Source organism: Diceros bicornis, chromosome 6, assembly GCF_020826845.1.
Source record: "Diceros bicornis minor isolate mBicDic1 chromosome 6, mDicBic1.mat.cur, whole genome shotgun sequence".
Lineage (NCBI taxonomy): Eukaryota > Metazoa > Chordata > Mammalia > Perissodactyla > Rhinocerotidae > Diceros > Diceros bicornis.
In genome coordinates, this window is record NC_080745.1 from 21,776,139 (window position 1) to 21,837,086 (window position 60,948).

Sequence of the window (60,948 nt, forward strand, 5' to 3'; positions counted from 1 at the left end):
TGACCAAGCCTAACAATGAAGTGGAAGTATACTTTACCTATAAGGAGGCCTGAAGTGGGTAGGGAGGTATAATTCTTCTAAAGGAGAAGGAACAAATAATTGTGAACAATACTATAATCCATCACAGTAACCACTTGGCCATTTCCCAAGATATTGAGGAACTTAGGAGCACCTTTTTTCTGGACCTACCTTTCCGTCCATTCACTGCAGGACAGAATAGAGACAGTTTCCCAATCTTAGCACACATGACCCAAGGGAAAGGAAAGTCACCAGTGTTAAGGGGACTGAACTAAGCCCAGTATTTGATAAAAGGTCATATATTTTTAAATTTTAATAAACAACTATAAAACCACATTGTCACAACCCCAAGTTTGTCAAAGGATTACTATAGTATATTCAGCATTATGCTGGCAACTTCACTTCACTGGTGCCCAGTTTGTTTTCAGATTTCTGGGATTCAAAACCAAAAGAAGGAAAGGAATGGCTAGTACTGATGCTAACTAACACTTGTTCAATGCTTCAGAATTGGTTTAGCTAGCACTTCCACCACTACGAATAGCAGTTGCAGAAATGATGAACACAGCTAAGGCAGACATGCTCTACTTGGAGAATTAGAATTAGAACTAGGAGAGGCAGGATAATATTTGCTCTTATATGAGGAGTAAAATTATAGTGTTATGTGTGATTAATCATTTCAGGGACCTAAACCATTGCTGGTATCCATTTATGCCATTTGTCAAGAAAAACTGGGACCTGATGCCTGCCTTCCCTCCTTCTTTCTTTTCTTCCTTCCCTTAATATTTTTTAACCACTTGCTACATGCCAGACACTGTAAGATCAATATCTCAATTTACATGTATACCACCTATTATTTCCACATATCTCTGATTTTTCACTGTAACCTGGGATTTACTTCTAGTCATACAAGATGGCTTACCTTAGATTTCTTGCAATAAATCTCTTTCCCTTTATACAACTTCATACTTCTACAGTTGGCTTAAAAGACACATTTTACAATGAGAAAGCCAAAATGAAGTCTTTCAAAAGACCCACTCAAAATGCAGTTAACCAACAAGACGGCTACTTCACTCCTCAATTTGTGGTCCACTGAGATGATAGATAGATGGATGGATGGATGGATGGATGGATGGATAGATGGATGGATGGATGGAAGGATGGGCAGATAGATGATTGATTGATAGAGAGATAGATAGATAGATAGATAGATGAATAGTTCCTCACACTCTCACACTTGGTGTAAAAAGATGAAGAGAAGAAGTCAAGGTAAAATAGTGGTTTCAGCACTATATCTCATTGTCATAGTACCCACTTCAAATTGGAGAGACTTGTCAAACCAACCATCTGGAAAAAAACAAGAGCCATCTCAACTTTGTCACTCAAATAAATGTCCATTTTGACTGCTCTCTCTTCTTAAAGAACATGTAGCTCATTTTGACATTTTGCATAATGGCTAGCATATTATGACCATATAGTAGATGTTATAGGCTGAATTGTGTCTCCTCAAATTTATATATTTAAGTCCTAACATCCAGTATGTCAGAATGTGACTGTATTTGGAGATAGGGTCTTAAAAGAGGTGATTAAGTTAAAATGAGTCATTATGGTGGGCCCTAATCCAATAAGACTAGTATTCTTATAAGAAGAGGAAATTAGGACACAGATCCATGCAGAGGGAAGATGATGTAAAGACACAGGGAGAAGACGGCCAACTGCAAGGCAAGGAGAGAGGCCTCAGAAGGAACCAACCCTGCCAACACCTTGATCTTGGACTTCTAGCCTCTGGAACTGTGAGAAGGTAAATTTCTGTTGTTTAACCACCCAGTCTGTGGTGCTTTGTTATGGTAGCCCCAGCAAGCTAATATAGTACATATTTTAAAAATCAACTTTGGTTCAGTTTGTCTGAAAGAAAAAAAAAAAGGCAGTATTACCAATACTTACATTCACATGGGGAGACAGCATAGTCTGGTGGTTCTACTCTTGCCCCGGTCTGGGCCTGGGTTCAACTTGCTCACTCCATCACTTACTAGCAATGTGGGCTTGGACAAGTTAGTCAATCTCGTTGTGCCTCAGTTTACATAAATGTAAACTGGGGTAACAGTACTTACCTCACGAAGTTGTTATGAGGATTAAATGAATTAGTATTTTAAAGCATTTAGAATAGTGCTTAACACATTGTGACTGATACATAAATGTCAGAGAGGTTGGAAAGTATGATGAAATCCAGTTTATCAAATTCTTTTAAATTCTAATACATTTTTAAAAATTCTAACTATAGAGTATTCTTGTTACAGTAAGAAAATATCTGTTAACAGCATTCCGAGTTTTTACCTGTCTGTTGAGTTTGGGTTTATATCAGGATGAATGTCTATAATCAGTGAACATGCTCTGACAATGGTACCCTCCCATGCACCTTGACAGCAGTGATTGTGAACCATTTCTGGTGAGTATTTTAACATTTGCTGAAGATTTGAAAATTGCAGGCTTTTCCCCCAACAGTCATTGCAATAAGAAATAAGAAGGCGGGAGTCCAACACGTGAGCTGAAAATGTTCACAGGTGCTATTTGCACATGACTTGCCACAGAACGGGGGTAAACACTCCTTGATTTCTATTGGTAAAACTTTAACACAAGATAAACTTGCTGACTGCAAAATGTACCACATGACTGTTCTGTGCATGATAGCTAACATAAACAGTGTCGGGGGAGCGGAGGCCTCCCAGGGTCCAGGGAACAGTGTGTGGATCTTTCTGGAAGGCCAGCCTAGACACAATCTGTTCTGGGTGCCGCGGCCTCGCAAGCTGCTTCTGCTTGTTGGAGAGAACTGGAGGAAATGGGACAAAGTTGTAAATCAGGAGCGTCGCGCAGTTGAATGTGACAGTGTTTGGTGACTAACTGTTCCCAACCCACTGACTTTTAACACTCACTATGGTTTCTGCCAGGAAATCATGAAGGACCGGGAATTGCCTAGATTACATTTCTGGCCAATAGAATCTTAAACAGAAATGGCCAGTCATGAAAAAAGCATCTTATAAACCGATTGGGAAAAGAGGAAGGTGTCTCCAATAGGGAGATGGCACCTGAGATAGATTTCTGAGGATATTATTTCTCTATGATCAAACACTGCCTTTGATACATTGAGAACATTTTTATGAGCATAAAAGTCACTGAAAGAGACTTGAAATATTTTTCTCTCATGTCAGTTCAATCCACAGAGTGATTAAAATTTTCAAAACTTCAGGGCACTGAAGAAATATAGTATCTGAACGTAAGCATTTGGATATCGATAACCAACCTCATACAACTGAGTGGGAGTGGGTAGATCGATAATACTTTATATATTTTCTATTTACATAGAACTGATCCATTGCATAACCTCACTTATCCAGAAAATAGTTAGAAACAAGGAATTTTAAAAAATCAAAACAAAATTGGGGAATACTTTTTTATACATATGCTTTTCTCATAGGAGAAATAACTCTCAGGCCCTGACTCAGAAACTACTTATGTTTATTGCCCACAGAGCCCTAACCAGCGTCGTCTTCTCACTTTCATAGCACATAGCACTTTAGAAATGGAAAATCAGAAGTAGAGAGAGGCCTTCCTACGGACACACATGCTAACAAAAAGTAACTGCTGACAGCCGAAAGAAGAGGGAAACAGAAAAGTGTGAAGAGCAGACTCAAGAATCCAAAGGCACAGGATTTGGGGACCTCTTAGTGTACAGGCAAATATCCCCACCAGTCTCACTGCCTAAGCACACAGTCTTATCATACAATAGCATTAGAATTGGTTATCATGATGACTTCAAGAACAAGAAAAGAAAAAAAGATGTTAAACAAAGTTTCCCAGACTCTTTCAGAAAGCAGAAGTTGAATTACATTTTAGAAAGTTTTCCACCCAAAATGTCTTTTCTTTTTTGCTTCCTTCCTTCCTTCCTTTACTGCCTTCCTTCTTTCCTTCCTTTCTTCCTTCCTTCCCTCCCTCCCTGCCTCCCTGTCTCCCTTCCTTTCTTCTGCTTCCCCCCCCCCCCCTTTTCTGGTGCTTTGAAGGACAAGCTTTCAATTGCCTGGAACTCAGCTTTCAAAATGGCTACTTTCCCAAAGAGAGCTGGGATTTTATGGTGGCTGTGCTACTATGTGCCATACAAAGATGTGCAATTATTACATATTATGTGATTAATATTAGTTCATATCCTTTAAGAGTCATCTCATAGTTTTTCCATTTCTGGACAGTTGAACCTCTGTTAAAGATTCTGTTACTGGAAAAAAGAAGGAATTAAAAAAAAAGAAAACCGAATGGAGGGAATTGTAGGGAGAGGATATGTTAGAATGCACGTTACATTGCCAGCGCAGTGGGAGGAGAAAAGAGGGTTTCCTTAAGGGACAAACAAAATTTCACTGTCCCATTTATTTTTACTTTCAGCCCAGCTCACAGAGAGAACTCTAAAACTGCTCCTTGTCACCAAATTTTGTTGTTCAAGCCATGAAAAGCTGAAAGAAAAATCTAAGTCACCTCCCCATATGGTATATAAGAAATGTTGACACATTCATATTTTCCTCAGGAAAGAAAGTTAACTACAGCCCCTCTCAAAGAAGCCTTATCAGCTGCATCCTTCCTTTCCACCCACACACGACGCACACGTGCCCACCCACACTCGCACCCACACATCTCGTAGTATTAAGAATGTTGTCATGTAGGGAATGTATAATAACTATAATAGCTACCCTTCACTGAGGGCTTCCTACCAGCCAGGGGATGGGTTAAAGAGCAACACTTAATTATCACTTGACCACACCCCTGTGTGGAAACTGAGGCGGGAGGAGGAATTTAAGTAAATTTCCTGAAAGACACGCAGCTTGCAAACAATGGAGATGGGATTTGAATCGAGGTCACTGATTAACCACTGGGCTATGCTATCTCTCAATGGGGTTTAAATAAGAAAACCACTCTTATTTTCCCAAGGGGCAGGGAAGAGTTGAGAAAAATAGCCACTTTGGATGTAAAGACCGGGAATGTGTGGAGAACCACACTCTACATGGAATGAAACTGCTGGGCACACACGTGCTGTTTAATAACTGGCACACGGCTTCTCTGAGTGAAACTCAAAAGTTAGGGGGCTGGGAAAGGCCGAGGCTGATGTGGGAAGAAGGCGCATCCCGGAAGGCTTCTGCAGCAGACAACCACCGCCTAGATGCTCCTCTATTCACCGAGAGGCTCTCTGCAGCAGTGAGTAAAATGTTTACAGTCAGACCCACCCTTTACAGTGGGGGGCTCCTGTACACAAATCATACGTGACCTCAGCAATGTGCTCTGAACACAGGCTACCAGCAGTCACACAGCAGCCTTAATTCCCGGGGATGAAAGACTGCCTTGGCTCCATCCTCAGTGACTTCAAGGACATAGCAAGCCCTGGGCATCTGATTGTGCAGGGACTGGGCCAAGTGACCCCGAGGCCCTGCTTTCTCCTACTTTGAGGTATTTACAAAATGCAGATAAATCAATTGGAAAATAGAAACGTGTAAATTGGAGAAGAGAGGGGGAGAGAGAGAAAGGGAAAGGAGAAGGGAATTGACTTTGGAAATTATCAGCCTGTCAACCTAACATATGGAGAAATACAGTAACCATTGATCAAAATATCTAGTTGTCAGCACTTGAACAGAATGCTAAGAAAGTACTAAGCTGTACAGCTATATAACAAACCAAGCCTCTCAGACTAGCAGAACTTACTTCTGAGACAAAATGGCAGATGATTAAGCAGCCATGAGGTCATGACAAGAACCTGCAAAAGCTTTGCCTCCACGCTCCAGCGAGACCTGGGTGCACAGCTGGCCTGGGTCGTAGACACTTGGGCAAAGGTTAGGCTCCTTGGGGGTGAGCTTGGGTCAGTCTGCCCGACCTTTAGGAACGTCTCATTCCTCAGCGATACGTGGTGTGCACACATACCCAGGAGAGGAGCTTCTTCCCTTGGCCGTCCAGCCCCAGCGTTGCTGTTCACTGAGGTCTCCTGGCTGCTGGGCATGAATTCGGCGGCCAGCACGTGGCAAGTGCTCAGTAAGCACTGTTGACGGAATTAGCGTGTGCTCTGTAAATGCCCACTCATTAATTGCGTCATTAGCACATGAAAACTTAGTGTTTAATCCCAATTCTCCACCTTACTACATTAAAGCCTTTAAAACATGGTGTCCGTGTCTCTGATTTAGCGGGGAAAAGCTGCCATTTTAAAGGAATGTACATGAATATCACCACCTTAAAAATTAACGTATCTGATATTAAAAGCAATACACGTTCATTGTAGAAAAATCTTAAAATACTGAAAAATATAAAGAACCAGAAACAATCACCTGTAATCTCACAATCCTGCCACTTAGAGATAATGAGTTAACATTTTGGTGTATTTCTTTCGACCTTTTTTTTTCTGTATATGCACATAAACATACATACATATTTAAAATTATAATTATATGGAATATATGGCTGTCTACCTGCCTTTTTCACTGAATGCTATAGATTGGGCATTTTCCTTTATTAATAATTATCTCTGAAAATATGATTTTTAACTATCTACACAGAATTCCATCATAGCGATGGACTATGATTTATTTAATTATTTCTCTATTTCTGTACATTGAATTTCTTTCCAACTTCTCCTACATTATAAATAAAGCTTCAGTAAACATGCTTACTCATAAATCATTCTACACACTTCTGATATTGTCTCAAGAAAAATACCTAGAAGCAGAATTACTAGGGCAAGGGATAAAAACACTTTTGTAGCTCTTGTTACATTTCTTTCTTTTTTTTTTTTTTTTTTTTGCTGAGGAAGATTCGCTTTGAGCTAACATCCACTGCCAATCTTCCTCTCTTTTTGTATGTGAGCTGTCACCACAGCATGGCCACTGACAGACGAGTGGTATAGGTATGAGCCCAGGAACCAAACCTGGGCCGCTGATGCGAAACGTGCCAAACTTAACCACTAAGCCACTGGGGCTAGCCCACATATTTCTTCAAGTATATATATATTTTTTTCCTCCCCAAAGCCCCAGTACATAGTTGTATATTCTAGTTGTAAGTCCTTCTAGTTCTTTTATGTGAGCCACTGCCACAGCATGGCTACTGACAGACAAGTGGTGGGGTTCTGTGACTGGGAACTGAACCCAGGCCGCTGAAGCAGAGAGTGCCCAACTTTAACCAGTAGGCCATCAGGGCTGGCTCTTCTTAAAATATTTTTTTAAATTCTTTTTAAAACATGTAAAGATTAAGATCTAAAGGAAGTTACGGAGAGAAATGACAGCTTTTGGGGGTTTGTTGTTTTTTTAAGCCTTATTGCCTCATTTCCTTTAGCCCAGGCCAGTCTGAGTATTTGTCATCTCTAGAGTTTGTAATTCTCCCACTCATCACGTTTTCTCCTGTGTGTCAGGCGCACTCATCCTGGATATTCCTATATTATCTACGGTCTCTGTTGCCTTGCTCATATTCAGGGGCCTGTGACCTATAGTTCACAGGCACTCTGATAGACCCTGAGTAGAACTAGGAATTTGTCTGTAAGGAGTTGATTTCAAGGCTAGAACACACACTAAAATCAAGGCCTATTGTATTAAAAAAGCAAATACAAATATACAACAAATGTTGATTCTATTGAATTAAAAATCCAATATTACTTCCTGACTCTTTGTATTTCTGCATGCTCTTTCCAGCATTCTAGCAGATTTCAGGAATATCAAGGGGCATTTTAGCCACAGAAAAAGTTGTTGATTCCAAAAAACTCAATAATGATCATTTTTTAATATGGTGCTTGGTTTATGCAATTATAACTTGAAGTTAGGGTTATTTCAATTTTTTCTTTTATGTAGGAAAAAATTAAGTTTGCTGTTTACATTTAAAAGGCAGCTAGAATTTCTAATTGCATCACTGCAGCTTTTGCTCCTCTTTTTTCCTAAAAATTTGCTTTGCAGTGAGCATGGAATATATTCATGTTAATCATAAATATGCTCTTCCTCTCCTTTTTAGGTAAGTTGCATTTTAATTATTATAATGGATATCTTTTCTTAAGTGCTTCTCATTATACTTTCTCATGTCCTACTTTTCCCCCTTATTTTTCTTCTATATTGTACAAAATCTATTCTGAAAAACTTATGCAAAATAATTTAATATTATATACCAATAGAGTCACCAAATATATTTCCACGTTTTAGGAACTTAGATATGTACACACCCTTGCTGATAGAATCATAGAGTCAAAGAAAAAAATGGATTTAGCTGGAACCTTGGGATATTAACCATAACTCTCTCATTTGGGGAAGGAAATTGCAGCCCAGCGAAGTGAAAAAGCTAGTTACTGAGTCTTGGGTTTGTCATTTAATCAGGGATATGGAATAGGGAAAATAATAAACATAATAACTGACTTCTTTACAGCCCTTTACACTTTATAAAACACTTTCACATTCAACATTAAAAGGTACCGCAATTCTGGGCTTTCAGCAAATAAAATCCTCACATGCTCCATTTCCTTCCAGGAGACCCATGTGGCTGATTTTATATTTGGTATTATTTCATTTATTGGTTGTTGCTGGTGAAGGCACCCTTCACCTAGAGCCTCAGAAGGCATTTAAGATGAAGTCATGCACAAAACAGCAGGTGATTATTTTAGGTGGGCTGATTTTAAATGGAGAGTAACATATCTTGCCCGAAAAGTTAAGAAACTGGGGTCACATCTGAGTGGCAGAATCACAATATCAGGATTTTTACATTAAAAAAAAAAAAGCTGTTACTGTTCACATCTGCAGCTTAGGGTTCCAGAGATGAAATTAGATCTCAAAGAAACCCAAGGTTGTGTCTTTCAAGACTAAGAGTGGGTTTCTTCAATAAAGGCATTGAATCTGATTTCTTTGCCAGTTACATCTTCATGGAAGATGATGGTAAATACTTATATGGTAAATACTTATACTTATACTTTATGACGTCATAAAATAATGCTAATCACTCATCTTAAATACATTCTCCCATGAATTCATTTATATTTTCAACATTTATCAAGGACTTCTGGTCTTCAGGCACAGAAGGAGGGATGCAGAGGAGAACAAGGCATGGCTCCTGACCTCAAAGTGCCCCTAGTCTGGTGGGCACATATGTGCAGCCACACCTAGAGGTGCTATCTCAAATCCCTAGAGAGCTGCACCTCCGTTGTAGAAGATGGCAGCGTTCATTATGCCTATTAGGGACAGCTCTACAGTGACCTTTTCACCCATGTAGTGGGTTTTACAGCATCATGCATTTCCTCTTTAGCAGGGTGTGTTAGTTTCCTAGGGCTACCATAACAAATCGCCACAAACTGGTGGCTTAAAACAACAGAAATGTATTCTCATGGTTCTGGAGGATAGAAATTTGAAATCCAGGCGTCAGCAGGGCTGTGCTTTCTCTGAAGGCTTTAGAGGAGAATCTGTCCCTGCCTTTCTCTTAGCTTCTGGTGTTGCTGGCAATCCTTGGCATTTCTGGCTTGTAGACATGTCACTCCAATCTCTGTCACCATCGTCGCATGGTGTTCTCTGCTGTGTCTGTTTCCCTCTTCTCATTAGGACACCAGTCACATTGGATTAGGCCTACCCATAATTCTGTCTCACCTCATCTTCACTTGATTACATCCATAGAGACCCTGTTTCCAAATAAGGACACATTTATAGGTCCTGGGGCTTAGGACTTCAACACATCTCTTTTGAGGGACACAATTCAACACAGGGGTTTGATATATCCATACCCTGTTCTCAGCAGAGACAGTACAACGCACCAGTTATTCCCCTTCAGATGGCAGGCTGCAGTTTCATATGGCTGTGCTAAACAATAAACTGGAAAAGGCTGGGTATCTTGAGCCCTAGAGCAGGCCACAAATGGTTAAAATAATGTGAAATGTGTTTTCAGGGGTAAGACGACAGAACAGCCTAGAGTAGACCTTCGGATAAGTGATATTTCATGTGTCCCTCTCTCTTTCATCTTTATGTGTCTATAGCACATTATCCTTCATCCTAATGTCTTTTGCTCCTTGTTCCAGTGGAGCGGCAAAGAGAGTAAATTAGGTGCCGTTCAGAGCCCCCTTGTCCGTTTGGACCATTTGGACCACTCACCGCTCATTCTCTGCAACAGGGGTTGCAGCCACTGTCCTGACAGATCCTGTTTTGCTCCTTTTAATTGAGTCTGCACAGCCCACCTCTGAAAGCTTTCATTTAGGCAGCAGAGTGCACATCTAGTTTCCATTTCAATCGTTTGCATTGGAAGTGTTTTCCCCTAATGATACACAGTCGTAAAGAATCCAGTTTGGCCTGTAAAACTGTTCCCACTGGCATCAGTTGGAAGGCTGGCAACTAATAATCCCAACTGGCAGAGCCCAAAATAGTCAGCTGTCTGTACTGCTCACCTGTCCTGCAGCCCTTCTGCCGAGGCAAGCAGCACTGGCAGGCGGCCATCCTTCATCCCAGCACTGCTCTTTCTTCACATAGGATGCTCGTCTGTTGATTGTATATGATGCTCTGCTTGACTCAACCTCATGAATGAAAAGTGTGGTGGACCCACCCACTTCATAGAGGATGTAAGCAGAAAAACACAGGCAAAAGGTATTGGTCTCAACAGGAGCTAAAGTCTTCCTGAGAAAGGAGAGTGCTGAAGAAGAGGCTTTCCTGTGGCTGGTTACTCCCAGTGGAGAGGCAGGATGTGTTCTGCACAGGACTCTAGGAAGAATAATTGTCTTTTCTTGCTATGAGGAATCGTTATTAAGCTTCCTGTGGCAAGTGGCACTTTGTTGGTTGTTATAAAAACATGTTCATCATAGTCTCTACTACCTAATATGAATTGCAAGGACAAATGTATTAAGAACATTCACACAACTAAATAAGTATATTTTAAAATCTTTAGATTGTGTACAGGCAAAAGGAAAATGGATACAAAATGACTGCACGCATTTTCTGGTAAATGAATACAAGTCATAAGTGATCCTTTAGGGGAGGAATGGCCATCCTCCTTCTAATTAGAGAACATTTCATGAAGGAATTTTTAAAAATCTTTATATCCTAATTAATTTAGTAACAAATTAAGTGTATGGTCAAGACTCTCAGTTGCAAGTGACAGAAATACAACTCAAATAAAGTGCAATGTATTTGTTCATGCAAACTGAAAAATTCATGAGTAGATTTTCGGATATAGCTGGTTCCAGACCCTCAATGTCTTCAGCAGTATGTCTCCAGTCTTCAGCTTTGCCTTCCTCTTTCTTGACTTCATTCTCAAGCAGGTACTATTTTTTGACAAGATGTTCACCAGAAGCTCTAGGCTAACTTTCTATCAGTTTAATCACCCAAGAAGAGAATTTCTCTTTCCCAATACAGTCATGCATTGCTTAACAACGGGGATACATTCTGAGAAATGCGTTGTTAGGTGATTTTGTTATTGTGCAAAGATCATAAAGTGCACTTACACAAACCTAGATGGTATAGCCTACTGCACAGGTAGGCTACATGGTACTAATCTTACGGGACAACCTTGTATATGCATCCCTTGTTGACTGAAACCTCTGTTATGTGACACGTGACTGTTCTTCTAGCATAACTCCTGGGGCTGACAATCTTGGCTCTCATAGGCTCAGCTTGTAACATATGTTCATTCCTGAACCAATCAGCATGGTTAAAATTCTCATTGGTCTGACCCAAGTCTGGCCACATGCCCACTCCTGGGGCTAAGGGTGAGAGTAAGCCCCACCAGAACTATAGGGATTGAGAGTCAGGGAGGGGTAGTTCCCTAAAAGAAAACTAGAGTCCTAGTATCACTAGAAATGAATATTGAGCAGGCAAAATAAAAGATGCCCATGACACTATACAAATATAATGTAAATTGTTATGAGATTCTGACCAAGAACTATGAAATCAGCCTCACTTTTTAAAGCAACTTTCAAAGATGTCAACTTGCAGTTTCTTTCATAGAATTTCTGATTACTTTGACACTACTAACCAAGTCAGCAATAAATTCTTTGTTTCTCTTGCAAATGAAAGTTGTCCAGGAACATTTCCTGCTAATCCCTATTTTAATTCCTGAATTCTTCTTTCAGGAATAAAGGTGACAAACATATGTAGATAAAAATAAAATAAAACAAAAAGGTTATAGTAAAATTTTTCTATTTTCACATCATAGCTTCAGGAGGAAAATCTATTTGGCTGAGGTATTTTTGAATATAGAGAAAATAATGATTTAGGTTTAAAAAAAGAAGAAAGCAATCACTATTTATAATAAATGCAAATAAAAAAATGTAAAGGAACTCTTTCATGGAATAGATATTACCATTTTCTAGGAAGGCACTAATAATGTCTATCTTTAGTTCTCATTTTCTTTATCATCTCAAAATTTTAGTATTCACTGTGACTTATATTTGATTTGTTAGATTCTTGATAATGACTAAATCTGATTCTTCCACTTTCTCCTCACTATAATCAGGTTATTTTTTTAAAAATCCACAAACATTATAAATTTAAAAACTAACTTTTAAAGGTCAAAAAAGAAATCTCAAAGAAAATTTTAAAAATACATAGAACTGAATGAAAATGAAAATACTACATATTAAAATATATAGGAGGCAGCTAAAGCAGTGCTGAAAGGGAAATTAGTAGCACTAAATGCTTGCATTAGAAAAGAGAAAATCTCAAATGAAAAATCTAAGTTCCTATCTCAAGAAACTAGAAAAAGGACACAAAATACACTCAAGGCAAATTTAAGAGCCATTAAAGTTAAGAGCAGAAACCAATGAAATTGAAATCAGAAGAAGAGTAGAAAAAAATCAATGAGATAAAAAGCTAGCTCTTTGAAAAAATTAATAAAATTGGTAACCCATAGTGAGATGACAAAAATAAAAAGAAAGAAGACACAAATTATCAATATCAGGCATAAAACAAGGGATATGACCACAGACCCTGCAGATGCAAAAGGATTTTAAATGTGACAACTTAGAAGAAATGAACCAATTCCTTGAAAACCACAAACTACCAAAATTCAATTGAGATGAAATAAACAGCCTGAATAATTGAATTTGTAATTAGAAAGCTCCAGAAAAAGAATTCTCCAGGCTCATATACTTTCACTGAAGAATTCTACATTTAAAGAATTAAAACCAGATTTACACAATCTCTTCCAGAAAATGGAAGAGGAGAGAACAGTTCCCAGATCATTTTATGAGGCCAGTAGTACACTGATACCAAAACAAGACAAAGACAGTATTAAATATAGAAAAGAAAACTACAGACCTATTATGTCTCATGAACTTATACACAAAAGTCCTTAACAAAATATGAGCAAATTGAATCCAACAATATATAAAATGAATTACATGCCATAACCAAATAGGATTTATTCCAGGTATGCGAAGCTGGTTCAACATTAGAAAATCAATCAGTGTAATCCATCATATCAACAGGCTAAAGAAGAAAATTCATATAATCATATCAATTGCAGAAAAATCATTTGACAAAATCCAACCCCTATTCATGATTTTAAAAAAATGCTCAGCAAGTTAAGAATAGAGAGAACTACTTCAACTTGATAAAGGGCATCTACAAAAACAAACAAACAAACAAACAAAAAACCCTACCGCTAACATCATATTTAATCCTAAAAGACTGAATGCTTTCCCTCAAAGATTGGAAACAAGGTAAGGATGTCTGCTATCACCACTCTTATTCAGCATAGTACTGGAAGTTCTAATCACTGCAATAAGCCAAGAAAAAGAAATGAAATGCATACAGATTGGAAAGGAAAAAATAAAATTGTTCCTATTTGGAGATAATAAGAATGTCTACATAGAAAATCCCAAGGAATATTCAAATAAAACTCCTAGAACTAATAAGTGAATTCCACAAGCTTGGAGGATACAAAATCAACACATAAAAATCAATCACGTTTCTATATATTAACATAAACATTTGGAAACCAAAATTAAAAATATAATACCATTTACAGTCATTCCAAAGAAAATGAAATACTTAAATATAAATTTAACAAAACATGTACAGGACCCGTATGCTAAAAATTACAAATAGCTGATGAAGAAATCAAAGAAGACCTAAATAAATTAAGAGACATATTGTGCTCACAGATTGCAAGACTCAACATAGTAATGATGTCAATTCTCCCTAAGTTGATCTATAGGGTTAATGCAATTTCTATGAAAATCCCAGTAAGGTTTTTTTGTAGACATAGACGAGCTTATTCTTAAATTTATATGGAAAGGCACAGAACCTAAAATAGCTAAAACAATCTTGAGAAGGAAGAATAAAAAGTGAAGTATTACTTTATCTGATATTTAATGCCTACTATAGAGCTACAGTCATCAAGATAATGTGGTATTAGTGGAGAGTTAAGCATATAGATCCGTGAAACAGAATAGAGGACCCACACAAATATGCCTAACCGATTTTTTTTTTGTTTTGTTTATTGTTGTTATTATCTACTACTCAATGAAGGAAATCATACGGTATTTGATCTTCTTCCTCTGACTTATTTCACTTTGCATGATACCCTCAATGTCCATCCATGTTGTCACAAATGGCTGGATTTCATCGTTTCTTATGGCTGAGTAGTATTCCATTGTGTATATATACCACAGCTTCTTTATACATTCGTTCCTTGATGGGCACTTAGGTTGCTTCCAAGTCTTGGCTATTGTGAATAACGCTGCAGTGAACACAGGGGTGCATGTACCTTTACAAATTGCTGTTTTCAGGTTCTTTGGATAAATACCCAACAGTGGAATAGCTGGATCATATGGTAGTTCTAACCTTGATTTTTTGAGGAATCTCCATACAGTTTTCCATAGTGGCTGCACCAGTTTGCACTCCCACCAGCAGTGTATGAGAGTTCCCTTCTCTCCACATCCTCTCCAACACATGTTTTTTCCTGTTTTGTTAATTATAGCCATTCTGACGGGCGTGAGGTGGTATCTCATTGTAGTTTTGATTTGCATTTCCCTGATAGTTAGTGATTTTGAACATCTTTTCATGTGTCTGTTGGCCATCTGTATATCTTCTTTGGAGAAATGTCTGTTCAGGTCTTTTGCCCATTTTTCAATTGGGTTGGTAGTTTTTTTGTTGTTGAGATGCATCAGTTCTTTATATATTTTGGAGATTAAGCCCTTATCAGAAGTATGGTTTGCAAATATCTTCTCCCAATTGTTAGGTTGTCTTTTCGTTTTGTTGATGGTTTCTTTTGCTGTGCAGAAGCTTTTTAGTTTGATGTAGTCCCATTTGTTTATTTTTTCTATTGTTTCTCTTGCCCGGTCAGATGTGGTGTTTGAAAAGATGTTGCTAAGACCGATGTCGAAGAGCGTACTGCCTATGTTTTCTTCTAGAAGTTTCACAGTTTCAGGTCTTACATTCGTCTTTAATCCATTTGGAGTTAATTTTTGTGTATGGTGTAAGATAAGGGTCTATTTTCATTTTTTTGCATGTGGCTATCCAGTTTTCCCAACACCATTTGTTGAAGAGACTTTCTTTTCTCCATTGTATGTTCTTGGCTCCTTTGTCAAAGATTAGCTGTCCATAGATGTGTGGGTTTATTTCTGGGCTTTCAATTCTATTCCATTGATCTGTGTGTCTGTTTTTGTGCCAGTACCATGCTGTTTTGGTTACTATAGCTTTGTAGTATATTTTGAAATCAGGGAGTGTGATACTTCCAGCTTTGTTCTTTTTTCTCAGGATCCCTTTAGCTATTCGGGGTCTTTTGTTGTTCCATATGAATTTTAGGATTCTTTGTTCTATTTCTGTGAAAAATGTTGTTGGAACTTTGACAGGGATTGCATTGAATCTATAGATGGCTTTAGGAAGTATGGACATCTTAACTATGTTAATTCTTCCAATCCAAGAGCACGGAATATTTTTCCATTTCTTTGTGTCTTCTTCAATTTCTTTCAGAAATGTTTTATAGTTTTTGGTGTACAGATCTTTCACCTCTTTGGTTAAGTTTATTCCTAGGTATTGTATTCTTTTTATTGCAATTGTAAATGGGATGGTATTCTTAATTTCTCTTTCTGCTACTTCATTGTTAGTGTACAGAAATGCAACTGATTTTTGTATGTTGATTTTGTATCCTGCAACTTTACCATATTCATTTATTACTTCTAAAAGTTTTCTGGTGGATTCTTTAGAGTTTTCTATATATAAAATCATGTCATCTGCAAATAGTGACAGTTTCACTTCTTCCTTTCCAATTTGGATCCCTTTTATTTCTTTCTCTTGCCTGATTGCTCTGGCTAGGACTTCCAGTACTATGTTAAATAGGAGTGGTGACAGTGGGCATCCTTGTCTGGTTCCTGTTCTTAGAGGGATAGCTTTCAGTTTTTCACCATTGAGGATGATATTAGCTGTGGGTTTCTCATATATGGTCTTTATTATGTTGAGGTACTTTCCTTCTATACCCATTTTATTCAGAGTTTTTATCATAAATGGATGCTGTATCTTGTCAAATGCTTTCTCTGCATCTATTGAGATGATCATGTGATTTTTATTTTTCATTTTATTAATGTGGTGTATTACGTTGATTGATTTGCGAATGTTAAACCATCCCTGCATACCTGGAATAAATCCCACTTGATCATGGTGTATAATCTTTTTAACGTATTGTTGTATGCGATTTGCTAGTATTTTGTTGAGGATTTTTGCATCGATGTTCATCAGTGATATTGGCCTGTAATTTTCTTTTTTTTTGTTGTCCTTGTCTGGTTTTGGTATCAGGGTAATGTCAGCTTCGTAGAATGAGTTAGGGAGCTTCCTCCCCTCCTCAATTTTTTGGAAGAGTTTGAGAAGGATAGGTATTAAGTCTTCTTGTAATGTTTGGTAGAATTCAGCAGGGAAGCCATCTGGTCCTGGACTTTTATTTTGGGGGAGGTTTTTGATTACTGTTTCGATCTCCTTACTGGTGATTGGTCTATTCAAATTCTCTACTTCTTCTTGTTCCAGTTTTGGAAGCTTGTATGATTCTAAGAATTTATCCATTTCTTCCAGATTGTCGAATTGGTTGGCATATAGCTTTTCATAGTATTCTCTTATAATCCTTTGTATTTCTGAGGTGTGTGTTGTAACCTCTCCTCTTTCATTTCTGATTTTACTTATTTGTGGCTTCTCTCTTTTTTTCTTGGTGAGTCTAGCTAAAGGTTTGTCAATTTTGTTGATCTTTTCAAAGAACCAGCTCTTGGTTTTATTAATTTTTTCTATTGTTTTTTTGGTCTCTATTTCATTTATTTCTGCTCTGATTTTTATTATTTCCCTTCTCTTACTGATTTTGGGCTTTGTTTGTTCTTCTTTTTCCAGTTCCTTTAGGTGCATTGTTAGATTGTTTATTTGAGATTTTTCTTGTTTGTTGAGATAGGCCTGTATCGCTAAACTTCCCTCTTAGAACCGCTTTTGCTGTAGCCCATAAATTCTGGCATGTCGTATTTTCATTTTCATTTGTCTCCAGGTATTTTTTGATTTCTTCTTTGATTTCTTCGTTAACCCAGTCGTTGTTCAGTAGCATTTTGTTTAATCTCCATGTATTTGTGGTTTTTCTGATTTTCTTCCTATAGTTGATTTCTAGTTTCATACCGTTGTGGTCAGAAAAGATGGTTGGTATTATTTCAATCTTCTTAAATTTATGGAGACTTGTTTTGTGGCCTAATATGTGATCAATCCTGGAGAATGTTCCATGTGCATTTGAAAAGAACGTGTATTCTTCGGTTTTTGGATGGAATGCTCTGTATATATCTACTACGTCCATCTGTTCTAGTGTGTCGTTTAAGGCCAATGTTTCCTTATTGATCTTCTGTTTGGGTGATCTATCCGTTGGTGTAAGTGGAGTGTTCAAGTCCCCTACTATTATTGTGTTACTGTCTATTTCTGTTTTTATGTCTGTTAATAATTGCTTTATATATTTAGGTGCACCTACATTGGGTGTGTAGATATTTACAAGTGTTATATCCTCTTGTTGGATTGTTCCCTTGATCATTATGTAATGCCCTTCTTTGTCTCTTTTTACAGTTTTTGTTTTAAAGTCTATTTTGTCTGATATGAGTACTGCTACCCCAGCTTTCTTTTCATTGCCATTTGCGTGGAGTATCTTTTTCCATCCCTTCACTTTCAGTTTGTTAGTGTCTTTAGGTCGGAAATGTGTCTCTTGTATGCAGCATATATATGGGTCTTGTTTTTTTATCCAGTCAGCCACCCTATGCCTTTTAATTGGAGCATTTAGTCCATTGACGTTTAAAGTAGCTATTGATAAGTATGTACTTACTGCCATTTTTTAACTTTTTTTTCTCAGTGTTTTAGTAGTCCTTCTCTGTTCCTTTCTTCTTCTATACAGAATTGATGGTCACTTTAGTTTGACCTGTCTGAAAGCTCTACTCTTTAACTCCCCTCCTCCCTCCTTTTATGTTTTTGATATCATATCTAACCTCTTTTTTGTGCTTTTGTATCCATTACCCTCTTATCATGGAAATAGATAATTTTTCCTATTTGTGGTCTTCTCTTTTCCCCTTAAATCAGTCCCTTTAACATTTCTTGTAGCACTGGTTTCTTGGTGACAAACTCCTTTTAATTTTTGCTTGTCTGGGAAATTTTTGATCTCTCCTTCCATTTTGAATGATAACCTTGCTGGGTAGAGTATTATTGGCTGTAAGTTTTTTCCTTTTAGCACTTTAAATATATCGTGCCATTCTCTTCTAGCCTGTAAGGTTTCTGAGAAGCTTGTAAGCTGAGAAGTCAGCTGATAGCCTTATGGGGTTTCCTTTGGATGTAACTTGACATTCTCTTGCGGCTTTTAGGATTCTCTCTTTATCTTTAATTCTGGACGTTTTGATTATGATGTGTCTTGGTGTGGGCCTCTTTGGGTTTATCTTGTTTGGGGCTCTCTGTGCTTCCTGTACCTGGATGTCTGTTTCCTTCCTTAGGTTAGGGAAGTTTTCATCTATTATTTCTTGAAATAGATTCTCTGCCCCCTTGTCTCGCTCTGCTCCTTCCGGGACACCTATAACACGGATATTAGTGTGCTTGATGTTGTCCCAGAAGTCCCTTAGACTGTCCTCACTCTTTTTAATTCTTTTCTCTTTTACCTGTTCACCTTGGGTAATTTCTTCTAGTCTTTCATCCAGCTCACAGATCCATTCTTCTGTATCCTATACTCTGCTTTTGAGTCCCTCTAATGAATTTTTCATTTCCAGTATTGTATTCTTCATTTCTGATTGGTTCTTTTTTATATCTTCCATTTCTTTGTTGACATTCTCACTGAGTTCATCTATTCTTCTCCCCAGATCAGTGAGCATCCTTAACACTCTTAGTTTGAACTCTCTGTTGGGTAGGTTGCTCATTTCTGTTTCACTTAGTTCCTTTTCTGGGGTTTTGTCCTGTTCCCTTACGTGGAATGTATTCTTTTGCCTCCTCATTTTGCCTCTTTCCCTGTGCTTGTGTCTACGTATTAGGTAGGTCAGCTATGTCTCCTGCTGTTTGATAGGTGACCTTATGTAAGTGATGGCTTAGGAGGCTTCCAGTGTGCTTCCTTCAGTTCTCAGTGTTCCAGGGGTGACCCCTATGTGGGCTACGTGTGTCCTTCTGTTGTGGCCTGTTTGCTCTCCCTATAGGCACCCAGGGAGGCTGAGTTATGCTCCTGGCCAGCTGCTGTAATGCTCAGCTGCTTGTAGTTGTTGTGGGCCCTTCAGTCTCTTTATCAGGTGTGGGGAGCCCCAGCACAGTTGGCTGCAAGTTCTAACACCACATTTGTGTTGCAGTATTTCTTTTAAGTGAGTAGGCACCAGCCTGGCAGGTTGTTAGGCTCAGGGCCTTACAACTGCTGTAAGCCTCTAGCCTATTAGGTCTCTTGTCAGCTCTCTGAGGATTGCAGCTGGGTGGGGCTGGCCTCAGGCGCAGGAGCACCCAATTGTTTCAGGCTTTGGAAGGTGGGGCAAATCCCTTATGTGGGTCTTTGAGAAGCACAAGTCTTCTGCAGCTGACAAGCCCTGCCGCCCACAGGTCCACACACACAGTCAACACAGTCTTGCCCGGTGTGCACGCCCTGACCTCCCCAAGCGGACCCAGTCTCTCCATGGCGGGAGCCCCACACACTCCACCACCGCCCCACACTCTCCACCCGCTCCTTGTGGACACCCTGCCCCGCTAAAGTCGGCTCAGTTGCCAGGCTGCAGAGAATCCAGACACCAATCTATGCAGGCCCACAAGTTGCCTGAGGGCTGGTTGTTGGGTGGGGCCAGTCTCTAGGGTGGGCTGCCTGCCCTGGCTGAGCTGGATTAAATCGGTGCTCTAGCAGGTGGGGCAGACCCTGGGCTAGCAGGCCTCAGGGAGAACTCCAATGGCATCTGTATCAGCACGCCCACACCAGGCCACAACAATGGCCGCCGCCAATGTCCCAGTCCCTGGAGAGGTCTCACCCCTCACCGAGATGCACTCAGGGCCTATTAGGTGAGTCTCTTTTCACCACAGCACTGTGCACCTTTCTTTCTGGTGATTTTAGGTTGCTTTCTGAAATGGGTGAGTTTGCGCATGGGCCCTTTAAGAGCCGGTTTTAGTTTCTTTGTGAACTGGGTTTTCTGGGGGTACTCCCTAATGCTTTAGTAGCAGGCACAGTCAGATACTATGCCACTCGTCTCGATTGTGCTGGGTCCACAAAATGCCCACAGCGGGGGCGCTCCCGGCTCAGGGCCCCGCGCCTCCAGGGAGGCTGCGTACCTGTGCGCTGCTCCCGGCAGCCGTGAAGCTGGCGGCTTGTGAAGGCGGCGTTTTTCCTCTCCTGAAGGGAGTCTCTGCCTCTTCTACTTCAGTTAGGATTGTCCGTTGTTGCAGGAGTTCCTGTTATCCAGTTTTCAGTTCTGTCTCAGGGGTAATTTTTCCACAAGTAGTTGTAAATTGGCTGTGTCCGCGGGAGGAGGTGAGTTCCGAGTCTGCTTATGCCGCCATCTTGACTTCTCTCCCCTGCCTAACCGATTTTTGACAAAGGTTCAAAAGCAACTCAATAAAGGAAGAATAGGCTTTTCAACAAATGATGCTGGAGCAACTGGATATCATAGGCAAAAAAAAAAAATGAATCTTAACCTTAACCTCAAACCCTTAGCAAAAATTGACTCAAAGTGGATCATGAACTTAAATGTAAAACATAAATCTTTAAAACTTTTAAATCTTAAAAACATAAGAAAATATTTTCAAGAGCTAAGGCTAGGCAAAGAATTCTTAGATTTGATACCAAAAGCATGATCCATAAAAAGAAAACTTGATACAGTGGACCTCAAAGAAAAGAGTGGTTTAAACAAGAAAGAAATTTCTTTAACATGAAAGTATCATGGGAGGAGTTAAGGGTCCAAGATTGGTGCAGTAGCTCCATGTCCATCAGGGACCTAGTCTACTCTATCTCTCTGCTCCACTGTCTTAGCAAATGGCGTCCATCTGCAAGGTCTCCAGATGGCCAATGGAATTCCTACCATTATGTCTGAGTTCTAAACAGTAGTAGAAGGGAAGCAAAAGAAGACAAAACGTTCCTGTCCCATCCAAATCAGCTCCCTTTAGGCAGCCTCCTACGAAGTCACACAAAACACTTCTGCTTACATCTCATTGGCCAGATTTTAGTTACCTGGTTACACTTAGCTAGTGAAGCTAGGAAATATGGTCTTTTACTTCTGATGTCTGTGTTAGTAAGGTACTTGCAGCTTATTATTGGAACTCAAAAATTATTGTTGGCTCAAACATGATATAAGTTTTTTTCTCACTCACATAAAGTCCAAAATGATGTTATTTTTGTGTGTGTGAGGAAGATTGGCTCTGAGCTAACATCTGTTGCCAATCTTCCTCTTTTTGCTTGAGGCAGATTAGCCCTGAGCTAACATCTGTGCCCATCCTCCTCTATTTTTGTATGTGGGATGCCACCACACATGGCTTGATGAGCGGTGCATATGTCCACGCTTGGGATTCGAACTTGAGAACCCCAGGCCGCTGAAGCAGAGCGTGCGAACTTAACCACTACGCCGTCGGGCCAGCCCCCAAAATGATGTTCTTGATTGGCAGGTGGTTCTTCTCCAAACAGTGATGGAGGGACCCAGGGTTCTTCTATCTTATGCCTCTGCCATCTTTAACACTTGTCTTCCAAAATCTTCTTACTTGTCTGCATCAAGCTGTAGAAAGGAAAAGAGCATGGAGAATAGGCAAGGGAGGTTTCTGTGGGCCAGATCTGGAAGTTACACATACCACTTCCACTCACTAATGGCCAAAACTCAAGCACATAGCAGTGTATAACTGCAAGGGAGGCTGGGAAATGGTGTCTAGTTATATGCCCAAGAAGAAGACATGGGTTGCTGACCAACCACTAGGGCAATGAGCCTAGCTAAAAACTAGCGTTCTGCTACTAAGAAAGAAAAGAGCGTGGACATTCGGAGACAGGTAGGAGTTTCTGTCACAGGATGCAAGTGTGGAAACAAGACCAGTTGCAATGAAGAACTAGTAAGCAAATACTTATCATCTTCCAGCAAGGAGATAGCATGCTCTAGAACCCAAAGATGGGTTCTATCACAGATTTTGTTTTGCAGTGATGCCTTGCCACAAATATCTCAAGGAGTTTTCAGCCCAAAAACTTCTTAAAATAAAATTACTATAATTAAGCAATTTAATTTTATTTTGTTTTCTTAATGTTATAGAAGGCTTTTTAATGGTCTAGATGTGCTCCATAACCTGATGTTAAGCCTTTACAGAAACTCAACCATATTGAGGTATATAGAGAACAATAGAGAAACATGGTATTAATGATGTAACATTACTGCAAACCCAACTGAATAATTCCTGGTTGTGAACTTTTATATATAATGTGTTTATTTTGAGATACTACTTTTACGTTCCCAATTTCTCCATCCATTGCACATTTATTAACTTGTCTTTTAATCTTGAGTTTTGTTTAATTTACAAAATACACTACTTTTGGGGCCGGCCTGGTGATGTAGTGGTTAAGTTCGCACGCTCCACTTCGGTGGCCTGGGGTTTCCAGGTTAGGATCCCAGGCACGGACCTACACACCACTTATCAAGCCATGCTGTGGCCGGCATCCCATATATAAAGTAGAGGAAGATGGGCACGGATGTTAGCCCAGGGCCAATCTTCTTCATCAAAAAGAGGGGGATTGAAAACAGACGTTAGCTCAGGGCTAATGCTCCTCACAAACACACACACACACAAAATATATATATATATATATACTACTTTGCAAGAGAGAAAGGTACTGGCTGGGTGGATTCACATCTGAGCTCAATGCTTACAACTATTATAGATATAGATATCACCCAAATAACCAATATCTGTTGGATATTTATGATGAGATTCTAGAAGGGTTTAGTGGGTCTGATATAAGTGTAGAGCCCTGAAAGGATAGACTAGCAGGCCTTAAAAATATAAGAGAGAGAGAAAACAAACATAATTGACACTGAGAAGAGAATGAGTAGATTTGAATATTTACAAATTACCCGAAAAGTAGAGCTAATTTAACAAAGAGGTTCAGAGCACAGTTTTTGGATTATGTCAGGCCTAGACTTAAATTTCAGGTTAGCTATTTAACAACTATGTAAACTTCACCAAGTCACTTAATCTCTGAACCTCAGTTTCCCCATCTGTAAAAAAGGGATGATAATATCAACCTCACAGAGATAAGTGTATATAAAGTGCCTAGCACAGTCAGTGCGTGAATCATAGTATAGTAAGCACTTGAAAAATAGTGGTTATTATTAATAATCAGTGGGTTAGCCCCACTAGCCCAGTCTTGGGCTTGATGTCAGGTACAGCTGGATAATAGAAAACGTAGATAATCTGTAAAAAATCACTGCTTTCACAAAACTCAGACAAATAGCACACACAATTATAACTAAGTGCTAAATTCTGGGACACTGTCTACAAGTACCCTGGAGGTTCAGAGGAAAGAGACAAGTCATCATGGGTGGACCTGGGCCTACAGGGATGGAGACTTGACCTGAGCTTTGAAAGCTGTATAGGGTTGGAATAGGTAGTGAGGGAACATTTAAGGTGACTGTGCCTGGCACAGCACAGCCCCCTAAAACAACCAAATAAATGAATAAATGGAAGAACATGAACAAAAGACAAAGACAGCAAATCCAGTTCATGGAGAGACTGAAGGGAGTCTTTAACTGTCACCCTTGGGGGTGTTAATGTGTAGGGAGACATGGTAGCCAGAATGGAGGAATCCACCTAAGTAGGGCCTTAAAAACTGGGTAAGGAGCTTGGGTTGAAGTGGTGGAATTATGGAGCAGAGAAGGACAATGATGAAAGCAGTGCTAAGGTCAACTTGAGGATGGTTAGGAATCATGCTGTAGGAGGAAGCTGGAATGCAGAGAAGTCAGCCAGAAGTCTGTGTCAGGAACTCTGACGGGAAGCAAGCAAAGCCAGGCTGAAGGGACGGGCAGCGAGACTCAAACAGGGACAGCAGTGGGCATGGGACCTAAGGCTCAACCAGATCTTCAAATAAGGGAGTGAAAGAGGACACGAGCTAAAAGTTGGCTCGCTAATGACTACAAAATTAGTACCAATTCTAATAGGAAAACAGAGAGAGAGCGGAAGAGCAGGGGAAGATGCGTTCAGCGATGCGTCTGTTGGTTCTGAGTCAGTGATGAGCTACACAAGTGGGAATGCCAATGGGCAGTTAGGAGGTTGAAGTGAACAATGAACAAAAGCAGTGAAACAGATGAGGTCTCAGAAGGATCAGTATAAATAGAAAAAACTAGAAAACCAAAGACTGAATCTTGGGCAACGTATAAATTAAAAATACGAAAATATTCCAGGAATACTTAAGATGAATACATGAATTAAAGAAAATCAGTTGTCATTACCGGGCCTGCATTAATGACTTTCATGGTTCTTGGAAATGCTCTGGGCATTTTTGCTGTTGTGGGCCCCCTCCAGTAAAAAAAAAAAATTAAAAATTATATCCTACAACTGCAGTGGTATAAAGACAAATATAATCTCAACTGAATTATTATATATTCACTATTGTTATATTATTTTCTCCTTTCTGATTTTAAAAGATGTTAAAATTAAAACATTTTTATGGATCCTTAAAAGTATCATGGGCCCCACTGTGCCTAATGGTGTGAATAATCCAAAATAATGGGTAAATTTTAAAAAATCGTTACAGTTGACTTTAGAAAACGTGTGTGTGTATTTGTGTGTGTAAGAGGTCTGCATCTTTTCTTTTAATGTTATAAGCTAACACTTGAATTAACCTTGATTCCCATAGGTATATACTCTTTGTTCAGTTGAAGCGGCCCTGAACTGAGATGTGTGGCAGAGGGGATTCAGGCTGAGATTGAACCAATAGTTATAGTACGTTAGTGTTTAAGAAAATAACTTTATTTTTAAAATGCATATTCTTGGAGTCCACCTCTCAGAGAATATGATTCGCATGTTAAAATGCACCCTGTACCTCCCAAGAGTTGTTTTCAGAATAAGTGTGTGTGGTTTTGTTGTTTTGAGGGTTTAATTCCTAAGTCTGTTTCCTGAATAAAGTGAAATTTAGACCTTAAAAATGTACGCCCCCCAAAATTAGAAACCTGAAGTAGGTTAAATTTAACTATAAAAATTTCAAGTCTCAAATGAAGAAAAGGACGGATGATAAATTAGACGACATTAAAGGGTTTACTTCATTGTAGCAGGAAGAGCGGTGAGGGGTCAAATATCAAGAAAACAACACAAAGGGACAGAGAGGAGGAAGCGCTTCGACATCGCAGCCCAAGGCAGAGCCCCAGACAGTCATAGAGCATCTACTCTGTGCTGAGTACTGAAACCTCCAACCTGGAATAAAGGGGTCTAGGGACAGAGAACAAACAGATACAACACACACATAGGGACCTCTTAAATCCTTAACTTCTTTAAGTTCAGTAGGTATAGGATATTACGTTAACAGTCAAAGTGAGAAAAAGAATCAAGGAGTGATATCCAAAGTGGCAGGTGACTCAGAAAGGATCAGAGAGATAAGAATCTCTCGGAGATGGTCAGAATGAGGTCATTGGCAGCTTTGGTGATAACTACTTCCTGGAGCGGTGGGTGCGGAGAGATGCTAAGTAGCAAGGGTTGTTCCTAAAGTAAGATCCTGAAGTCTGGCCACGGAAGGTAGAGGAACTGGTTGGTTTTAGAACAAGTGCCTGCTTCAGCCTAGTCTGGAAATACCTAACATAACAAAAGCCAATGTTAATTGAAGGCTTGCTGTGGCCTCCCACTGTTAAAGGCACTTTACATGTCATTTAATCTTCCTATCAACCTCTGTTTTTTATACCCATTTCACGGATAAGGAAATTGAGGCACAGAAAGTTTAAGTAAGCCTAGTATTGGTAAAAGTGGCAGAACCAGAATGAGAAATCTGGCTGTCTGCTTCCAGGCCCTGCACTCTTGACTGCTGAGTGATAGTTAACCATACTGAGTGGTCTCTGGATATATTAGTAAATCTCAGATTTATTTGGCACTTCATTTTGTTGTTGTTATTATATCACTTTACAAAGGCAAGTGAAGCACAGAAAAGAAATTTGCCTGTGTTTACACAGTAATATGGCAGCAGAGGCAGCATTGGCACCCATCACAGAGCATGACTTACTTTCTCATGACTTAAACCTCAGGGTGACTGTAGACAGGGATCTGGGGCTCCTAGCACTGTGTGAAATAGAGCCAGGCAGCCGAGGGGAAGCTGGGATGCCATTAAAAAGAACAGACATTTAACTAGTCTCCAGCTCATGTCTATCTCCATTCCTGGTGCCCTCCCAAGAGGAAAGCAGTATTTGAGAAGAGGTGACTTTGTTTTCTCTCTCTGAGCATTTAGAAAATGCTGGAGTTTCAAGGCCTTTCCCCATTAGGCCCAGGTAGTCTTGGGTCAACATCCCCCTCTTTGGCCAGATGGATGAAGAGCTCATTCTGAACCAATAACGTTCTACCTGACATTATTAAAAATACATATATATATACATATGTATTTATTTAAAATAATACATATTAATAATATGTAATAATTATAATATAATAATATAGTATTATAATAATAATGCATGCATATGCATATATAAACATACACATTGGTCACCTTGGTTTTTGCTTTGAGTTCCTAAGAGGAAAAACACAACCTAAAGGGCTATAATTTGCTTCTTTTTTATCAAAAGTTAATGACTTTGCTTTATCAGCATGGAGTGTGTGTAACTGACCTGTTGGCCTTTCTCTGTCCAGTAATGAAAATACATGCCTTGGAAATGTGTGTACATGGACAAAGAGAAAACTGGAAGGATAATTGTCATAATGATTGGGTAATAAAGTTAGGGCCTGACTTTTGTGACTACAGTAATTGCTGCTTCTACTATTGCCACAGTTTAAGGAAAATGGTGGTGAAACATCCATCAGAGAAGTTGAAAGGGAGACAGTATTATCCGTTGAGGAAAAATAGTAGTGTGAGCTATGGCTGTATTATGGATGCCATAGCCGAAGATAAAAAGAGGGATCCATGCCTACATCTTCAATACAATCTGTGTGTATCTTTAAAAATGTATATGTAGGTTACATTTCAAAAGTCTAATACTATTTAAGTATTCTAGAGGAACTTACTATTTTTTTTTTTTACAATCCTGTGGTAAATTACAGACTTTATAAAGTGTTTTTTTTATAATTCTGAATAACTACCTCCTAATTTATCTCTTTTCTTAGGGATATAGCATTCCATATAGAATGTTCTTAAAGCTCAGTAACAGATTACAAATGGTTATTAGCAATAAGAGATGCTTATTATGGAGAATTAACATGGAAAAGTCAAATATTCCTTTCCATTATTTTGGAAATGATATTCGGCAGGGAGGGACTGATGTAAAACCTCAAGGCTGTGCATTTATCTGTAGAAGTCATCTCCTCGTGGTGTCCCAGTTCGAAACTCAGACAGCCTGATTTTGCTCCTTGAGCTCAGTCAATGCCACTGCGTAGCTCAAAAATGCTCTGAGTTCATGTGTGGTTAAGAAGAGAATTTACCATAGTCATTTTCCCTCCTGACCCATCTATTATAAAACAAACTGTCTACAGTGATTTGCAAACTTTGTTTTCTTTCAGAACAACACAATAGGCTGCCATCTCATGTGTTGGGGGTGGGGGAAGGGAGCAGGCATGGAATCCTGGCCTTGGAGGTAGGACGTGGTGCGATGCTGTTCTTCTGCATGCACATCCCAAGGGGCGCCTGAGGATGCAGCGCTGGCTACGCTCCAGGTAAATTGGAGGCAGTCCTAGAAGTAACAACATCCATCATGCTTAGTAAGATCTTAGGTTGTAACGGCTGCCTTGAGCCTCCAGACATTTTTTATAAAACTCCCCGTCATGAAGCACTCTTTCCGCCTCTGCTGCCATATGTTTTTCCAGCTGGACCTCCACCAGTCTTCTGCTCTCCAGAAAGTTCTCATTCATTCAGCCCAAGGGTATCGCATTGGCTTTTCTGAGGACTGCTGGAAGTTTCAGCAGGAGTCCTGGCTGCATGGAAAATCAAGCTACCTGAGCTTGCAGACGAAGGTTTCAAGTCAGGAGTCTGTGCCTTCAGATGCTTTGCTTTCCTTATTCAATTTAAATTTGCAGAAATGTAAAAAAACTTGTTTAAATATGTGAAACTGTATAAGAAAAAATTCTTATTAGCATGCATTTTCTGTGATTCATATTTCCTCACCAAATCCAACAGCAGGGAAATTGAAGGAGAGTTTTTGTCCTTTAAGAACAACAGTTTTTGTCCAAAGACTGGAATCCACCCACTTATTTACTCTGATTAGTCAGTGACCTCTGAACCTTGTCTTTCATCCTTCATCTTCTATTCACCTGGGGCCTTGCGGATGTTTTAGTGTTTCCAGATGCTGTTTTTCAGATTGGTCGATACAGTGGCTGGAGTCACAACTCTGATACACCAATTTGGAGTTCTTGCCTATGGGCCAAGGTTCACTCCTCTAAATTCTCACCAAGTAGTCTGTTCTTCGTGATTCAGTCTTGGTTGCTGCCCTGTTGGTCATTTTTCCTTTGGGTGAACTTAGAATTCAGTTCCTCATCCCCAAAAGTGCTCACTAACAAGGAAACTGTTCACACATTCTCCGTGGCAAACTCTCCTTGGAAAACCCTCAGAAGGAGTTGGGCTGTATGTGTAAAGCTCTTACTTTATTGATATATTTGTATTTGATTTACAACAGAAACTGAGACCCCATTACTAACTAAGTCTTTGCACTCTTCCCAGTGCCCCCCCCAACTCATTGCCCCTCCTCCCCACTGCTGTTTTCCAGCTGTCCGCCTATTTGTTGTTGTGTATGCCCAAATCTTTTCTCATCCTCTTCGTACTACAAAATCTGCAGGGGCAAAAATGATGCCTATGATAATGTAAAGAGGTCTTAGAACAACTCACACTAGCAGTATAAAATCCAAAATTTTGCCAGTATTAGTTTGGGGAGAACAATTATACTCAAGGACAGCTATGAAATTGTGCAATCTGCATCGGTAATGTTATTTTTCAAATTAGGCAACAGAAAACAATATTATGAGGAAATCACACTGATTTTCACTTTCTTTCTTGGTTTGTTGGTTTCACCAAATGCTTAAACAAGAATATAATTACAATATTTCTAAACCAATTGTGTCACTGCTCTGCAGCTTGACAATATACCTCCCAACACTCACAATAATACAAGTGGCATATATCTGGTAGGTTACCCATTAAACGACTGTGACAGATCGTATTTCTGGTTAATTGTTAGTTCCTTATGACCTTAGACTTTGCCTGTGTATTTAATAACACCATCTGCTGTCTGGGGTAGCAATACTACCTTTTTACATGAGGATTACTGTTCTTACCCTGTAAACAACAGTGCTCAATCGGAGGTGTTGAAACTCTACTATAGAATTATTTAAATTATACTACCTATGGAAAGCTTAAAGAAAGAGACTGACTTTCTTCCCTAGGTTGGTTTTATTGGCTTCACCTAAAATATAATTTATAACCATAATAAAAGCATACACAAGATTTACAAGTTGTATTCTTGGTCTGCAAAACAAAATATTTTAAAAGAACTCTGACTCTGTTATGCCTGTCCTGTTTGTCTTCTTCCAGACTAGTTTCTCATTGCATAGAAGTCTCGGAGAAATTTCCCAATAAAACCAACAATTAAAAAATAATTCCCACAAAGTAAAATGAGATGAGACCTTTTTTTTCTTTTTTTTAAACCATCACCCAAGATCATGCCTCTCTGTTTTGGGGCATGTTGAGTATCCTGCTGGTGTTCAAGAAATACCAAAACATCTACTAACATGTGGTCTATAATAAGGCGAATGTTGACAGGGGTTTTAAGTCGGCTACCTTTGTTTTGGGACTCCCAGATAGTGGCGCCTGTGAAATGAACTCTTGGTGGGGGAAGAGGGAGGCAGAGCATTTACTTCTAATTGAACCAGGCCCATGCTGTACAGTATACTAATTTAGTGCAATTATCCCCTCCATGAATCAGAAATTCCTGAAAACAGGGGCTCTATGGAGTGGGAGAACTGGCTTGCATCTAACTTATACCTCCTGCATGAGGGGGAGCATCACCTTTCTGAGTCAGGAGAAGGAAACTCCATTCACTTCTTCTTTCTTTTATTTGTCCCTCAATCCATTCCCAGCCTTTGTCCAAAAAGGAGCTGAGATGAATGGAAATTACTGTTGAACTTGACTAGGGAAATGACAGCTCCTTAAAAGTGAAAACTTTTTCACAGTAACTGTAATTTTTTGTTCCTTAACATGGTGACACTATTAAGAAACAGGAATGAGCATTGGAGAATAAAGCATTCTAGGTAATGTGTGTCTGATTTTGAACCAACTTTTGTTATGAACTGTGACAAGGCTCATAGAATTGACGAGTCTAAGTCCAGCACTCACACAACCCATAACTTTATATGCTAAAATATGGACACTTCACAGAGTGTGGGGTTTGTTTTTTTAATTACTTGGAACCAGAGAGGTTGGCCTGAACGCCCACCACATGAAAATAATCAAGAGGTCGTCTGCCAACAGAAAACAACTTCGAAAGTACGGAATGTAGAATTCTGAGCCTAAACCACTTGACAGCATCCTAAAAGGGCATGTCCTGACATGTTTTCAGTATAAGAGGGCTTCAGCATTCCAGGCTTTTAAAAGAATGTCTCCTGTTACAGCTAAAAGGGGCTGCTTATCCTTTTCCACCCTCTGAATTCAAGGAATCTGGAAGTCTGATTCTGGGACACTCATTTTAAAATATATTGAGTAATCTTTATATGAAAAGTAAAGAATATGGCTCCTTTTTGTTTTTGAAGAATAGTTGAAATGAAACAACATGTACACATAAGTGCTTCCCACCACCACCATTTTTGAAAAACATAGAATTTAAGAAACTTCATTAAGTGTTTTCATAATCAGACCCAAATAAACAAAAGTCAGAAGGTTATGAATGTAACATTGCACTATAGTTAACAAAGTCATGACAAATTTCAAAAAATCAGAATTCCTAGAACTTACTCTCATAACATCCTTTATAAATTCAGTATAGAGCCAGCAAAGAACCCACATACCTATTAAGCAATGGAATACTGGGTGAGATTAGAAAAAAACCTCAAAACAAGTTTCCACATCCTGCTGACCTATTCAGCCAAATACCTGTCAGTGTATGGAACTGTTGTGTGTTTTTTTCTTCAACTGAGGCCCCCTTGAGTAATCTGAAAAGCCTATGGATAGTATATTGAATCTTTGCCCATTATATATGTATAAATAAAATAACATTTCTTGTGGAAGAAATATTTTCCGTAAGCCTTGAGACATTTTAGTTAGGCATATTAATGCTGATACAGATGTTTTTTCCCTAGCAAACTTAAACTAAGTATAGACCGTAGTTTAGACACTCCTAGCCTGGGATCTGAGCCCAAACCAAGCGACACAATGTTCTCAGATGATGTGATGATCTGGTAGCCATTTAACCTCACAACTTTATTTGGATGGCACAACGCCCCCAAAATAATGGGCAGGCGCTTACTGGTCGTTTTTCTACACTGTTTTGTGATACCATATGTGTCAGAAGAATGTTGGGCTTGGGTTTGTCAAATTCTCTTATTCCCATTACCCCTACCCACCACATGAAGGGTCAGAACTGAACTGGCATCAAGTCTGCCATCCTCTCTTCCACTCAAGAAAAACATGGGCCCGGAGTGTCCAAGTGACTGGCCTCAGGTCTTAGGCCAGGTGTATGAAGAGAACCTATGGGCCCTCAGCCACCTCCTGTGCTGATATTTACATGTATGTAAACAAGAACGTGTGAAGAAAACAGAAATAGGAGGCAGCCCACCAGTGGGCTAAAGAAAGAACTGCAGTTTGGGAAACCTGAATTCTAGCTGTTGTTAATTGCACATTTTCATTGTCTCAAGGCAAATTCCTTAAACAACAGACACTGATGTTTTTAGTCATTGTTAAGAATAATGAATCGGTCTGATAATGCAAATATAGATAGATAGAAAGAATAAAAGGAGTCTAAAAAATGTTTAAAATCTTTTGCTGTTAGTGCCGTTGAATCGATTCCCAAGGCTAGCAATCCTGTGTAGAGCAGAGTGGAACCCTGCCCCGTCTTTTTGAGCCATCCTCTCACCTTCCAGTGCTATATCAGACAATGCTCCACTGCTATTCATGCAGTTTTCATGGCCAATCTTTTTGGAAGTAGGTGGCTAGGTCCTTCCTTCTAGTCTGGAAGCTCTGCTGAAACCTGTCCCCCATGGGTGACCCTGCTGGAATCTGCAATACCAGCAGCATAGCTTTGAGCATCACAGCAACACGCAGCCGCCACAGTCTGACAACCAACAGACGTCTGTCTTTTAAAGTCTAGCTATCTCTTAAATGCTAAGAGATAACAGCCCTTAGGAAGTTCACATGTGTGTAGTTCCCAGGCATGTTTCAGGACCAACATCCTCACTCAGGAATTTGCTTGAAGGGCTGAGGAGGCTTCCCACCAGTACATCAAAGTTCATTTGTATTTGCATGTTAGCTGCCCGTGACACGCTTTTTAGGAAACACACTATATTTAGGCAGTCATCTTAGGAAATTTATATCTCTATTTCTGTCTGCCAGTGGTCTTTCACTAGGTCTCAAACCTAGGCTATCTGCTCCCATGTACTTAGTTTTCTTCTTTCCTGTATGAACTTCAGTTCTGAGTATGAACCTTAATTCTCTCAATGGTTTTGCACTCCCCTTGGAAAAGAAGTTTTACCAAGTGGGCACAGGAACAGATGAGCCAATGCATATAGACATTCACTCCAATTCATAAACTGCAGTCCCCAATTGGTCTTATTAACTTTTCTTCCTTTTTCCCTTCTGCAGGGAGCTCTGTGTGTCTCCTTTATACATAAAACTGACCAAAAAAAAAAAAGTTTGGAGAAAGAATTTTACTGTTAAATGTTTAGATCTTTGGATATCATTGAAATATCACCTATTCATATAAAATAATTGTTTTAAATAACAACACTACTTTTTTTTTTTTGCCAAACACATTAGACTAGAGGAAGTAAGCCAACAGAACAGATTATTGAAACTTCATTGGTAAAGGCCAAAATTTCCTGCTGATTGGCATTCTTTTACAAAATATATTTTCATCTTGTCAAGAGAAAGTCAGTCTAGTTCATATTGGCTAACTTCTATTCCATAAGAACAGAAGAAATAAGCAATACAAACAATAACAATGAAAGCTTATTTAACTAAGTTATGATCATTTCGCTTCCTACAGTCCCTTTATAATCATGAAATTCTATGAAATATCTGACTTCGCAACGTTTTCTTTTCAGTGCCCTGTAGCCCATTGTATTTATTTGTCTGAGTGCAAAGTAGCCAGGATTGGAATCCTACAATAGGAATTAAATGATTTCATGAGATTTTCCTCTTCGTTTTTAAGGAACTAGGTCAAAGAGTTGGAGGTGCAGCATTCCAATTTGGTGAGTGCCCAAATCATTTCCTCGCCCAATTAAATCCCAGAATTGAATCTTTTATCTTAACACCAACATCAGTTTTTATCTAAGGTTCATCAAGACCAGCACACGATGATTTGCCCTTTATGGAGTCCCATACTAGGCATGGTGTGGTGGCAACTGTCTCTCACCTCTACCATCTCCCTCTATCTGTTGTAATTGTTTACTTGTCTTTGGATTGAGTGTCCTATGAAATATACTAGAATTTTCTTTTTTCCTATAAATACAGATACAGATAAGCAAATCTTAACATTCTTTTTGTTAACACTCACAAATATTAACATTCTTTTGCTGGGCCTCTAAGCTGTACTTACATGGTTTTTTAAAATGCAAATAGAATGTTCTAGATTATACCATTAGACAACAGGACTCATACCTAGATTGCAGCTCTGACTCTCACCTTTAATCTTACTGTAGGCAAATCACTTAATCTTTTAAATACCTCAGATTTTTAGTTTCTGAAAAAGGATGACAAGATAATAGAATTTATTCTCAAAATACCTTTTTGGAATGCCCATATGAAAGATATAATACATACAACCCTATCATATTATTCTTAACCTTTTAGAATTTGTATTACATCTTCCATTTTTTCAGTTCCCTTACTACTGAACATGTATATAGGAAAGTTACATTTTCAAGTAGGTAAGCTAATGAGAGGAAATTTACCATTTTAATATTTTCAAACACTATCTGTGAAGTTAGTTCACTATTTTGTTAGCGTCTTCCTACTGATATCTTTCAAAGGACTTTAATGAGTGTCTTAAATATAAGTTAAACCCTCATCCAGATATCATTCAGAAAAGTGCATTTCATCATGCTCTTTCCAAAAAGGCGATAGGAGGGTTCTGGCATTAAATGGCTGTTGAATCCCTTCCAGTTCTCCTACAAATTTCCTTGCAGACTGAGCGAGTATGTGACCTCAGTCTCCCCTTTGTCTGTATTTTTTACTTAGCTCTTTAAATTCTGACACAGTAAGTAGCTAACCTACATCGAGATCCCAAATTTTACCCTAAATGGGGACCTGTACATATGTTTACACATAGGCTGGTGACTAACAGCTTCTGTGTATAATATGTAGATGATTAAGAGCTCCTGTGATTTTATTTGGCCTGATTCTTAGACCCTCCACAGAGAGTTTATCTCCTCCACATGCAAAAGTTTCTTTAATATCCAAATGCTTTCTGCACACAGGGGAGGTAGGTTACAGGGAGAGGTCAAACAGAGGGAAAGTATTTCTAAAAAAGTATATCTGCAATTTGAAAAACAGTAGAATTGTCTCATAAAATGCTATTACTTAGAAGAAAGGATTTCATATCTATTACAGAAGGTTCATGTATGTCGTGACTCTCCATAGTATATGTAGGTGTTTTCATATAAACAAATATGTTCAAACATATATTTGCAATTTTTTTAAAGTGAAAAAGCCCTGAGTATCACATGTGCTCTTCCAGTCTTATAGTACTTTTGCGCAAGTACAAGAAGCCTAGGATGGTACCCACAGAAATCCAAATGACGTGTGGCTGCATGTTTTTTTCTCCTTCAGATGTGCCAAGGTCAGAGTTTAAGAAGCTTTAGTATGGTTGCAACATCATGCTATTAATAGAAACTGCACTCTAAAAAATGAAGGCTGTGATTCCACATGCGGATATAAGGTGAAACGCATGAATTCAGCAGTCCCCAGGAATACCACCTCCTGGACAGCATCCACTCGTTGCTGGAGGAATGAGGTTGCAGCCCTCCCACAGCTGCATCTCCTCAGGACAGAGTTCCATGAGGGTCCTCTGGTAGGAACCATTTCTTTATGCTGTCCTGTCGCCTGTCAGTACAGGGCTGCGGTGTGTTAACAAGAGCATCTCAAATGGAGCAAGCTCCAGGGACCAGATTCAGATTTTAGATGTTTAATGCTCTCACACTGGAAGCTCATGTAAATCTCAGTGTGGGGAGGTCAGATTTGTTCTACCCATTGAGCTGTTGCTTAGAACTGCTCCCTTTGGTTTGCCCTCTGATCATATCCCTTACATGGGCTTTTTTTTTTGCAAGGAAGATTAGCTCTGAGCTAACATCTGTTGCCAATCCTCCTCTTTTTTTTTTTTGCTGAGGAAGATTGGCCCTGGGCGAACATCCATGCCCACCTTCCTCTACTTTATATGTGGGACACCTGCCACACCATGGCTTGATAAGCAGTGCGTAGGTCCACGCCCCGGATTTGAACCTGTGAACACCGGGGCCACCAGAGTGAAGCACATGAACTTAACCACTACGCCACCAGGCCAGCCCCTCTTACTCCTGCCTTTTGATAGTATCACAGTGAATGGCTTTCCTTTTGCTCCTAAACTGTGATTTTTATTTTTTTAAAAAGTCAGAAATTAGAGCTGGAAAAGACAGTTGCTTCGTCTAGTCTCAGCAAGAGTGTTCTCCATAGATTTCCTTTAGTTCTTAAGACAAATTGCAGCATTTCAGCCTTCTAGTTAAAAGCTAGCCTCAACCCACTGCCCCACCAACCCGTCGCGCAGCATCCGCCTGCCTGTCCACATATGAATGTGCAGCAGCACACTGCAGCCAAGCCGGTAACCTTGACTCTGAGTGGCGAAGATTATCATAATTCTCTTCTGAGAGGACCTGGAGCCTTAAGCAAGAGGGCAGAGTCTACGTGACTAAAACATACCAACTTCCTCTTTCATAAGTCATCACATGATGAACTACAATTACAATTCCTGCCTTGTCTCTGCGAATTGCAGACGCATTGCCTCACCCTAGAAACCCTGCTCCTGTGTGTGGAGGCGGTGGCTGTAACTGCTGCAGCAGCCGCTTTGGAAGGGATCCAACTCCAGTCTGTGCCTGGAGGGAGGGCGGTGGGTGGAAGACAAAAACAAAGCTATGTTTACTTAGCATACATCGATAAAGCTGCTTCAGAGCTACATGAAAGGCCAGGCAGCATGAAAGACTTTTGATACAATATAAGGAATTGCTGCCCTGAATCCAGGGCCAGCCTTAACCCCCTGGATCCCGGATCCTTTTATGGCCAGGGAGACCAAAACTAAAATAGACATTTTCCAGCGGGCACTTCATTAGGGAAGTTACAACAACTCAGTTTCGACATTAAACTGGTAGTGAAAAATAAAAAGGAAATGCTCTTCTTTTGGAGAAGAAAAGCTCTGTTCTACAAAAATCCTTACTTAGTACCTCTCAAGGCAGAATTTGTATCTCAGTATTTCTATTTTGGGTTGGAGTGGCAGGTTTTCCCTTGAGGGTATTACAGTGCCCGCTTGCAGGTAAATAAAAATAATTAGGCCGTGGCTCTAACACCGACTTGTTTTCTTTTAATATGTTTCAATCACTGCTTAGTGGAGCCATCTCTTGGGGGTGTTGAGATGGCTTATCTCTCTGCAGCACAAAGACTGGGCCTCATCTCCTTTGGGTAATGGCTGGTGGGTGGGCGTGGGGGGGAGAAACGCGTGCTGGAATAAGGGGCACAGGGTCTCCGTGGACAGGAACAGGTCTGAAAGAGGTGTGTGACACCAGGGACGGAGAGTGACCAAACCCACTGGCACCAGCTGCTCTCTGGAAGGATCTGGGCAGGTCCTATTCTCCCAGCTAGGACAGGGTGAGGCGGGATTGCAATTGTGGGGCAAGATCCGGGAACGGACGGGGAGACCTTTATGGCAGGCGCACCTTCTCTGGAAATCCCCAAGAGAGGACATTCAGAGTTAGCCTGTAAAAACATTTAGGTCTGGCATTACGTTTTCTGTGCCATTTTCGAACAGGTTTTTTTCATGTGCTTTAAGCAGCTCCCCGCACTGTTTCTCTAAGGGTGTTTTTTCTCTTCCTTGTGGTTAATCCTTTGAAGCAACCTGGCATTTTCAATAGCAACAACTAGAGAGAAACGTCAGCAGGATTTTTTTCTCTCTCTCCACCTACCAATCCAGTTGTAGAGAAGATAATATAATTAGTACCCTGTTCTTCCCACACTTAACCAGCTCATTCCAGTCTCAGGGAGAGATGTGGGCCTGTTTTCCAACAAAAGAAGCTCCAGCGGCCGCCCTTATAGAGTTGAAGTGTAAAAGTCCCAACAGAGGGTGACTAAGCCAGCGTCTATTAGTAAGACTAACGACCAGCTAAAAGTGATTTACTATAACACACACCAGCTCCTCCTCCCGATAAAAGTGTGAAACTCAACTGCTCAATTCAGTCTGTGGCTGCCAACAGTGGCAGAGCGCGGCGGGCCGGGCTGGCTCTGCCGCCACACCCCGCCTTCGCGCCAGGCGGGTTTGCACCCAATGGGGGCTAAGCCCGGCCGGGGCCGCGCAATGGGCGCAATTCCGCTCCCGCCCCACACAGCGCCCTGGACGCCGACCAACGGCCCGCCCCTGCGCGACAACTGCCAGCGCGGCCCGCAGGCCGGCCCGCTCGTCACCCCTACGGCCGCCACCGACCCCGCCGCCGCTCGCGCCCGCGGCCCACGCCATCCCCAGTCCAAGTTTGGCCCCAGGGGCGGGGCCTGGCCGTCCAGAGTCCGCGGTGGGGGCGGAGCCTGCGTGGTGACGCCGCCGCGCTGGCCGTAGACCCTGGATCCCTGGAATGTGCATTCGTTCAATGAGGCCGCCAGTGCCAGCGGCGCCGAATCACGTCCGCGCGGAGCGTGCGCACTCGGCGGCGGCGGCGCACGCGGGCCCGCGGCCCCGCGCCCACGTCACGCGCACGCCGAGCGGACCTACATAAGGCGGCAGGGGTTGGTGGCTCCGCGAGGGTTGCTGCTCCGTAGGGTGGGGTGTGATCTTGTGGGGAGGTGAGAGCGGGCTTGAGAGGGAGCTTTGGTGGTGTTTGTAACGATAGGGCTCGCGCTCCCTTCCTGAAGGGCTCCGTGAAACGGCGTATGGACGCTGTCCTAAGCTTGGGCATAGTCAGACTCTCCTATGTTAGTAAAACTTAAGGGGACCGGCGGCACATGTGTCCTCAAGACAAATGCGAGTGTAAAAACACTTACTGAAGAGTTCAAATACAACTGAAAAAATCTCAAAACTGTGAACCAAGCTAGATTTAAAATCCCCTTTCTCAAGAGATTGACAGAACCAAGTTAGAAAGTGGCGTTGCTTTTAAAAACATGAGTTTTCACACGATTGTGCCCAAATGCACCTGGAGGGGAGGGAACCCTGACTGAAGGCGAGGTCGCCGAGCGGGTGGAGGAAGGCAAACCACTCTCGCACCGTGTTCACGTCGGGGCCACCGGCGCGGCGCGGGCGGGCGGCGCTGACCCAGGGCGGGCGCCGTGGAGCCGGCTCTCCCGGCAGCGCTCGTTCTCCGCGCGGGGGGAGGGGCGGGCGCGGGGGAGGGCGGGCGCGCGCGCGAGGGGAGGGGGCCCGCGCAGGCGCCGTGCGAGGCTGTCGAAGAATCAAGTCTGTAGAAGTGGAGCGGTCGCGGCGGCAGCAGCAGCAGCGACGGCGGCGGCAGCGCTGACGCGGGCTGGGCGCTGACGCGGGCGCTGGAGAGCGGCGACGCCAGAAGCTGTGAGAGAGCAGCGGAGCGACCCGGGGTCCGCTCCACGCCGCCCGGCCGCCGCCCCGGCGCGGCATGCCCCGCCGCTCGGGCTGAGCCTGCCCCGGCGGCCGCCCCCCGCCCCCCGCCCCCCCGGCCTCCCCGCCCCCCGCCCCACACTCCGCTCCGGCCGCCGCCGCGACCTGCTGCGCTCCCCCGCGCCCGCGCGGCCCGTCTTTGCCCCGGTCTGGAGGCCCGCCGCGGCCCCGGCCGAGCCTCCGCCGCCGCGCCCGCCGCGCCGCGCCGCCCCGCCGCCCGCCCGCGCCGGCCGGGGGGACGTGCTGCCGCGGCTGCAGCCCCTCGCCCCGCGCCCGCCGCCCCTGGTGCACCGGGGGCGCTGCGCGGGCGCCGAGCTTTCGCGGGCTTTGCCGCCGCCGCCGCCTCTGCGGCCGCGGCCGCCGCCGCCGCTCGTGGGGGAGCCGCGGGGTTGGGGGGGGAGGAGGGCGCGCGTGGTGCCGGCGGGGGGCGGCGGCGCCCCCTCCTCCTCCTCCTCCGCCGCCAGCGCCGCGGGCTCCTCGGACATGGCCGCGGCGGTGGCGGTGGCGGCCGCGTCCCGGCGGCAGTCGTGCTACCTGTGTGACCTGCCCCGCATGCCCTGGGCCATGATCTGGGACTTCACCGAGCCCGTGTGCCGCGGCTGCGTCAACTACGAGGGCGCCGACCGCGTCGAGTTCGTCATCGAGACGGCGCGGCAGCTCAAGCGGGCGCACGGCTGCTTCCCGGAGGGCCGCTCCCCGCCCGGCGCCGCGGCCCCGGCCGCCGCCAAGCCGCCGCCGCTCTCGGCCAAGGACCTCCTCCTGCAGCAGCAGCAGCAGCTCGGCCACGGCGGCCCCGAGGCGGCCCCGCGCGGCCCGCAGGCCCTGGAGCGCTACCCCCTGGCGGCCGCCGCCGAGCGGCCCCCGCGCCTCGGCTCCGACTTTGGCGGCAGCCGCCCGGCCGCGGGCTTGGCCCAGCCGCCGACGCCGCAGCCGCCGCCCGTGAACGGCATCCTGGTGCCCAACGGCTTCTCCAAGCTGGAGGAGCCGCCCGAGCTGAACCGCCAGAGTCCGAACCCGCGGCGCGGCCACGCCGTGCCGCCCACCCTGGTGCCGCTCATGAACGGCTCGGCTACGCCGCTGCCCGCCGCGCTGGGTCTCAGCGGCCGCGCCGCCGCCTCGCTGGCCGCCGTGTCGGGGGCCGCGGCCGCCGGCCTGGGCTCGGCGCAGCCCGCCGACCTGGGCGCCCACAAGCGGCCGGCGTCTGTGTCGAGCAGCGCGGCCGCGGAGCACGAGCAACGCGAGGCGGCGGCCAAGGAGAAGCAGCCGCCGCCGCCCTCGCACCGCGGCCCTACCGACAGCCTGTCCACTGCGGCCGGGGCCGCCGAGCTGGGCCCCGAGGGCGTGGGCAAAGGCCGCGGGCCCGGAGAGCAGGACTGGGTCAACAGGCCCAAGACCGTGCGCGACACGCTGCTGGCGCTGCACCAGCACGGCCACTCGGGGCCCTTCGAGAGCAAGTTTAAGAAGGAGCCGGCCCTGACTGCAGGCAGGTTGTTGGGTTTCGAGGCCAACGGGGCCAACGGGTCTAAAGCAGGTAGGGGCGGCTGTGGAGTGAGGGGCTCTAGGGGAGACAAGGGGACGGAGAGCAGAGGAGGGGGTGCTCTTTCCATTCACCGTTCTACTCTAGCCCAGAAACAACAAACACCCAACTTCCTGATCTGCCTGAGGCGGAACCAGTGCTTAGTGGCAACGTGTTCATGTGCTGAAGCAGCATAACAGAGATGAGTCAGACTAGGCTGATAGGCACTGACACAGGGTTTTCCTTTCCCAGCACATTCTTGGATGGGAGCATGAGGGCACCAGTCACCTTTTAACCTGTTGGGGGACGTTAGCAATCGTATGCACAGTTCAGTCTGGGTATATGTATGCGTGTGTTAAAACAGGAGATTACATACGTGCCATTTTCGGTAGCTTTTTTTTTTTTTAAAGTGGTATACTGCTTCAGAGCCTCATGAGTCTAAGCGTTTTAAGTTGCACGTGCCCTGGAAACTCGCGTGTGTTTTTATGTACAAGTTTTTAGAGAATAGGAATTGTTTAGTGAGTTTTGTTTCATATTAGTAAAAGAAAGATATGTTTTATTGCGTGTTCATTTATTTTCTCTTGTTTTCTTTTATTTCTTTGATTTTCTAGTTGCGAGAACAGCAAGAAAAAGGAAGCCTTCTCCAGAACCAGAAGGTGAAGTTGGGCCCCCTAAGATCAATGGAGAGGCACAACCGTGGCTGTCCACATCCACAGAAGGGCTCAAGATCCCCATTACTCCTACATCCTCTTTTGTGTCTCCACCACCACCCACTGCCTCACCTCATTCCAACCGGACCACACCGCCTGAAGCGGCGCAGAATGGCCAGTCCCCCATGGCAGCCTTGATCTTAGTAGCAGACAATGCAGGGGGCAGTCATGCCTCAAAAGATGCCAACCAGGTTCACTCCACTACCAGGAGGAATAGCAGCAGTCCACCCTCTCCGTCCTCTATGAACCAAAGAAGGCTAGGCCCCAGAGAGGTGGGAGGCCAGGGGGCAGGCAGCACAGGAGGACTGGAGCCAGTGCACCCTGCCAGCCTCCCGGACTCCTCTCTGGCAGCCAGTGCCCCCTTGTGCTGCACCCTCTGCCACGAGCGGCTTGAGGACACCCACTTTGTGCAGTGCCCGTCCGTCCCTTCGCACAAGTTCTGCTTCCCTTGCTCCAGACAAAGCATCAAACAGCAGGGAGCTAGTGGAGAGGTCTATTGTCCCAGTGGGGAAAAATGCCCTCTTGTGGGCTCCAATGTCCCCTGGGCCTTTATGCAAGGGGAAATTGCAACCATCCTTGCTGGAGATGTGAAAGTGAAAAAAGAGAGAGACTCGTGACTTTCCGGTTTCAGAAAAACCCAATGATTACCCTTAACTAAAACTGCTTGAATTGTATATATATCTCCATATATATATATATATATCCAAGACAAGGGAAATGTAGACTTCATAAACATGGCTGTATAATTTTGATTTTTTTGAATACATTGTGTTTATATTTTTTTTTGACGACAAAAGGTATGTACTTAAAGGCATTTTCTTCTTTTGTTAACGTTATTAGCATATCTTTGTGCTTTATTATCCTGGTGACAGTTAACGTTCAATGTAGGCTGTGACTTGCGCTGCTTTTTTAGAGCACTTGGCAAATCAGAAATGCTTCTAGCTGTATTTGTATGCACTTATTTTAAAAAGAAAAAAAAAAGCCAAATACATTTTCTGACATTGTAAGATTGCCTTACTGTCTGTTATTCCTTATTGCTGGCCCCTTTCTCAGGCTGGAGCCCAATTGGTGGAGAAGGAAAGGAAATGAGTGAAAGGGGCACTGTTGTGAAGTGGGCATGCCACTGGGAAAAATCACCAAGTTGACCCCAAAACATTGTCCTTTTAGAGTAATAGGAAAATAGATTTTGAATCTTTCTGTATTTTGTTCTTAAAGTTCAGTTGTTGGGATTTTGATGACTGCCTACGAGTTGCTGCTGAGAGATTTTCAGGACTGTGTGGTTTTTTGGAGGGGATTTTTTTTTTTTTTAAGGCAAAGTTGACCACTGTTCACTGCCCACGTGATCAGTTGTAAGATTACAATGCTGCATGCTAGTTGGTTACATAATACACAATTCAGTGACGGAAGGCGGTGATAATGGATGGTGGTGTGTACAAGATGGCACTGCCATCTTTGAACAGAGCCTGGCTCTGCAGCGCCACTTCATCTTTTTAAACACCCTAGAGCTCTGTTTGTTGTTGCTGTTGTCATTTCCTTTGAAAAAAGTCGCAAGAGAAGTTACAGTCCAGGTGAACTTGGAGATTGTGGGATTGGTTTCGTTTCTGTTTTGTGTTTTGTTTTTTTATCATTTACCTGTAGTGCTATTGCTATTCATACTATCACCTACACCCGTTTCTAGTGAGTGCTAAATACAGTATGGTACAATGACAGGAACAGCGCCTGGTGCTGCCAGGACTGCCCGTGGGCATATCAGTGACAGCCCAAATGGGGGTGGAGGAAACCTGTAATTTCCTTCTTACATGTGTTTGAAATACCAAGTGAATAATACTGTTCTTCTGGAAAGAAATTATGAACTAGTGAAAATTAAAGAGTTTTACGTAATAGGCCCCACCTCTCAAACTATTTTTAGAAGACTTTTGTAAACTAATTTTTTTGATCACTATTTTGCATCAGTTAAATGATTTTTTTAAACCAATAAATCATCAGTTATTAGAAATAGTTGTCTCACAGTGATACTGGTTTTTCTTTTGTGCTGTTATGATTTAACATTGACAGGAACACTATTTTAAATCCTTTTATGTTCAGGTGTTTGTAACTTGGCCCTATAATTAGGCTGAATCATGGCTTCAAGGTCTACTACAACTTATGTGTATTGTTCACAACCTAGCTTCTATTTTAATTTGAAAATGTAGATTGTTACCCACTTTGGATTCTTTTTAGTTATGTTTTTGTCTTTCTTTTTTTTAAATTGCTCAAATATTTTTTTAATGGTCGAGTTATTAACACTTGAAAATCAGATACTGCACCAAATACAGTATTTTTTTGTAGTGTTTTAATGAGTGCACCTACTATTAATGCTGTGCAAATTCACATTACCAGTCATTGTTATATTCCAAACAGACTTGCATGATTAACCAGTATGTTGTTACACTTTTATTTTTTAAATTGGAGTACCTATGAGTCAGATCAGATTGGTTTCTGTTATGTAAATGCACACATGCAGAAACACAGAGTCAATTTTACATGTCCATAAAGAGATTTGTAAAGAATTCAACTATTATGGTTTGTTGTATAAATGCATATCTAGGCACTTTATTATAAACTGGAATTTGACCTCATAGATGCTACAAGTTGATCTGTCATTTGACCTAATTTGTGGTGGCTATCTGTATGTTTTGCAATCTTAATACAGATAAGCTTTCCAAAAGGATTAAAAAAGAAACATCTTGCTGTTTTGAATAAGTTTATCCAGCTGTGGAAAAGACAACCTATGGTTTCTCTGCGCTGGTATAAGGGGGAGAAGATGAACAGCTTTAAAGGCCTGTGTGTTGAGGTTACTCCTATTAAAAAATAAGATCTGCAGAAGTCTGGCCCTTGGGTGGCCTTCGTGGAAGGCTTGCAAGCTGGAAAGTGTTGGTCTGGGTTATTTTTCTGGCATTTCCTTAGTTAAAAAGTTAACATTGGGACATGGGTTTGATCTTTTGTTGTACCTGATGACAGTGCAGAGATTCTCCACAGCTGGATGAAAATGTCAGAAAGCTACTTACTGTACATGGGCAGTATCAGATTTCAAATCCTAATATTTCAGCTGTGCTTTAATACTCAAAATATCAGGGGATGGGGTGTTGAAGCTTTCCCTTTTTTGCTTTAACAATTTATAGAATTTAACAGATGTACTGTGTTTCATGTGGCCTCACATTAAAAGTTATGAGACCGTACACATGGTTTACAACTTTTACTATATACCTTTCCTTGGCCACCAAGTATTTTAAAAGTGTGCCACCTTTTAACCTTTACTTTTTTTTAAGTTGAAGGTGATACTTTTTCTATATATGATGAAAGTCATGTCAACTGAAGTGAGTGTAATCTCAGATATCAACATTATTATATTTTAAAATCACGCTATGGAAATATCACCTGCATTCTGTCATTTGTCAGATTTATAGTACCTTTTTTTTCCTTTAACTTTTAGCATTAAATAAAAATAAAATTGGGAGCACTGAACATTTTCTGAGGCCTTTTTTAATTTTTTCAAGTAAGCTTAGAATGGTTATTGTTTTCATCACTAATGGCAATGTCACTGAAGGATGTGTGGGGTTGGGGTTGGGGTTTGACTGGAACTGCAGGAGAAGAACAGGAGATAAAAGACAGGGAACAAAAGGGCAACTGATGGTAGACAGAAAAGTGCTAGGGCCTGGGGAAAGGGCAGCTGGAGAGAGGAAACATAAAGAGAAGAGCTGAACCAAGTGCGGCCAGAAAGCACTTGTTTATTTGTCAACGTGCAGTAGAGCCAGCCATTCTGCAATAGTAGATTGGAAGGAGGAGATAGTGACGACACTGAAAAGACTGTCAAGGCATGGAGCTGCTCGCTGGAAAGCTTTGGAATACAACAGCCATGTTGGCCCATATGAAATGCACTGAAGACAAAAGAGAAAAAAAAGCCTACCCTTTGGAATAAAGTCAAAGCCATGTGTGAGCTTTATTGATGTCCTGAAACTTAAATTTATAAATAGAGATAGATATAAGGTAGAAAGCACCGAGATACGTTTACAAAGTACTGTCTACTATCACATAGTAAGAAATTTCCTAGATGTTTGCAGCTTTTACTCTGTATCGATCAATGGCTTGGCGGACTTCTCTGTGAAAGGAAGTTGTAAAACTTACCAAGGGTTTGAGGATAAGGGTATTCATAATATGTCTTAAATTAAATGGCAACAGTTAAAGTGTAGTTGAATATATTTTCATTAGGGGTGGTCCAGTAACTTGGGATACCTATCACTATATGTATTTTAACGATTTTTTTTTATTATTAGTAGCCTGTTTAAGGCAGTTTTCAAGAAACAGTATTCTTAATAAGTTAATTATAGATTATAATGCACAACATGATGTTTCATTTAATAATTAGGTTAAAAGAAATGATAAACTTCGTTTAACTTAAAAATGCTAAATTTTACTACTAGTGAAATTTAAAATAGTGCAGCTTGCAGAAGTCATTTTTAAAATTTCAAAAGCTCCCAAAGTAAACTTTAATGATTGCATTCAGTTTCCAGTTAAAACCAAACAAACCAGACTCTTGATGTGGCAGATGTCTTTGTTTATTCCCCAAAGAGAGAAAAAGTTAAAGGGAAAATATGGAACTTAGGTTAATTCCTAGACTTTTAAGTCCCTCATTACTCAAAGTTGTTTTGCATATGATTTATAGGTGGTTTTATTTGGTTAGCGAAGAGTAAAATGTTTCTCTTCCTGATTCCAAACTGTATACGTGGAATCATTCAGAAAAATGTTCAGTCTCGTGTGGGCCGCTAGAAGTCCTGAGTCACCCTCATTTGCTTGCCTTTTCTTCATAGGGAACAGTGTAAGAAGACACGCCTTTCCTCTGTCACAGACCAAGGTCAGAGGCACCAATGAATGGATACATATTTACCTACATCATCTGGGGTTCTAGAAATGAAGGGGGGTGGGAATGTTATTTAACTCCTTCAGTGCCACTGGTTAGACCTCTGACAGCAATAGTATTGATTACAATACAGTTGATTATAATCTAAAAATTATGGGTGTGACTTCACAGATTATTAACTGTCTAGATCCCTTGTTGCTGTTTCTGTTGACAAGCCTGCATTTTCCTCAAGAGTTATAAACCCCTCACAGTAATTTAAAAGGCACAAAAACATACAAAAAGTCAATTTGTAAATTATTTAAGAGATTGGAAGATGGAAAATGACTGGAATTATGGATTATCTAGGTTTCTCTATTAATCCCAGATAAATCCATAATTAGGGATATCCACACTATCTCTATTTATCATTAACAAGTTAATTTGTACCTAATTTAACAGTGAACTTTGTTTTAACCCATCAGTCTGTTACCTCCTCCTTCCCCATGTCAATACAGCTTAACATGCTTGATTTAAAACAGCTTTTCTTTGTTAATTTGAGGTATAACTTTTTTTTTTTAATTATAGAATATGAAATCTACAGCTGCACTGGTCTTTATCACAAAATATTGTGCACCTCTACATGGCACTGAGCAGCATGAAACAATCCGTACAAGCCACAGAAAAGGCATTTTAGGGCAAAAAGTATACTATAGGCAATTCATTATTTAGAATCAGTTAGACATTGGGTCTCAAAGCTGTTCTTTCATTTTGATTCTGAAAAACAATTGAGTAAACTCTCCTTAATAGAACAACCCTATTAAAATGGTATAGTTTCTTCTATAATACAGTCTTAAATATTGCTTTGAAAAAATGTAGAATAGCCCTTTAAAAGTATAACGTCGCCAGTGCGCGTAAAATTTATCACAAAATCAGCCAGACAATCCTCTAGGAGGTGATTTTCTCCTAGGTCAGACAAGGTCTGGAGACAAGACTACGGGATTCCTGGTTTAAATTGCAAGCATCAGCGCACTGCTTGATCTCATCTTTTGAATGGGCTTGAGAAGTGAGATTGCATAATCTAAAGAGCCTCCTCCAGCAATTCAGCAGAAGCCCTTGATGCCGAGATAAGACATCCTGTATAGAGTAATAATGTCACATTTGAATATTGCTAAATATAGTTTATATTCTGGGGAAAATGAACTGTTATATAATGTGTAGATCCCATCACTTACCACTTTTACTTAGCAATTATTTTATTTATATTATTACCATCGGTTAACATTCAGATGCCCATGAGTTCAGGCATCATGTACGACAAATGAGTCATGTTTTGTAGTATAGGTACTCAGGCAGCAACTTTAGCAGATAAATATTTAGGTCATTGCATATTTCTCTGCCATTTAGAAAACATCTTTCCTATGACAGTTCAAATAGACTGTTTTAAACTGTGAATGTGGCTATTTATATCTCCAGGAAAAATAAACCCAGAAACATTTCACCAGAACTAAGGGCCTAAATTTGTTTTAATGTATAGAAAGAGCTTATTAAAAGTGAGCCTCAAATTACCAAGCTTCACCTTCTTTTATGGTATTATTTTAAAATACTAACCATTCTAGTAACAACTCTTCTATTACGGGTGTGAATAAATCAGCATTTCTTTACACACAGCCTTGGCTTCAGGCCTTCCATGTTCTCCGAAGCCTCAGAGACTGTGTGAGCTGCGAAACAGAACATGTCTGTTGCGTGCCTTACCTTGGGCTAAAAGTCTCTTACCCCTGTTTTGTTATTTTTGCCTCCAAACGGCAATTCAATTAGCTTTTTTTGATGATAAAAGATAAAGATTTATTGTACTCCATATACAATTGAAATCAGAATTTCACAGGAGAAGTCACAGTCATTAGAGAAGTTCTGGAATACTGTTCTCTTAACAAGCACCATATGGGTTGTGGCTGTTATTATTTAACACCTATTAAGTAGGCACATCATTCCAGGCTTTGAACAGCTGAGAGTCTAGGCCCAGATTTCTTGGAGCTGCAAGTCTACGCCACAGGTAGGAAACGTTAGTTTGCTTGAATGAGGGCACACACTGACAGGAGTTAACCAGAGTTGGTTTCCTTCCAGAGTTGGGAAAGTATAGTTAGGGACGAATTCTTACATGGAGAGCAGTCTCTTGCTAGAACTTATATCCGGTACCTCGGTAGGATTTTGACATAGGAACACAGTCCTACGTCGCAAGTGCTTTTTCACACAGTAAGTTCATTATGCCCAGCATGCAACCAGCATGCGTGAAAGGGGCGGCTGGACCCCATTATCTTCACACAAATCAAGAGGCCGATTGAAAACATCAGGGCTACGTCAGAATTGTCAGAGTGTAGCCTTTTCTTTTTTACTTTTTATTGTTGCTCAGAATGGCGTTTTTTAAAAGGAAGAAAACAGCCGCCAGCTCTGCCAAGCCCTGTTTACTCGAGGGGAAGGAAAGGGGAGGAGGCGCCCTCACTCTCTGGCCGCCTGCGTAAAGGCCTTCGCCCACGAGGAGACCTTGCTGTGGTTTCCAGCGCGGCACCCTGACTCAACGCCGCGCCCGTATTTATTTATTCTAGAACTTTTCACCGGGCCGCACCGCTCGGCGCACACGCCTGGCCCGGAGCAGCGCCTTCTCCCTGCGGCCCGCTCTGCGCACGTGGAGCCGGGCAACCCGAGGCGGCGGGACCGGGCGGGGAGCGGGGCCGGGCCCGGAAACGGCGGCGCCCCGCCCGCCCCGCGGCCGGCCGGGCCCCGAGCGCCAGCCCGGCCCGCGCGCCAGCTGCCGCGGCTATAATTAGAGGGGAGCCTCGGCCCGCTGAGCTTAATCCCCCGCACCCCCCGCCCGCCGCCCCGGGAGGACAGTGCGAGCGCGCTGGGGCCCGCGTGCGTCGCCGCCGGCGCGCTCTGCACGGGTTACCGCGTGGTGAACCAAATAAAGTCAAGGGTCTGGCTCCCGCTGGGCGAGGCCGTGCGAGCCCGGTGCGAGCCAGCGCAGGGGTGGGGCGAGCCCTGGGCTGCCCAGAAAAGATCAAACGCGCGTCAGCGACAGCCGGGGCTGCGCCTGCAAGGGTCCCTGACGCGGTGCAGCCTGTACTGGGTGGATTTTCTAAGCTGGAGATGGCGCATGAGAAGAGCTGCCCCAAATGTCACTCCCTTTTTGGAAATCATACTGCTGCTTTTTTTTTTTTTAGACTGTGGCTATAATAAGGCAAATGTTCCATGCTGGTGGAGTAAACACTCATGTTTAAGGGGCATCTGTCTTAGCAGAAAGCACACTAACGCAGGGTGCATGTTAATAAAAACGTCTTTACTAAGCAAACCTCAGGACATGCCCACGTGGGTACTACCAAGTCAAATGAAGTACTGTAACAACCCACTGCCTAAAAGGGAGCTGCCTTTTTATTGAGAAATCTTTATTTAAATTAGGAAAAAAAAGTTTTTCTGTCATCGTACTACTATGGGGCACTTGAGGTGCCACCCAATTAATTTTCTAATTTTTGTTATTCAGTTTAATACTCTGCAATATCTCCAGAAAAACAACAGGCATTGCCCCCAACCTTTTGAAAAACTGACGTTCATTACCAGCCTTGGAGTGGTGGCCTAGGAACTTTACTGTGGACTAAGTGTTGTAAATAGTTTTAGTCATTGTTTAAAAAGTGATTGTGGTAGATGGATGGGAAGCTAAAAAAATATAGCCTTCCTCCAAGCTTGACAATACATAGATACAACCCTACCAAAAGACTTCCTTCACTAACATATTTTTCTTTCCAGATAACAGGCACAAAAGGCATTTTAGAAGCTTAAAATGGAAATCATATAAATCTGTCCACTCCTTATGTATTTTATCGAGGAACCTGGAAGACTTTTCAGGTTGAAATGCGATTCTAGGAAGTTATTCGTGCTCTTTTCCAGTGACTGCTTGTCTTGACAAACAGGCGGCACTACAATCACCACTGCTCTGCTCCTCCCAAATATCCTTGAGAGGGAACTATGCTGAGAGATGCAAATTCAAGTTTTTATGAAAACATACCTAGAATTGTCCCATTCTGTCCCAGATACACAAAAACACTGGAATAAAGGTCAGGAAATCTCCAGAAGTTCTTGGACTTTGTGTGGTCATTTCAGGTAATTCAATAAACTTGTGTTTCTATTCCACAATTATTAAAAAAAAATAATTACCATGTACTACCTCAGTAGGGGTTAAGGAATCAAATTGGGCAATCTCTATGACAGCCTTTTGATTTTTCATCTATCAGCCAGACATGAGAAATCACTGAGTCTGTGTGATACCCCTTAGTTACTTGGGCGCAGTGAATGTGTACCACTAAAAATATAAACTCTCGCTTATTCTAGTAAAGGGGGTAATAGCACACAGCTTTGAAACATTGGAGAGAAGGGGCTCCCCCTGCTGTCATCATAGAAGATGCATCGTCTCTCAGGCCACAGTCATGTACCTGGGACACCACCCAGTAAAACATAGTACCAGATGATTTTTGAAATTATCATCATCTTGGGGGATGTATAGTTCTATTGGAAATAAAGTAAAAATACAGAACACAAATAAAGGAAGTGAATACTTTTCTTAAAAGGTACTATGCTCAGATTCATTTACTGAAGGGTCAACCTACCTATGGTTTACCTAATTCTATTCATGGCTTTACAAGTAAAGATAGTATTTGTGTGGCTCATGGCAGGTGGCCGAGGTCGGGGGGAGGATGTATTTGAGCATATTGCCTTTTTTAAAATAATCAATCAATAAAAGTGATGTATGATGAAAAATAAGAGAACACCTTCATTAAATTTTGACTTCAGTAAAAATGTTGGATTTGTAAAAAATCGTTTCATTTTCTAGTAAATCACACTTCTCTGCACATGGGCCTTTAGATCCATTAGTAAGCCTTCAGAGATCATGAACACCACAGATTCACAGCACTGGAAGGAACTCATTCAAGGTCTCGGTGACAAGCATTGCCTGAGTTGAATGTCAGCCTGTGACCAGACTGAGCTGGAGATGGTTAACCTGTGTGTTCGCTGAGGGGTTGAGGACTTCAATGAAATTAGTCAGATCAGAACTCTTCATGGACCAGATGAATCGCAAGCAGTTGAGAAGGAAAAGAGATGGCATGTGCGAGAGTTGAGAGATTCGCAAGGAAATATTACCTGAGGAGAACTAACATCTGGTCATGGTCACTCAGTCATGCACTCCTTGGTTCACTTAGTCTTCCTCTCCACCAGTCTATCTCATGGTAAAGGACAGGGGCTCTGGCATCAGACTGCATAAGCTTAATTCCAGCTCCACCTCTTTTTAACCTTAGTATTTAACCCTGTAATCTTAATTTAATTAACTGTGAAATGGGTTACGGATATTACTTACCTTATGGAGTTGTTGAAGAGATTAATTGACAGGGGTCTATAGCATGCATACCATGAGGTCTGGCCCATAATAGGTACTTGTTGAATTTAAGTACATCATTTTGCTATGCTGGGCTGAGGGCTGAAGTTAGACAGTTGTGAAAAAGCAGTGTCTTCAGTTGGCTTCCAGAAAACCCTTTCTCAGTTCTCCCACCTCACTGGCCACCCCTTCTCAGTCTCCTTCACTGCTTCCTCATCTCACTGACTCATCTCACTTGTTTGAGTGCCCCTAGGCTCAGTTCTCAGAGGATTTCTTAAATTGTCTTCTTACACCCTAGTAATCTCATCCAGATTTGTGGTTTTAAAATAATATTTATATGCTAACTCCATATCTCTAGCCTAGACCTCCTCCCCTGAGTGCCAGCCTTGTATATCCTTGTGTACCCAAAAATCTCCTTCTCTCAGTCTTTCTCATCTTATAAATGGCAACTCCTTCATCCAGTTGCTTGGGCCACAGACCTTGGAGTGCTCTTTGACTCTGGTTTTTCCTCACACACCCTCTGTCCAATCTATCAGCAAATCCTCTTGGCTCTACTTTCAAAAATATATTCAGAATCTGATCATCTCTTTCTACCTGGTTGAAGCCACCATCATCTCTTGTCTAATATATTGCAGAAGCTTCCTAACTGTTCTTCCAGCTTCTGCCCTTGTCCTCTGCAGTTTATTCTCAATTCAGCAGCCAGAATAACCTTAAAAATATTGGTCTGACCTTGTTTCTCCTTCGTTCAAACTGCTTTGATGCTTTTCTGTCTCATTTAGAGTCAAATGCAAAGTCCCTATAATGGCCTGCAAGTCCATGCTACCTCTCACACCTGGCTTGTGTCCTTGCTCATTGCATTTCAGCCACAGTGGCTTCCCTGCTATTTCTTGACCTTGCTAAGCATGCTCCTGCCTCAGGGCCTTTCCATTTGCTCTTCTCTGCTTGGAATGCTCTTCCAAGATGTATGCGTAGCTCCCTCCCTTGTTTCCTTCAAGTCTCTGCTCCAATGTCCTCTTGTCAGTGAGGTCTTCCCTGACCACCCTGTATTATATCCTATCGCTGTGGTAACAAATTACCACAAATTTAGCGGCTTAAAACTACACAAAATTATTGTCTTACAGTTCCGGATGTCAGAAATCTAAAATTAAGATGTTGACAGGGCTGGTTCCTTCTGGAAGATTCAAGGGAGAATCTGTTTCCTTGCCTTTTCTGGCTTCTAGAGGTTGCCACACTCCTTGGCTTGTGAGCCCTTGCTTGCATCACTCCAACCTCTTGCTTCCGTCCTCACAGCTCCCCTGCCTCCCTCTTATAAGGACTCTTGTCATTGCATTGGGCCCAGCTGCAGTTCAGGAAAACCTCATCATCTCAAAACGCTTAACTTAATCAAACCTGCAAAGTCCCTTTACCAAGTAACATTACTTCTACACAGGTTCCGGGTATTGGAACATGGGCATCTTTGGGCGGCCATGGTTCAGCCTACCACGTACCCTATATAAAATAACCATCTCAACTTACCCCCCTTTCTGTAGTCCCGGTCCCTGTTTTATTTTTCCTCCTAGCACTTTTCCCTATCAGACATTGTATATATTTACTGGTTTATAACTTTTTGTGTCCCCCTCACCCTAACCCCTGCATGCCCTAGAATGTAAACTCTATGGAGGGCCAGCCCCATGGCTTAGCAGTTAAGTGCGCGCACTCTGCTACTGGTGGCCCGGGTTCGGATCCCGGTCACACACCGACGTACCACTTGTCCCGCTATGCTGAGGCAGCATCCCACATACAGCAACTAGAAGGATGTGCAACTATGACATACAACTATCTACTGGGGCTTTGGGGAGAAAAAGGGAAAAAAAAAAGGAGGAGGATTGGCAATAGGTGTTAGCTCAGGGCCGGTCTTGCTCAGCAAAAAGAGGAGGATTGGCATGAATGTTAGCTCAGGGCTGATCTTCCTCACAAAAAAAAAAAAAAAAGAATGTAAACTCTATGAGGCAAGGCAAAGCATCCCCCTGTGTCATAATAAAGTGTGGCATATTAAACTTTCTCAGTAAATATTTGTTAAAGGAATAAATTTACGTCACATAATAAACATAGTCTAATTATTTATCCCCAAATAGGGTGCATCAGTGGGCGGGGGTTGGGGGGGGTGACAACCTCATCCTCTCTTCCCTCACACAACACCTGATATCTCACCCTCAGGTCTCCCCGTGGGTCGTCTATGGATGGAATCTCTCTGACAGTCCTTCTTTAAATGCCTGTTTAACCTCCCATTCCCCTCGCCAACTCCAGAGTTCTCTATCCAAACCCATGGCTCTCCATTGCCCAGCTTCTGTCAGCCCCATTTTGGGGAGCTCTGGTCCATCTTTGGCCCTGGGAGAGAGGACAAAGGAAGGCCATCCTGTTCTAGAAGCCAGAGAGGTTGGCTTGGAGAAGTCTGAGGATGCTTCAGTTATGGTTCTGGCTCTCTCTAGCAGCAAGGGCTAAGGCCAGCTTTATTCTAAATTAACTAAATGTATATATCACTCCCCACACCACAGGTACGGAGAGAATACTAATACTTACAGTGTAGAATTGTGAACATGAAGATGCATTGCAAGCTCTAAAGTAACATAAAAATGCCTACTTTTACTGTTTAACTTGGGATTTCTCTACCCATAGAAGCTTTACCTTAGTCACGAGGTTAAGGACTTACTTCCCCTTACATATAATTTATAAACATATCAATACTGAGACCAATTTCTGGACAACTCCACTGATTAACTTTGCTCTGACTATCTGTAAAGTATTTTTCTAAGACTGTTCTCCCAAACCCCAAGCTCATCCTAAGGATGTAGCATTTTCTGGGAGCTGGTTCTCATGGCTTCGGTGCAGTTACATGTCACTGGGTCACATTTCTACACTGACTTGCAGAAATGCTACGCGGTCCACTGTGGGAGCCAGGAGGTCAAAGGCACCAGGAGAGACTGCAGGCTTCTTCCTGGCGAGTCTCAGGGATCCTGTGTGTAAGCTGCCCTTCACTCTAGTCCCCATAGGAAGGCCACCAGAGACAAAGAAGTCTGCATACAGATACCTAAGGAGGCTGATTCCTTTGGGCAGATCTGACAATAGATTAGACGTACCCTTGCTACTAAAATATGTAAGGTGTTGTAAAGGGGGTCTATAAGAGTGTCTTATTTCAATGTGTGCTAAAGATTTCATGTGGGACTGTTAATATGGGAGCTACTGCCTGGCTGCTTTGTTTTCCTTGAGCCATAATAGATGTATTTATAAGTCACCATGGAGGCTTGGGGAAGACATGGTCACTCTACAGGGAGAAAGGGAGTATGGGGGCGCTGTCTAGAGGAGGAGACACTGAAACTCCTCTGCCCTGGGCTTTCTGGATCCCAACATGAAGGCTCATGTCTACCCCAGTCCCCAGACCAATCCAGGCATGAAGAAGGACTTCTGAGTGCCTCTCCCAGTCCCGGGATCACCTAGCACCACTGAGTTTCCATGTGACTCCCTGAGTCTCCTTCCCTGCCCCATCCTAGGACCATTGCCCCTAGGGAAGGCTTCTAGGTGGCTCCATGGCCCCAAGGTCATAGCTCTCAACTACTCCCTCCCTCTCTTGGCCCATGTTGGCCAAGTCCACAGGACTGGGCTCTGCCTTGGTCCCACCCTTCAGTTCTGCTTGGTTGTCCTGCCCCCAACCCTAGGCCTGCTCTAGGACAGGAGGTCTACCTTAAGCCCCAGTGCAGTGATAAGGACTCTGCTGTTTGCCTGGTTTCCTTCCTACCATCTCCTAGGGGATGACTTTCTGCCCTGGGATCCCTGTCATCATGCGGTGCTCACCTGTTGAGATTCTGCTACCTCATTGGGCTCCAGAGTGCCAACCACTTCCTAGATGATGCCTGAGGCTCTCAGAGCCTAAGAGCTCCCCACCATGGTCTCCCAAATCAGACTTTGCCAGCAAATGAGTTGAACTGGTGCCTGTCCCATCCTAGTGGACAAGTCTTATGCCATTGTATTAGTCAGGGTTCTTCAGAGAAACAGAATATCTATATATATATATCTGCATCTCCTGTGATATATACCTTAGATGGATGGATAGCTAGAGAGATATTTATTTTAATTAATTGGCTCATGCAATTGTGGGGGCTGACAAGTCCAAAAATCTTAGAGCGGGCTAGCAGCCTGGAATTTCATGGAAGAGTTGATGTTGCAGTCTTGAGTCTGAAATCTGCGAGCTGGAAACTCAGGCAGGGTTTCTACGCTGCAGTCTTGTGGAGAATTCCTTCTTCTTCAGGAAACCTTGGTCTTTGCTCTTATGGCCTTTAACTGATTGGATGAGGCCTACCAACCTTATGAAGGGCAGTCTGCTTTACTCAAAGTCTACCAATTTAAATGTTAATCACATCCAAAACATACGTTTACAGCAACATCTGGACTGGTGTTTGACCAAACAACTGGGTACAGTGGCCTAGCCAAGTTGACACATAAAATTAGCCATCATGGCCACTTTCTAAGTTTTCTTCTCCTCCTCCCCTGGCCTCCCCAGACCATGATGCTTCTGTCAGTTATGTTGATTTCAAATGCAAAGTCACAAAAAAGTCCTATTCAAACAGGCTTAAACTATAAAGGGAACTTATTGGCTCTTGGAGTTAAGAAATCCACAGGCAGGCTGGCCTCAGGTCTGACTCACTTCAGGTTAGAGCCTCATCTCTCCCTGGTTCTCTTGGCTCTACCTTCCCTGTGTTTATGTTATCTTCAGGCAGGCCTCGCTCGTGATTCTGAGATGGCTGACATGCTTCCTCATTCACATCCAAGAGGAAAGAAAGCAGAGCATCCCTTTCAGAATAGGGGAAAAGGAGCACCAAGTGTCTCTCTGATTGGTCAATCCTGACATCATCATGTGGCTACTCTGACTGGTTAGGTCTATCCATGCCCTAACCAATCCCAGGGCAAGGGGATGGGATTTCCCTGACTGGCATCTGGTTAGGGATCTTCCCTGGAGTCGGAGGTAGGATCAATCCCAGCAAAATGAGTGGCTGCTACACAGTGGCTGAGAGGTGGGCTGGATGCCGGGAGATAACCTCAGTGCTGCACATCAGCCTCCGAAGCAGGGCTCTGTATTGCCCAACTCCAGGGGCACATGCAACACTGCAGCCTATGCAAATGGTGCCCACTGGGGCTGAGCGGTCTCGGCTTGTGGGGTCACTGGCAGCAGTACTAATCCCAAGAGAGGAAGCTGTCTGGAAGGAGGAGTGCTTCCTGCTTGGATGTCAGGGCAGAGTCTGTCCAGCATGGAGGGGCGAGGTGGTGGCTGGTAGACTGGTAGATATGTACTGGCTTCAGACTTGCTTGTTCCTGCTCTGTTTGCCTCTCTGCCATGGAGGGAGTGATCACCAGAATTGAATTCATAGCAGCCAGCTTTACAACTGTTAGGGCTCAGGCAGACTGTAGGCTGCCACTGGGAGCCACTCGAAGCTGAGGAGAGTGATTCATGGAGTTCTGATTGGGATGGCTTGGCAGGGACAAAGAATGCAGGAGGAAGGTGGCTTGAAGACATGTTCGGGCAACCTAGGTGAGGGGCTTGTCTCTGAGATTCTGATCTGTAATTTGTTTTTATTAAAAAAAGAAAGAAACTGAAGCGGCAGGACTTATTTCTTAACAAGCTATAAAATGCCTCCTTTGCCCCTCCCTCTGTCTGTGCCCCCTCTCCACCATGCTGCCATTGCAGCTACCAGCACAGGCATGTCTGCAGGGGCGGGAGAGTGCTGCACCTTCCCTGAAAAGTACACCAATTCTTCGCGCACAGTGTTCTCTGCATATGAGGGTGGGGGGTATGCATGCTGGTCAGTGTACGCTGTGTACACTCGGCATTCCTGGCAGTCACTGGATGAGGATCTTCCACTGTTTGAGCGGACACGTGTCACGTTGTGCTGAAGGAACCAGCATACCCTGTTGGACCTGAGACAATAGGAGAAAAAAGCAGCAGAGTTTTTCTATTGTCTGACTATCATTCTGGGCTGAGGAGAGAGGCATTTGGGGGCAAAACGTTGCTGGCATTAAATAAGGATGCTACTACATAAACAGGCACTCATTCTAAGTTGTGCAGACAAGAAGTTACTCTACTGAATACTAGCACAATACTTTGATTTACAAAGCCTTTTGCTTCTCTCAGATCATTTAATCCTCATAACAGCCTATAAAACAAAAGCATTAGAACCCTTTTACAGAAGAGAAAACTGAGGCAAAGAAAAGTCAAGATACTTGCTTAAAGTTATACAGGTACTAAGTGAAGCCTCTATTTAAATCCAGTTCTTCTGACTCTAAATCCCATCTTTTTACCACTTTTTTTCGGTATTTACAAGTAACATTTTTGGGGTCCTATCAGTACAGGGAATATTAGTTAAGATGTGCCACTATGAGGATTTGCCATTACACAAATACCCCCACCCCTTCGTTTACCCACCGGTTTATTCTCATTCTTCATTCTTAGTTTGCTAATGTAGGAGTCACATGTTCCTATTGTCTTTATTCTCCTGGTTTAATCAGAAAAACGAGCCAGAAGAGCTGGAATGATTAGCTTGGGATCATTAGAAGAGGAAAGAATGTATATTCACAGCGACTGTATTTCTAGTCCATTGATTAGGCAATTTTGCTTTTATGAATCAATTGTGGTGATTGCTATGCCAAAAAAAAGTGGAATTGCTATCACAAAGAAAACATAAATTATTAGCTTGAAAATACATACTGTTTATGCATGGAGCTAAATATCCTATGGAATATTTCTTATTTTCTCTTCCTGGTTTTTATCCGGGTTTTCTCAAGGCGCACTGTTATAGGTTCTGTTGTGGCATGTAGCAGTACGATCCAACAACACACAGCATCCTGGTGTGTGACGTTATTATTTAACTTCCATTGACAGCCCCATTGTAGATACGGGGTGGTGTTCCAAGTCAACACAGAGCACTTTAGGGGAAATACCAACGACCACGCACTCCTTGACTCTTCGGTTCCAATCCAGAAGGCAAGGCGATTTTTAGAAACATATGTACTCACCTTTGGAAATAACAAATGCACCAACAATCTCATCTCTTATTAATGTATTACATTTTTTTCTTACAGTATACAGAGGTCATTTCATAAATTGCACATTTTGCACTGATTAATCTGGGTAGATTACCTCTTGCTATAGCAAATATGATAATGTCCAGCAATTGTAATTAATAATCATGGAACACTATTTCATCAGAGGATATTTTAAAAGCCCAATAATCACTTTTAAGAGGACAATAGACGATTGAATAGGGCAGAACAGAAGTGGAAGAAAGAGAAGAAAAGACAGAAAAATACAGCAATGGATAAAATGCTGAGGGGACTAAAACATTTAAAGGCTAGTGTTTAGGTGTTAAAACCAAAGAAAGAGGCATTTGGCTTAAATACAGTGAGATTTTACGGGTTCTAGATACCAGAAGTTTCATGAATTAATGCATTCAACAAACAATTATTATATGCAGCCTACACATTCAGACACTGAGGATTTTAGATTGTTATCATTTTTCTGAGATCTAGCAGTCTTGTAGCCTGTGGAGGAAGGACTGGACCAAAGGAGAGAGGGATTTAGTGACCATGAAGGAAAAGAAGAAAGAAAAAGCAGAAAGGAAAGACAGTAGCAGCAATAGCCAATGCAAACAAAATCCCCATTGCAAACCCTAATTTTTCCCATGCAAAATAGGTATAATATTTCTTAACTAATGCTTTCCTAATTTTCCTCAGCAAAGATCAGTCTATCATAAGCACAAGCATATTACACAATTTCTGTAAGTTCTTCCTTCTGGCAGGTACTATGAGGAACATGAGATAAATAAGATTTAGACCCTGTTCTCAAAGAAGTTAGAATCTACTTGGAAATTTCAAGCTGATGCACACTAAATTATGGATCTGATCTAAGACAGCATTTAAGCAGGCGCTGAGCAGCCTGATCCGCACTTTGGGTTCGTAGTTCAAAGAAGGGAGAAGGCCGAGCAAAAGTGGAAGGGAAAAGGAAGGTTTCACAGAGAAGGTGGACTCATGTGAGGCCTCCGAAGAGGCACAGCAGAGGGGAGACAAGGGGATGACTTCAGGCAGAGCAGAAGTTAGCGTCATACATTTTGGGACGAAGACGAAGAATCTACGACTCCTGTAAGTGAAGGATAATTACTGGGGGGTAATGGGAAATGAAGTTTGACTAAATAGGGTAGGATGGGACATCCTCGGGCCCAGAAACTCATGCACAGGGAGGCGCCAGGAGTCCAGGAGGGGTCTGTGATGACAGTGGCAGGTGAGGAAGCCGGCCCTGGCAGAGGTATTGATAATGAATAGAACAAGGAGTGTGAAGAGTTAAGGCTGCTGACAGCCCGTTAGATTACATACTCCCCTTTCAAGGAACTGGACAAGGATGGCAGCAGAGAAGGAGCTATAGTACATGAGACATTTTACAGAAGGAGTTGATAAGGCTTGGAGACTGATCTGATTTAGGGCATGGATGAGAAGGGGGCGTGGAAGATGACTCCAAGGCTGCAAATATGGTTCATTTATGAGAAAGGGAGCAGAACACGTCTAGGGAAAAGGTGATAAATGCCTAGATAAGTGAATAAAAATGATTTGGTGTTAAGCTGGGACACACCTCAGGGGAAAAAGAACTTCGCCCTCCTCCACAGCCCCCAGGGTTAGGCAAGGATGGCAGTAGGTGATGCAAAATCACATCAGACGGGAAATGTGCCAGGCTACCCAGGTGCCAGGCAGGGCTGAGCAGAGCTGGGGCCAAGGCGTTCTCTGTGCCCAGGG

At 42.3% G+C, this 60,948-nt stretch overlaps 1 protein-coding gene across 2 annotated transcripts; it reads left to right on the plus strand.

Moving 5' to 3' along the window:
* Positions 1 to 39,591: 39,591 nt before the first annotated feature.
* On the plus strand, positions 39,592 to 45,352 carry IRF2BP2 (interferon regulatory factor 2 binding protein 2). Of its 2 annotated transcripts, none has more exons than XM_058543004.1 (2): positions 39,592 to 41,153; positions 41,750 to 45,352. In XM_058543004.1, the coding sequence occupies exons 1-2, from the start codon at positions 40,106 to 40,108 to the stop codon at positions 42,463 to 42,465; spliced, it is 1,764 nt and encodes a 587-aa protein (XP_058398987.1). In that variant the 5' UTR covers positions 39,592 to 40,105; the 3' UTR covers positions 42,466 to 45,352. The 2 variants fall into 2 exon arrangements, with proteins under 2 accessions (XP_058398987.1, XP_058398988.1); XM_058543005.1 differs by having other exon boundaries at positions 39,592 to 41,105.
* Positions 45,353 to 60,948: the final 15,596 nt, after the last annotated feature.

What these genes read in the sequence shown, in the direction of transcription:
- IRF2BP2 (XM_058543004.1), top strand. Translation starts at nt 40,106, where the DNA reads ATGGCCGCGGCGGTGGCGGTGGCGGCCGCGTCCCGGCGGCAGTCGTGC. An exon ending in GGCCAACGGGTCTAAAGCAG is followed by an intron (nt 41,154 to 41,749) that starts GTAGGGGCGGCT and finishes TTGATTTTCTAG; the next exon opens with TTGCGAGAACAGCAAGAAAA.